General features: G+C 35.7%; 2 protein-coding genes across 8 annotated transcripts; one reads left to right on the top strand and one right to left on the bottom strand.

Moving 5' to 3' along the window:
• Positions 1 to 23,952: 23,952 nt before the first annotated feature.
• Positions 23,953 to 45,954, bottom strand: LOC120080481 (disease resistance protein RPV1-like). Of its 7 annotated transcripts, none has more exons than XM_039035147.1 (7): positions 45,309 to 45,784; positions 43,303 to 44,392; positions 42,924 to 43,202; positions 42,222 to 42,495; positions 41,401 to 41,432; positions 29,978 to 30,040; positions 23,953 to 24,409 (listed from the first exon to the last, which is right to left on the bottom strand). In XM_039035147.1, exons 1-6 carry the CDS (start codon positions 45,782 to 45,784, stop codon positions 29,984 to 29,986), a joined length of 2,208 nt encoding a protein of 735 aa, XP_038891075.1. In that variant the 3' UTR covers positions 23,953 to 24,409; positions 29,978 to 29,983. The 7 variants fall into 7 exon arrangements, with proteins under 7 accessions (XP_038891075.1, XP_038891074.1, XP_038891077.1 ...); XM_039035146.1 differs by having other exon boundaries at positions 23,953 to 24,383; XM_039035149.1 differs by having other exon boundaries at positions 23,953 to 24,383; positions 29,978 to 30,034.
• A 1,540-nt stretch (positions 45,955 to 47,494) lies between these two features.
• LOC120079999 (TMV resistance protein N-like) lies at positions 47,495 to 52,595 on the top strand. Its single transcript, XM_039034508.1, is given in 8 exon segments — positions 47,495 to 48,107; positions 48,191 to 49,289; positions 49,379 to 49,654; positions 50,197 to 51,097; positions 51,207 to 51,300; positions 51,579 to 51,811; positions 51,814 to 51,853; positions 51,855 to 52,595. Coding segments are annotated over 8 exon segments (3,669 nt in total). The 5' UTR covers positions 47,495 to 47,610; the 3' UTR covers positions 52,384 to 52,595.
• The last annotated feature ends 19,494 nt before the right edge of the window (positions 52,596 to 72,089 follow it).

Here is a 72,089-nt window from a genome sequence, read left to right as displayed (position 1 = left end):
GCAGTTTATATGTTTCACGAGAGGTAGGTATCTAGAGGACATAGATGCCCAGCCTGACCCTAGTAGTAGGGTTACTTACTGAGTATTTTATACTAATTCTGGGGTTACTTATTGAGTATTTTATACTAATTCTTTCTCATGTTGTTGTTTCAGGTAAGGGTAGAGAGGCACTGGCGATGGACAAGCGGAATTTGTGATCGACCCATTGGGACTAGTTTTTACACTTCCGCATCATGAAACTTAGAGTTCTTTTAATGTTTCTCTTAACTTTTAGTTTTGATGTTTAAAACTTACTTTAAGAATCGTTTTTCAGACTCATTTACTATCTTTTATGATTTATGGGTACCCTACTATTGTTTTAGTATTTGAATTTAATAAAAGTATTTCAAAATTACCTTATTTAATTAGCATTTATTTCACTATAACCGAGTGTCGTTTTGAGTTCCATGCATGCATGTATTTAGTAATGGACTAACTTAAGTCCTAGGGGGTCGAGTCATTACAGTCAGTGTAACACCCCACACATTTTATTAGTAATAATGTAATTTCAGTAACTTTATTATTTGGAATTTCAGTAATTGTTATTAGTTGAAGGACATTTTTGGAATTTTGGACTTCAAGTATGAGTGTGGAAATTTAATTGTTGGTGTGAAATTATTCAATTTGAAATTAAAATGGAAAATTAATGGCATGAATTAATTTTCTTTTGAAATGGAAAGGAATTTAATAGTATAAAACGGAAAGGAATTAAATGTAATTATATTTACTTTCTTTTTTTGTTTTATTATTATTATTATTGTTATTGTCTTTTTTTATAAAAAGTCAAACCCCACCCCCCTTTTCTTCCTCATGTTCGTGAGCCCGTCCGACACCGTCAAAGCCACTGCGTCAGTTTCTTCTTCATGACCTCCATCCACCACTGCTCAAGCGTCATTCGCTTTTGTCGTCACTGGATCTATCGATTTAGGTTAGATTTCTGCCGTTTGGGTTTGTTTTCAGTTCATTCTTGTATACTCATTTACTTTTGGCATCAATTGGTTGATACCCACTATGTTTTAACTTTGGATTCAAGTTTGTGAAGGTATTGAGGTGTTGTTCAGTGAAGTTGGAGTTTGTTATAGCGACTTTTGGTAAGTTTTATGCTTTGATTACCCAATTGTGGATTAATTTTGGTAGTTGAGAAATTTTGGTAAAGTCATTTGGAAGTGATTTTTGACAAAGCTACATATGGATAATTTATTTGAGATATTGGTAGTAAAGTATGTATTTGATTCAAGCTTTAATCATGTAAGCCTAATTTCAAATTTCATTCAAGATGAAGAAGAGTTTGATTTGCTAATTATTTGGACTTAAAGTTGAAGGTTTGGAAGGTGAATTCAAATTGGACCACACCCTAGGTAAGGTTATCTGGAAATATTTTATAATATTTGGGTGTTTGGAATTTGGCCTTAACTATTAATTTTAAAGCTTGGTTTATGTTTAGGCTTGATTAAGGATTCAAGAATTTCACAAAGTTTCAAATTTTTTTTTTTTGTTCGACCTAATATCAAGGTAAGTAATTTTACTACTGGAACTGCCCACGGGCCAGACATTAGATGTATGCTAGCATATTAAATGAAGGTTATGACAAAATGACAACATGAAATATTGATAGTATAACATGATTAAAGTATGTTCTGTTACGAGATCCGAATTATTTATTTATGCACATAGACACTTGAACGCTAGTATGAGATGGTATGTGCTTCCATGGTTGTATTTCATCTGATGATGTTGAGGTATACATGTATGTTGTAGGACCAAGATGTTGAGGTTTATATGTATGTCATAGATTCATACAGTGATGATTATGATGTTTAGACTGTGCAAATGTCCTTACTGATTAGTTAGATGCCTATTAGATTTTGTGTTTCATCGAGATTCACCAGTTCGTGTTTCCTTCGGGATTCACCAGTTTGTGTCTCCTTCGGGATTCACCAGATGTAGTGGGCAAACTTAACTACAGTAGGATAAGACTTAGTCTCCTTCTTGTTTCATGTGCATATGTGTCCCATGAGGACTAGAGCAGTTTATATGTTTCACCAGATGTGGGTATCTAGAGGACATAGATGCCCAGCCTGTCCCCAGTAGTGGGGTTACTTACTGAGTATTTTATACTCATTCTTTCTCATGTTGTCATTTCAGGTAAGGGTAGTGATGCATCGGCGATGAACAAGCAGAAATCGTGATTGAGCCACTGGGACTAGTTTTTACGCTTCCGCATTATGAGATTTGGAGTTCTTTTCATGTTTCTCTTAATGTTTAGTTTTGATGTTTGAAACTTATTATTAAGAATTGTTTTTCATATGTATCTATTAACCTTTATGATTTATGGGTACACTATTATTGTTCTTACCATTTGCATTTAATAAAAGACTTTTGAACCCCCCTTATCTATTTAGCATTTATTTCATCATAAAGCAGTGTCGTTTTAAGTTCTATGAATGCATGTATTTTAGTAACGACCTAACTTATGTCCTAGGGGATCGGGTCGTTACAGTTGTAATGAACCGACCCCCTAGGACTTAAGTTAGGCCGCATGGAACTCAAAACGACACTCGGTTATGGCGAAATAAATGCTAATTAAATAAGGTAAGTTCAAAAGACTTTCATTAAATTCAAATACTAAAACAATAGTAGGGTACCCAAAAATCATAAAGGATAGTAAATGAGTCTGAAAAACGATTCTTAAAGTAAGTTTTAAACATCAAAACTAAAAGTTAAGAGAAACATGAAAAGAACTCTAAATTTCATGATCCGGAAGCGTAAAAACTAGTCCCAATGGGTCGATCACAAATTTCGCTTGTCCATCGCCAGTGCATCTCTACCCTTACCTGAAACAAAAACATGAGAAAGAATGAGTATAAAATACTCAGTAAGTAACCCGACCACTGGGGTCAGGCTGGGCATCTATGTCCTCTAGATACCTACCTCTAGTGAAACATATAAACTACTCTACTCCTCGTGGGACACATATGCACATGAAACAAGAAGGAGACTGAGTCTTATCCTACTATAGTGAAGTATGCCCACTACCCCTGGTGAATCCCGAATGAGACACAAACTGCTGAATCCCGAAGGAAACACAAACTGATGAATCCCGAAGGAAACACAAACTGGTGAATCCCGAAGGAAACACAAACTGGTGAATCCCAAAGGAAACACAAACTGGTGAATCTCGAAGGAGACACAAACTAGTGAATCCCGAAGAAGACACAAACTGGTGAATCCCGAAGGAGATAGAAATTGGTAAATCCCAAAGGAGACACAAACTGGTGAATCTCGAAGGAGACACAAACTAGTGAATCCCAAGGGAAACACAAAATCTAATGGGTATCTAACTAATCAGTAAGGACATTTGCATAGTCTCAACATCATAATCATCACTGTAAGAATCTATGACATACATATAAACCTCAAAATCATGGCTCACCTAAACATCATGGTTCTACAACATACATGTATACCTCAATATCATCAGATCAAATACAACCATGGAAGCGCATACCATCTCATACTAGCATTCAAGTATCTATGTGGAAAAATAAATAATTCAGATCTCGTAACATAACATACTTTAATCATGTTATATTATCAATATTTCATGTTGTCATTCTTCTATAATCTTCATTTAACATGCTAGTATACATCTAATGCCTTGCCCGTGGGCAGTTCCAGTAGTAAGATTACTTACATTGATATTAGGTCGAACCAAAAAGCAATTGAATCTTTGTGAAATTCTTGAATCCTTAATCAAGCCTAAACATAAACCAAACTTTAAAATTAATAGTTACGGCCAAATTCCAAACACCTAAATATTACAAAATATTTCCAGATAACCTTACCTAAGGTGTGGTCCAATTCGAATTCACCTTCCAAACCTCCCATTTTAAGCCCAAATAATTAGCAAACCAAACTCTTCTTCATCTTGAATTAAATCCTTGAATCAACCCCCTAATCATAATTTGAAACTCGGCTTACATGATTAAAGCTTGAATCAAATATATATTTCACTACCAATGTCTCAAATAAATTATGCATATGTAGCTTCGTCAAAAAATCACTTTCAAATGACCTTACCAAAATTTTTCAACAACCAAAATTAATCCACAAGAGGGTAATCAAAGCATTAAACTTACCAAAACTCACGAAAACAAACTCCAACTTCACTAAACAACACCTCAATATCTTCACAAACTTGAATCCAAAGTTGAAACACAATGGGTATCAACCAATTGATGCCAAAAATAAATGAGTATTCAAGAATCAACCGAAAACAATCCCAAACAGCAGAAATCTTACCCAAATCGATTGATCCAAAGACGGCAAAAGCGAACGACGTTTGAGCAGTGGTGGACGGAGGTCATGAAGAAGAAACTGACGTGGTGGCTTTGGGCGGCGTCGGACGGGCTCACGAACGTGAGGAAGAAAAGGGGGGTGGGGTTTGACTTTTTATAAAAAACAACCACAACAACAACAACAATAATAATAATAATAATAATAAAACAAAAAAGGAAGTAAATATAATTACATTTAATTCCTTTCCGTTTTATACTATTAAATTCCTTTCCATTTCAAAAGAAAATTAATTCCTGCCATTAATTTTCAATTTGAATTTCAAATTGAATAATATCACACCAACAATTAAATTCCCGCACTTATACTTGAACTCCAAAATTCCAAAAATGCCCTCCAACTAATGACAATTACTGAAATTCCAAATAATAAAGTTACTGAAATTACATTATTACTAAAAAACATGTGTGGGGTGTCACATTCTTCCCTTCTCAAAGAACTTTCGTCCTCGAAAGTTCATTCTTGAAAAAGCTCTAGGTATTGAGGCCTCATCTCATTCTCTCACTCCTAATTGGCCTCTTTGAACTGATGCTTCTCCAAGCGCAATCTCCAAGCGGCGTAATGTTTTTACCTCTCTGGCGAGGATCTCTATAGGCTTGTCCTCATAACTCAAGTTGTCATTCAGTTGTAAGGGCTCGTAGGTAACTACATAGGACGGGTCTATCACATACTTCCTTAGCATCGAAACATGGAAGACATTATGAACTGAAGACAGTGCTGGGGGCAATGCCAAACGGTAAGCTACGGGGCCAACTCGCTCCAAGACCTCGAAAGGTCCAATGAATCTCGGACTCAACTTTCCCTTTCTGCCAAACCTCAAAATACCTTTCATGGGTGCCACTTTAAAGAACACTTTCACACCAATCTCAAATTCTAGGTCCTTATATCTTACATCGGCATAGCTCTTCTGTTTGCTTTGAGCTGTTTGCATACGAGCCCTGATCTTCTGTATTGCCTCATTCGTGGTCTGCACCAATTCAGGTCCTAATAATTTCCTCTCTTCTACCTCATCCCAACACACAGGGGACCTACAACTCTTCCTGTATAGGTCCTCAAATGGCAAAGTGCCAATGACAGTCTGATAGCTATTATTATATGCGAATTCCATTAAATGCAAGTAAGAGTCCCAACTCCCTGAAAACTCTATTGCACAAGCGCACAACATATCTTCCAATATCTGGTTCAGACATTCTATTTGACCATCAATCTATGGGTGAAAATTGTACCAAAATCCAATCGAGTACTCGATGCTAACTAGAGACTCTTAAAAAAAACTAGATGTAAAACGAGGGTCATCGTTTGACATAGCTGAAACTAATACCAGAGGTGTAACAACCCCTTCCATAAATAACTATGAAACTTAAGATGTTGAAAATCAGCAACACTTCTACACGTCCAAGCTGAGAACTGTGAAAACGTCATGAAGTTAAGAAAGTCTTATATACTAAAAACATATATCTGAGCCTACCATGTCACAGGGAAAACATCATATGTGCAGTGAAGAAACTGGTCATACTATATAATGCGTCATCTGAAGATACGTACCAGAACAAATCTAGTCAACCGAAAACTGCTTCTACTCTAGAAGCGTCAACTGTGATGTCTTTCCTAGGGTCTACATGTCTGAGAATAACTCTGTCTAATTAAGAATAACTCTGTCTAATTAAGTTTCACATTCATGAGAAACTCATCATGAGGTGTTGTCATGAGCTATAAAACTTGCTTGAGCCATCTTCATATTATTCTTTAGGCTTGAACCAATCACATATCATTACTTAGACCCCACTGCGAACGAGTCCAGAATTCCCCCCGAAAATGAGGTTTTGAAGTCCCTAGATGCTAAAGCATAAGTCAATTGATAACACATTTTCATAACCTCGTAATAACCGTAATTGATCCTTGAAGTCATTTTTTTTAACGATAAAACCTTTTTGATTCATAAGTCCTAGCTTGGATTACTCGTACTCCCTAAAGTTAGTTAACTTGTTGCCCATGCAAGAGCATACATACTATCTTGTAATGCTCCAAACCCACTTTTAGTAACTTCTTACTATCAACTCAACTTTATTGGCAAGTCTAACCCTTATACCAATGGTTATATTGGAAGATCCAACTTACTTACTTTTGTGCATATACCATTATTGTCTACCTCGAGTTGGATTATTTTCTTTTCTCAATCAAATTGATGGTCTTGCTAGTTCATGTTTCCAACACTTGCACACAAAGTCAAAATCCCTTAAATCCTACTAATGCCCTCAATGATTTACCTCTTAACTGATGAAGCCTTAACATACCATGTCAATAGTTATTAAACATCTTCTCTTACTAGTAACTCCATTTTAACTTATCCCTTCTCAATCTTCTATTTTGGTAACAGATTCTTGTGTTAAAACAAAGTTCCATACTAATCACCTACATAAGCTATCTTTCCATCTAACACATATTGTCCTAAAGTTCCACATGATAATGAGGTATTCTTCTTTTACACTAAAACAAATACCTTGTAACCCCTCTTATCAAGCCTTCAAACCATACTTAACTAGGAGTTTCGAACACATTAAATTTCTTTCTCTTTCCAAAAGAGTAAACTTTCTTGGATACTTTTCTCTCATTCACACTTATCTTTGATAAAACCACTAAATTCAAGACACCTCTTTTTTTTTTTTCCACTTTTCACGTGGAACATGATCTCTTTACTAAATTTATTTTACTTAACTCCTCCATAAATCTTATCTCTCTCACTAAGAAGTTCCATCTTGTAGAATTCCTCTTTGCAAATTTGCATATGTTTAAACTCCAAAAGACTTTTGTTTCTTCAAATCTGTCTAACTTGGATCTTCTTAACACAATAAGGCTCCGGGTTTAGTCTAGGTATACTAAAATAATCCTTTAACCTAAACAAATAACACCTTGCTTTAACCCTTCTAAGTCCAAGGTCATGTCCAACTATTTTAGCTTCCTTTAATGACATCTACCTAGCTAGATATTCCAAAAGAATTCTTTATATCATTACACATACTTTACCTAGTTCAAGTTGTAGTATTACCCAAATGATTATGACTTATGAATTATTTCTAAAATTCTTCTCGAAATGTTGGGTTTTTAATATCTCAAAACCTTTAATAAATCTATAGACTCTTCTTATTTTCCTTCTTATTCATAAAACAACTTTTAAGCTTATACTTGAGCACTGGCCTGTGTATTTATACTACCACCCATTGCACTATCCAACACAAAACATAACACTAGTTTTTGATCAATTCTTGTCTTGACAATTTTATTCTTTGGCTTAAACATTTAAATAACTTCATTCCTAACTTGTCATAACTCATAACTCTACATAGTTTCATCAACCTTTAAAATTGCTGAACTGAGGTATATATTTGTTCGTTTCTAACATAATTTCCATGAGATTAACTAGTGCCAAGTGACCTCATAATTTACTCTATTTTATTTTTCTCCTTTTGTAGTGTCGTACTTGATAATCCTCTTATAATAATTTCTAACGAGTCACTGACCTAGCATTAGAACATAACTGGTGCATTTAAGCTAAACAAATAATTTAATGCACAACTATCATAAAACTTGTAATTGATAAGACGTACCTGGCGATGACGAGGAATCCGTTCATGGGTCACAGGGACAATCTAGACTTACATAGTAAGTCAGTGTACAAAACCCAAAACATGGGCTCTGATACCAACTGTAACGACCCGACCCCCTGGGACTTAGGTAAGGTCGTTACTAAAATAAATGCATGCACAGAATTTAAAACGCCACTCAGTTATTTGAAATAAATGCTAATTAAACAAAAGAAGTTCAAAAGACATTTATTAAATGCAATTGTTAAAACAAATAATAGGGTACCCAAAATTCATAAACCCAACATAGTAGTAACTATCACCATTTAATTATGACTAATCCCACACATTAAATAAGGTAAGTTAAATGTAATTAACTTACCACTAAAATTCATAACCTTATCCTTCATTTTTTTTTATCAAGTTAATAGCATTCTAAATAATATTATGACTAGTAACTATCACCATAATTACATTTAATTCTATCATAATACATACTAATGGTGAAATTCATAAACTGGTCGTTACATACTATCACCATTTATTATTCATAATTATTTAATGTTGGTAATGAATTATGGTGATAGTTACTAGTCATAGACACTTGAATACTAGTATGAGATGGTATGTACTTCTATGGTTGTATTTGATCTGATGATGTTGAGGTATACATGTATGTTGTAGAATCATGATGTTGAGGTATACATGTATGTTGTAGAACCATGATGTTGAGGTATATGTGTATGTTGTAGAGCCATGATGTTGAGGTTTATATGTATGTCATAGATTCGTACAGTGATGATTATGATGTTGAGCCTGTGCAAATATCCTTACTGATTAGTAAGTCAGTCTACAGAACCCAAAACATGAGCTCTGATACCAACATATAAAAACACAAAATCTAATGGGCATCTAACTAATCAGTAAGGACATTTGCACAGTCTCAACATCATAATCATCACTATACGAATCTATGACATACATATAAACCTCAACATCATAGTTCTACAACATACACATATACCTCAACATCATGGTTCTACAACATACATGATACCTCAACATCATCAGATCAAATACAACCATGGAAGCACATACCATCTCATACTAGCATTCAAGTGTCTATGTGCATAAATAAATAATTCGGATCTCGTAACAGAACATACTTTAATCATGTTATATTATCAATTTTTCATGCTGTCATTCTGCCATAACCTTCATTTAACATGCTAGCATACATCTAATGTCTGGCCCGTGGGCAATTCCAGTAGTAAGATTACTTACCTTGATATTAGGTCGAACTAAAAGCAATTGAATCTTTGTGAAATTCTTGAATCCTTAATCAAGCCTAAACATAAACCAAGCTTTAAAATTAATAGTTAAGGCCAAATTCAAAGCACCCAAATATTACAAATCTTACTCTAATCGATAGATCCAGTGACGAAAAAAGCGACCGACGCTTGAGCAGTGGTGGACGGAGGTCATGAAGAAGAAATTGACGCGGTAGCTTTGGGCGGCGTCGGACGGGCTCACGAACGTGAGGAAGAAAAATGGGGTGGGGTTTGAATTTTTATAAAAAATAATAATAATAATAATAAAACAAAAGAGGATGTAAATATAATTACATTTAATTCTTTTCCGTTTTATACTATTAAATTCCTTTCCATTTCAAAAGAAAATTAATTCCTACCATTAATTTTCAATTTGAATTTCAAATTGAATAATTTCACACCAACAATTAAATTCCCGCACATATACTTGAAGTCTAAAATTCCAAAAATGCCCTCCAACTAATGACAATTACTGAAATTCTAAATAATAAAGTTACTGAAATTACATTATTACTAAAAAAAATGCGTGGGGTGTTACAAGCCATGAGTTTTTTTATTAGATTTTTATAAAAGAATGCAATATCAACAACTTATTGAATAAAATACTCAATAATACTTTTATTGATAAATATAATATGTTAATGATATTTACGAAATGCAAGTTTAGGACATTCCTAACACGTTGTAGACTTTAAGCATGTGCCCGTTCACCTTGAAAAATCTTCCTATTTCAAGGAACATTAAAATTCTCAGTCTTTTTAGGCACTTTCTTCTTCGGATTCTTGAAACAACTACCCAAGAATTTGCTCTTTAAGATGGGAGGGTCTTGGACTCAATTCCTTTTAACTGCACTTTAAAATCAGAGCAAAAGTTAGAAGCCTTATTATTTATTGTTTTGTTATTACAAATAAATTCATAATTAGAATCATGAGTTGAAGGTTTTTCTTTCAAACAAACAATATTCAATGAATCATCAATTGTTTCTTTAGAAGAATCTTTATTCATGCCAAACTTATTTGAATCATTGAAATCAATATCTTTTTAAGAAGATTGATTATTTTCTCAAATTTCAATAGAAGATTTAGAAACATGCTTTTTGTTTGAAACATTATGATCGCAAAAATTAAGAGATGCATGAGAAGAATTATGGGAAATCCAATCAAAGCCATAATCTATAGAGGGAGCTACCAAAAAATCAAAATTTTCATACAACATGGAACCAACAATATCTGTTATCTCATCATGCAAATCAATAGAGCAAAGAGATAAATACTCCTCCATGAATTTCATGGCATCATAAATGTTGAGTGATTTTACTTTTCTATCAAATTCTACCGAAAAAGACCCTTTATCTACATCAATTCTAGTTTTTGCAATTTTCATGAAGGGTCTTCCTAGTAAGATAGTAGAAGAAGATGCAGTGTAAGGTTCGTCCATTTTCAAGATATAAAAATCAACGGAAAAAATCAATTCACCTACTCTCAACAAGACATCCTCAACTATGCCTAAAGGTTGTATGTATGACTAATCAGCTAATTGTATGCAAACATTAGTTTTTGTAGGCCATTTAATTTTAGGACTTCATAAACATGGTAAGACATGACATTTATTGAAGCACCTATTCTTTTTTTTTTTAGTGCATAAATCTTTCAAATATTTAGCATTCCTAGGTATTTGTTGAATAGCATTAAACAAAGGGATGCTAATTTGTACCTTTTTTAACAACTCAATAAGCTCTAAATCAGTATCTTCTCCTTTAGGCCTTGCTAATCTACTAAGGAATGGTGCTTTAGGTACATAGGGTTCATTTATTACCTTTTCTTGCTTCTTTGAAGAGGATTGAACCGGGTTGAGCAGGAAGCTTCTCCGACGACTTGCTTTCTAGCTTGCTTACCACAATTGCTAGTTGGGTTATTTGAGTCCCCAAATTGGTGAAGCCTTGTCTTATTTCTTATTTGAAAGACTTGGTGTCCTATTGGAGTGATTTGCTCTCTTCTTGCAATTGAATGTTGTCTTTTTGAAGTTGATGTACTTCCTATCAAAATTTCAAAGAGTGGTCAGCTAGTGATTTTACGACATCCTCTAAATACATATATGAGGAAGATGATGGGGAAGATTGGTTTCGATTTTCAAATTGTACTTGAGATCCCCACTTGAAGTTAGGATGATCTCTCCACCCTTGATTGTAGGTTTGCCCTTGTGGATCATACTTCCTTTGGAAGCCTCCTATTGCATTCACTTGAGCTTGTGGGAAACTTCGGAAGTATGTTCAGCTAATCCACATGCTCCACATATCTTAACTTGAGGGAGACCGCCTTGAGGAACCTGTGTTAAAAGAGATACAAGATTAGAGACTTGAGTTCTAAGCTCACTTACCTCTTTGTATTGAACAATTTTGTGGTCGACAGTCCTTGATTTGAAATTTTGAGAATTTTCTGCCATAGTGGATATGAGTTACTAACTTCGGTGGGCGTCTTGTTAGCTAGAGCCCCTCCGGTAGTAGCATCAATGTTGCTCCTCTCCGATGGAAGCAAACTTGATTAGAATTATTGGATAAGATATTGTTAAAAAATTTGATGATGAGGAAATGAAGTACAAAGTTGTTTATATATTTGTCGATATTCATAAAGTGACTCTCCTACAACTTGCTTAATGCCATAGATTTCTTTTCCAGTATTATGTGCCTTAGATGCGGGAAAATTTTTTTCTAAGAACTTCTTTGTCAAACCATTCCATATATTGATGGATCCCGCCGGCAAATAGTACAATCAATCTTTGGCCTCATCCTTCAAAGAGAAAGGAAAGGCCCTAAGATTAAGTTGTTCTTGGGTTATTCCATGTGGGTGCATTCCATCACATACTATATGAAATTCTTTCGTGTGTTTGCGTGGATCCTGGTCGAGTTATCCTCTAAATGTAGGCAAGAGATGCACAAGTCCCAGTTTAAGTTCAAAAGGAATGGTAGTCTTTGGATACACTATGCACAATGGTTGTTGGTTGTAGTTTGACTTCGCAAGCTCTCACAAGGTTTGCTCCCTTGCTTCTCCCATAATGGTTGATTGAGTTGGTTCTTCTTCTACCTGTCTTAGCTCTTCAAATTCTCCTTCTTCTCCTCTTGTTCTTTCCCTACAAAGTCACCTCTCCTCATAGTCAATGTCTACAATCAAATCACAAAGTACAATAGGAGAGGATCGCCAAGTGATGCTGACAGATTCACTATGTAGGCGATGGCAAAGCAGTTCCAGTTGAAGCTATTGGAAATTTTAGATTACTTTTAAAAATTGGTTGTTATTTGGATCTGAATGAGACTTTTGTTGTACCGTCCTTTAGATAAAATTTAGTTTCTTTTTTCAGTTTGGAAAAATTTGGTTTTTCTTGTTCTTTTGAAAACAATAAAGTTAGTGTTTTTCAAGATTCTAAGCTTACTAGTATCGGTTCTTTAATTGATAATCTATATATGCTTGATTCTTTTGCTTCATTTAATATGGTCCTGTTATCTAATTCATGTGGTACAAAGCGTAAATTAAATGAGAATTCCGCTATGTTATGGCACAAGAATTTAGGTCACATCTCTAAACAGAGAATTCAGAGACTTGTGTCAGATGGAATTCTTGATTCCCTTAATTTAAGTAACTTCAACGTTTATGTGGAATGTATTAAGGGAAAACAGACGAACATAAGAAAATTAGGTGCCAACAGATGCTCAAACGTCTTAGAACTAATACATACACACATTTGTGGTCCATTCCCTACGGCCTCTTGGAATGGACAACAATATTTTATTACGTTCATAGACATCTATTCAAGATATGGGTACCTATATTTAATTCATAAGAAGTCTCAATCTTTGGATGTTTTGAAGTCTTTCAATGCTGAAGTTGAACTTCAACTTGGAAAGAAAATTAAGGCTATCAAATTTGATCGTGGTGATGAATACTATGGTAGATATGATGGATCAGGTGAACAACGTCTAGGGCCCTTTGCCAAATACCTAGAGGAATGTGGAATTGCTCCGCAATACACTATGTCGGGCAAACCCAGCATGAATGGTGTAGCAGAAAGGAGAAATAGAACACTTAAGGATATGGTAAGAAGTATAATTAGTCATTCTTCTCTATCAGAATCCCTCTAGGGTGAGGCACTAACGACTGCAACATATATTCTTAATAGGGTACCTAGTAAAGTAGTAACCAAAACCCCTTTATAAGTTGTAGATAGGAAAGAATCCTAATATTAGGCCTCTTCACATCTGGTGGTCCAGCTGAGGCTAGGTCTTATAGGCCTAATGAAAGAAAATTGGACTCAAGAACTATTAGCTACTATTTTGTTGGGTATTCTGAGTATTCTCGGGGTTTCAAGTTTTATAATCCCACTTCTAGATCATTGTTTGAGACAAGAAATGCTAGATTCCTTGAGAATGTTGAGTTTGGGGGGAAGATAACATGAGAAAAGTTGACTTTGAAGAGGAATTGGTTTCTTTTCTTGATGTGATTATAAATGATGTTCAGGCTCCAATTCCTGACTTCATTATTGAACCAATTATAGAACAAGACAACATTGAAGTCTTTGTTATTAAATCTGAAGTTCAAACACAACAACCTCAAGAAGTGCCATTAAGAAGATCTACTAGAGAGAGAAGAAGTGCAATTCCAGATGATTATATTGCATTTTTTTAAGAACATCGGGATGATGTAGGCATAATGGAAGATGATCCAATCAACTTCCAACAAGCTTTACAAAGTTCTAACTCTCAAAAGTGGATAAGTGCTATGGAAGAGGAAATAAAATCCATGAAAGACAATGATATTTGGGAACTTGTCGAACTGCCATCAGGAGTGAAACCCATAGGTTGTAAATGGATATTTAAAACCAAAAGGATTCACATGGCAATATCTAAAGATATAAGGCTCATCTTGTTGTAAAGGATTTTACTTAAAAGGAAGGCATTGATTACAAATAGATTTTCTCTCCGGTTTCATCGAAAGACTCTTTTAGGGTAATCATGGCACTGGTAGCTCACTTTGATTTAGAGCTACACCAGATGGATGTAAAAACTGCGTTTCTCAATGGAAACATTGATGAGAAGATTTATATGGTGCAGCCAAAAAATTTTGTGTCTGACAATTCAAAGTCTATGGTGTGCAAATTAAAGAAATTCATCTACGGTCTCAAGCAAGCATCTCGTCAATGGTATCACAAATTCCATGAACTGATAACCTCATTTGGTTTTAAGGTGAACAATGTGGAAGATTGTGTATATCACAAGTTCAGTGGGAGTAAATCAATCTTTCTGGTGTTATATGTCAATGGCATACTCATAGCTAGTAATGATGTAAGTTAATTGCATGACACTAAGAGATTTCTCAAAAGAAATTTTGAGATGAAGGATCTTGGTGATGCTTATTTGTATTAGGAATTGAAATACTGTGAGATCGTTCTCAAGGTATTTTAGATTGTCACAAAAAAACTACATTGAAAAGATCTTGAGTAGATTTGGCATGAAAGATTGTGCGTCGGGAGATACCCTGATCGCTAAAGGTGATAAATTTCATTTAGGTCAATGCCCCAAGACCACACTAGAGACTAAGGAGATGCAGAAGGTTCCCTATCCATCGGCCAATGGAAGTTTAATGTATGCTCAAATATGTACACATCCAGATATTGCGTTCATAGTTAGAGTGTTAAGAAAATATTTGAGTAACTCGGGGATGGATCGTTGGAAAGGAGCCAAACGGGTTATGAGGCATTTACAGAGAACAAAAGATTAGATGCTCACTTATCAAAGATCAGAAGTTTTGGAGATCATTGGGTATTCTAATTCTGATTATGTTGGATGTCAAGATACTTTGCAATCCACTTCCGACTATATCTTCATGTTGGCTGGAGGAGCTGTATCCTAGAAAAGTGTTAAACAAACACTTATGGCTTCTTCTACCATGGTTGTGGAGTTTATAGCATGTTATGAGGCATCCAATCATGAAATATGGTTGCAAAATTTTGTCACTGGACTACGGATAGTGGTTGGCATAGAAAGACCACTAAAATTATTTTGTGACAATAAGTTGACAGTGATGTATTCTAGCAACAACAAAAGCAATACAAAATCAAAGTATGCAAACGTGAAGTTACTGATTTTTAAAGAAAGAATTCAGGATGGTGAATTCTAGCAATACGAAGTCAAAACATGTAGACGTGAAGTTTCTAGTTGTTAAAGAAAGAGTTCGTAAAGGTCAAATTTTGATAGAACACATAGGAACAAACTCTATGGTGGTAGATCCATTGACTAAAGGTTTACCACCTAAAGTTTTTCATGAGCATGTTGCTCACATGGGTTTTAGTCACTTTTCTAATTCCATGTTTAGTGGGAGTTTGTTATTAAGGATGTTCTTTGACCTTATTTTGTTTATATTATATATATAATAAAGTTGATGGTTAATGTTTTATTATCTAAACTCATTTATCATGCATGCAATTTAGCATAAAGTTTTTTAGAATGATCTCATTAAGGAATTTGGACTAGTTGGAAACAAGCATGATCTAGATCACTTTACATGTAGTTTCCATGCTATCCATCCATACTTGATCTATGTCATTGAATGTATTGGAATTGGTGATCAAGGAAGGTTTAGTTACAAGGATAGTGACGAAATCCGCCTTGATTCTGTGCTAATACAGGAGATGAACCAGATTGAACTAAAGGAGAATTCTATTATTGAAATAACCTATTTATGCGTGCTTAAGGTTTATGTGATTTAATTATATTAGGTACACAGACATAGCCCAAATGAGATATTGTTAGACATATTTAAATAATAATATGTTTAATTAAATGATGGGCTATGTATGTGGATTAATAATTTATCACATTAGGTTGTTTTATTAGATTGGGCCCTATTATGTGATCTAATTAATTGAGGCCCTAGATTCCTAATTGAGTATGGACTTAAGGGATAAAAACCTATTTCTAGTTAATTAGGGTTTAATGGAACCCTAATTGAACTATAGTATATAAAGAGACCTTAGGGCTATGGTCCCCAACATACGAAAGCAATAAGCACTCAGTCTTTCTTGAATCTTGTCTAGAGAGAGATCCCACTTAGGGCATTTGGAGCTTTGGTTGAAGAAGACAATAGCCGCCACTTAGTCATCATCAATCTTTCAATTGAGTCCGGTATGTATATATTCTTGACAATTTAATATGAATGATTACAAGGTTTATCTATTCAATATAGATATAAAGTATTTATGCTAACACAAAATACATTTATTCATAAATACTCATCAATCATATTAATGGATTATCTGTGAAATCAAACTTATGCTTTCTAACATAGGACCACTTGAGTTAAAGAAAGAAAGTCTCAGATTAGCTAGGTAAACTTATTTAATAAGGTTTAATGGCACACATGCATGAGATGCAAGGCTTTTGACAGATAATAATTATTTAACTATAACTCTTAGAGAATTACCCCTAACTGTCATTTCTAAAAACCAAAGTCATGTATCCTTCAGGAGAATAGAATTTTTCTTTATTTCTGGATTTATTAATCGTTACACTCTCACTGTTGATTAGTAAATGTGTTAACATTTAACACACAAAAATGTGTATATTTAATGTTGAACATATTTTCAAAACAAGTTTTGAAAACATGTATAATTACCAAAACGATTAATATGTTATGAAATATTTTAGTACTTTTCCTTGAGGAAATTGAATGTCCCTCATGGTGATAAAAGTACTATACTCAGCATAATAAATATCATTACATTTTAATGCACAAAAATACATTTAATTAAAGTTGAACATGTTTTCAAAAACGAATTTTGTTAAACATGCCTTATCACTAACTATTCACATGCTATGAAATATTAGTAATAAAGCTTGAAAAAATAGAATTTTTCTTATGGTGATAAAAGCACCATATTAAAAAAAACTAAATAACATTTTCATGCCACCCATTACTTTAACTGAGATGAACAACCTTTTGTCAATTAGTAGAACTATTCCACTTAAATAAGTACTTGCCAAAATTTACAATCTAATTGTAATGAAGAAAAATTCTAATAGTAAATTATTATTCAACTATCAAGTGTGAATCTGTATTCTCCCCCATGAACTTAGTAGATTAAATGTACTTTTTCTCATTTTTATTCTTTTTGAGACATTTCTAAAATCATTCAACAACTGACATCTCAAACTAATTAGGAAACTTTTTTCTCATTAACTTTAGTCATTATAATTTTCTTGGAAACTCGATGATACTTAACTTTCTAGATCATTTAACTTCCTATGACTCCAACATACAATATGTTTTGTCATGTTTTTATCTAGATACATCATATGTATTGTAGACAATTACAATAAGCTATCACGCAAAGTTTCATGAACACTTCATGAAATGACAACAATTCTTTTGAAAACATTTCCTAAATTAAGACAAAATTACCTTGCTATTATGTGTTGATGAAATTTTCAATGTAATATATTCATCAAGACATTTGATTTATATCGGTAATTAAAACTTTTAGACAAATAAACATAACTTTGAATTATATAAAATATAAATATGTTAATCAGCGATATGCAATCTATTATCCATTATAATTCATCAAAGAATTTTAAAGATGAACCCATGAATTTGAATATGAATCATGTAATATTTCTATTGCTATGATACTCAAGTGCGTAAGAATAAAAGCCACCGCATGGCAATCAGTCATTCCTTCACTTGATTGAGACATTCTCAACCAAATGTTACACCGGAATAACTTTTTATTCCTATAACATCTAGTTACCATATTTTGGTCAAGAAACAATTAACTTACTTAACAATTTCTTTTAATTGTAATCCTTCATTTTAGATGATAGAGTTCTACCCGAGCCAACCGTATGGAAAAACTAATTGATGCAAAACTCAAGCAATCCTATCCATTTATGTAGTTTGGGTAAAATTTCATGCAAACCTCATCCATAGGGGAACACAATCAAAGGTGTCTCGATGCCGAGTATGAAAGTTTACTACAAACCAATGAAAGAGACCATGGGATGTGTTGACACACTTTCCTAACCCACTTACTATAAACACTATCTCTATTCACCTTGGTATTGACCTATACAAATACCATCCGTAGGGGGACATAAGCAAAGATGTCTAGAGGCTGAGCATAGATCTCACGGTGAGAACTATTTAGGGAGAAACGTGAAAATGAAATCGAAGTATCATATATATTATTTTCCTCCCACTGAGTATTTTACAAATGAGGGTCCATTACTTAGGTAAATTAGGCTAATAAATTTATCTAAGTGAATTGTTAACTTGGCTGAATATAACAATTATATTGGATAATTTAACATTGTTGATTTATGTTCGATAAATATTTTAATAAACATTAATCACCCATTGCATGCTTATAACAAAATTTTCTAATTCACCTACCAAGTCAGTTCCTAAGTAGGGGTATTATGTTTTTGTTAGCTTAAATATCCCAATCTAGACAGAACCGGCCTTAGACAAAAGTCCCTTATAGATACTTTTGCACAATTTTAATATTTTATTTGAACTAGTTTAATTCTATTAAACTGATTGAAAAGATTAAACCTATCTCTAATCTTATTATAAATATTGTGAACACAGGTCTAAATGAATCATATTTTAAACTATTTAAAAAATGATTTTAACCTAAGTTCGTAAGTAACTCTTTATTATTTATTTTAATTTCTAATTTCATTTAATTATAACAATTATAAAATCAAATGAACTAAATTAAACACAAACATTACATTCGAAATCATACTTAGGAAAATTATAACAATTATAAATTACCTAAATTAATGACACGCTTCATGAAATTTCAATTTCATTATTCAATATATATAACATTTATATACTAAAGTAATGAAATTAGTAATGACATTCATCCAAACATGCTTACTATATATTATAACAATTATAATATAAATGATGCATGGTAATGTCACTAATGCATGCTTTATATATTATAACATTTATATTAAATTATGTATGAGCATGCTATAAAATTAAATCATGAGATTATATTATAAAATTTATAATACTTATAATGCATGATTAAATGCATAACGTATGGTGGAATTTTTTATATTGCATATATTATGACATAAAAAAAAATTAAACCATATATCAAATGCATAATTTAAAAACAAATAAATGGATTGGGATTGGGCTCCCAAATAATTAATTAAATTAATATAACTTTTATATTAATTTAATTGATTAAAAAACTAAATTGTTACAAAAACTGCAGCTGAACTAGACCAAAAAGATTGAACCAAGCTGCGAACCACTGCTCTAAACGAATCGGACCACCCAGTTGAATCCCCTGAACCGCAGCACGTCCATCTCAGAGTATCGCGATGCGCTGCACTAACGTCGCGATGCTACAGAAGTTCAACTTCGTTTGTCACAACGTAGCGTCGTGACGTTAGGGTACAGCTTTGCGATACTATACATCCATAGATTGCATACTATACGGTGCGAAGTCCTTCGTTTCTACTGCAAATTGGGCCTCGTTTTCTCTAGATTTTCATTGGAAAACGCAGAAAGACACAGGAAAAAACAAATAGAGACTCTACTACTCAATTATGCCAGGCCTTTACAAACCAATTTGTAAGGAAAATAGTAAATCTAAACAGTCCAATCCCAAAAAACATCCATAGATTGCATAGACCCATACATTCATCAAAATAAACATATTATTTTTGCAGAATCTCACCATCAACTGAATTTTAATTCTAGAAATTTAAAATTTTGGAACAAACAACGTTGCTCTGATACCACATGATGATCTATGAAAATCCTGGACGGAAGTGAGATCGTTTCCCAATTTTAATTTACACATAATCATAAAATTCAGAGAAACAAAACACAATATGCATACTAATTAAGGATGCAACTACTGTGAAAATGGAGAAAAAAGATAAGATATCACATACCCGTTGAAGACCAATTCTTCACATTCCTCCAATTCGGGTCGTCTTCTCCCAATCTCACGAACATTGTAATCGGACACCACCACGGGATCTTTTCTGTTATTCTCAGGGATGAGAATCGTGCAGAGGTGTGGACTTGCACTTAATTTTCGTAAGAGGAAAGGGAAGAAGAGTATTAAAAGAGATTTTCTTCTCTGTAAACTCATCTACATAACACAGAGAGCATGAGAAGAAAGAGAGAGAACGAGAGAGACCCCCTCCATTTTTTTCTTCAGTCTTTTTGGTGAGATTGTATGATCAAAAGTAATGGGTGAGGGAGTTATAGTTCAAATATTTATTTCTCTCATAAAATTCTATAATGTATCAATATACATTATTTAATTGTATCTTATACAATTAATTTTCTTTAATTAATTCGAACAATTCAAATTAAATCCAAATTAATTTGATCCTCATAAGTTCTCATTAAGCTAACGAGGGGACCATGATCTATAGATTGAAGCTTCAATGATACGAAATTAATTGATTAAACTCTTTTAATCAAATTAATCAACATTCATTAACTGTCAGCCACTCTACTAAAGACTAACAATTGAACTCTTTACACTATAGATATATTTCGGTGTCTGTTGGATATAACCAATTAACAGTTCACCCTTCACAAATTTCTCATGAGTACAACTGGGTCAAATTACCATTTAACCCCTGTAGTAACATCTAACTCTTTAAGTACCACTGATCCCTCTAATGAACAATTAATCATAGTCCAACTATGACCGAACCCTTCTCGAGCCAAGAGAGGGTGAGACGTCTCATTATTCAAGCCCTGGAATCAGCCATTAAGGGAGCAATTTATCTTTTTACCTTAACTATAGGAAAGGAGTGAATTCCTTCTTATATAACTATGTTCCCAGCTCCCCAATCAGACGAATCCCCTAAATGGTAGGCTTATTAAGTCGGCGAATTTGGCCACTTTCACCCATACAACTCAAAGGATAGCCCTCATAGGCAGGAGTTCACTATTCACTTGGGATTAAGGTCATGTAACCTATGGTCATCCTGATCAAATGTAAGTCTCTTACCAACGACGTTATAAAGAGAGACTTAACATTTTGAGGTTTGGTCTTTATACAAACTCTTTTATATAAGATACCATTGCTCACATGTCTCCACAAGAATAATCAGGATCAGAACATTTTTAGTACTTTGCAATAATTATAACAACTACAAAGAGGGTCGTATCAGTAGTGTTACTAGGATAAGGCACTAAGCCTTATCCATATACTACAGACCATTTAGGTTATCACTTAAACATGATCCACATGTATGTCTCCACATACATGTTTAAGTTACATAAGATAACATCGAATCTTAGGCTAATGGATTATTACACAAGTAATATAAAATTAATCAACCATTGATTCAACTAACATAAAACTACGAGGTTTTAGGGCATACACCCCAACACTACTATGACATATCTCTATAGCAAAATTGAGAGGAGAGAATGAAAAAATTGTCATAAAAGTAAAAAAATCGTGTTTGGGCGGGATTTGCAATTTACTTGTTTTCTTCGCAATTTACTCTACAGCCAAAAACTCGCTTCGTGATAATCCAAGCTAGGCTTTCTTAACACATTTCTCTCAAATTTACTTGCTTTAATTTTATACAATTTAATTTCTCTTGCAACCAATGAACTTCAAATCCCCCTTCCCCCGGTTACTTCGAACTATATAAACTGCTTGATAGAGAAATTGAAAGGTTTCCAGTGTTCAACCTATTGCTACCACTATTACATATTTGGTCCAGATTTAGCCGACGAAATCCGCTCCGACTAGGTTCCTTAGATTACCTGGCATCTAATGTTGGCTTCTTGTGTCTTAGGTTAGTTAGGGTAATCAGGGGCGGGTGTGTCATAGACTTTATTGCTCATAGACTTCTACCAACGTTATAGTATATCAGGAATAGACTTTGAGACTTTGATCTAAATTTTGTTATATTTGGATTTTTTTTTTTTTTTGCATCGTATTATATTTACTAATATTTTTAGCATGATTCCTATATTTTGAATTGTCCTTTTTTAAAAAACTAACCCCAACTTTAGCCCATCTCAAGCCCAAATTTCTCCCCAAAATTCATCAAAATTGTAGAATTAACCAAAAAAAAAATAGTTAAATTATTTCAATCCAATCCAATTAAAGAATTACTAGTGAAATGTAAATCTTAATCTAATTCCAGTAATTAACTCGAATCAACAACACAATCTTCCAACTTAAACAAAATTAAGTAAACGAAGATGAAATCTAAAATTAAAATTGAATTGATGAAATCAACCAGATATGAAAACATTGAGTATTATATTAAAGATATTTGGGAATATTTAATCGATGGACATTTATATATAATTCAAATAATTATATCAAGACAATTTTTATTACTACTTACAAAAAGTCATTCTCAGAGATTTTCCATGCTAGGAATTCTTGTTGATCTCCGTTTTGCCTGAAACTATTGATATAGCAATTGGCAATTATATCATACTATAGAATACGGACAAACATAAAAACAATTATATTAGTAAAAATTTTAGGCTAAATTATAGAAAAATATCCTTAAATTTTGTATTTTCTTTAAAAAATAACCCCAAACTTTCAAAACTTTTGAAAATACCCTTAAACCTCAAAAAAGAAAATTAAAAAAAAAAAAGAAAAAAAAAGGAAACATTATTTCGAATGGTAAAACTGTTGAAAATATTTACAAGATATAACAAAATTTCATAACTATCAATGATAGACGTTGATAGACATTGATAGATATCAGTGTCTATCACTATCAGTGATATTGATAGATACTGATAGAAGTCTATCAGTATCAACGTCTACCATTGATAATTCTAAAATTTTGTTATATCTTGTAAATATTTGGTTGATATTTAAAAACAGTTCAAATAAAAACCTTGTTCTTAGTCTCGGATGACAACTGTACTATTTGTTTTTTTATTTCAAAAATACCTTTAAACTTTCAAAAGTTTAATTTATTGCCATCTCTAAAGGGAAATTATTTCAAATGGTAAAATTGTTGAAAATATTTACAAAATATAGCAAATTTTTTGAATTATCAATGATAGATGTTGATAGACACTCATAGACATTTATCAGTGTCTATCAATATCACTAATAGACACTGATAGAAGTATATCAGTATCTATCAACGTTTATCATTGATAATTCTAAAATATGAAAAAATACTCTAAATTTTAAAAGTTGCATTAATATATACCCGTAACCTTCAAAAATAAAAAATAAAAAACTCAATGCCCTCACTATATAATATATGGAAGGAAACCATTAATCTCGACTCCTATAAATTACATCTCTCTCACTTTTTTTTCTCTCTGCCCTATGATTTTCCCATTAATCATCTTTTTCTCTAACTTCTTCGTATTGTCTTATCCCCTTCCTTCATTTTTCAGTCTCTAAAACTTCTTCTGTTTCTTTCTCTCAACTTCTTAAATATTATAATCTTAAGCAAATTTAAGAAGCTCTCTCATTTTTTAGCATGCAAAATAGAAATATAAGAAAAATCAACACCCAAAAAGTCAATTTCTTTGAACTAATTATCTATAGTTGAGGAAAAACCAATTTGAAAATAACACATATATACCCTTAATTGTTTTTGCAATATAAATTTTCTCTTTGTTATTCTCATATGTCCACTTCTCTTATTAATACTCAAACCAACCAAATATGGTGCAAAACTTTAGCTTAAGTATAAAATGCAACAAAATACTACAAAGTTTCAATATCAAAATCTTCTACAAAGTTTCAAAATCAAAATCTACTCTCCAATCAAAGCGGAAGGATGAATTGTCAAAGACAATAGTTCCTCAATGTCGTACTCCTTGGGGTCACCATGCTCCTTCAGATATTTTTGTATCCTTTCGGGTACGGTGCTTTCTATATCACGCAATATCTTGAAAGACTCAAAAACCTCTTTTATCCTCGGGTTAAGATCCTCGTTTTCACAAGGTCATCCCTATACACTTGGTACCAATCTTCTAACCCCGAACCAATCAACAAAGTAATATCATCTTCGATCATTGAAAACCTTCAAAATTTGTCACAACAAACAGACTAATTTGAATAGAAAAATTGATCAACAAAGTCTTCGTCACATGTTTTATTTCTTTTCCCTCCTACTCATGGTCCTCAAAACTATGACGAAAGTTCTTAACGTATCTTTCCTTTTTAGTATTAAACTTACATGATGTACTAACTATTGCTCAACTACTAATGTATAACCTTGTTAAAATGTTCAAACTCTAAGGTCCCTTGGTTTTCCATTATTCTTCTTTCGTTTTGCTATAGCTTATATATATCTTTGATGGAAGGGAGTATAGGTTTAAAGATTGCATGATCGACGAAGGGAAGTAAAATGTATTGAAGAAAAAATAAGGAATGAAATGAGAGAAAATAGAGAAGCGTTAAGCCATAAATAATAAAGGAAGAGAGAAAATAAAAGGTGAGAGAGATGATGTCGTGTATCAAGGTAGTTTTTGTACATATTCTTACAATAAGGATATGTTTTAACATTTTTTTTTATTAAGAGTAATTGCATTTGATATAATTTTTAATAATAATAACTAACTATACAACATCATTTTAAAAAATTGAAAAACAACAAATTCTATCAATTATTAGGTATATTATTGATTGACTTCTACTAATCATATGGTCTATCATTGATAGATCTATTAGTGTTATAGTCTATCACCGATAGACTATTTAAACTTTGCTATATCTACAATTATTATTATTATTATTTTGTATTGTGTTATATGTACTTAATATTTTGCGTTTGATTACTATAATTACAACCATCCCTTTTATTAAAGGTCAAGATAATGCAATTTTCAATAGGCCAGGGATATATTTTAGATTGCGTACGAATGGTTATGAACCATTTATAATATAGAGGATTTCTAAGAGTCCATAACTTACAAAATCCTACTTCTATCCCAAATTATCTCCCGTCCATCAAAACTCTAATAGGCCTCCAATTGTACTGCAATATCAAAGAAGGAAGAATAGGGGTAATATGGAAAAATTGGCAGTTGCGTCAATTAAGGAGGTTGGGGACCACAGCTAAATGACTTTCAATTCTATTGGGAGAAGTTATGATTTAAAAGAAGAAAGAAATGGAAGAGAAGGCATTGAAGAACTGAATATCTTGAGTGAGCGAAGTGAGTTCTCGAGGGTGGGAGTTTGGGTTAGTCTGTTTGTGTAGAAATAGCAGAGGAGTACCATCCATCGCCTACTTCATCTACTAAGCGATCGTGTAGAAGAGTCCAGCAATCGTGTAGTGATAGTATGCGATCATGTAGAGATTGTAAGCGATCGTGTAGTGAACGTAAACAATCGTTTAGTGTTTATAAGTGATTGTGTAGCAAGTGTAAGCAATCATGTAGTTGTTTATTGATATTCATCGTCTAGTAAAGTACAAGTTCATCTTTTAGTTGTTATGTTATACAATCGTGCCATCACACTTTATCAATAAAGACATGTTAAAAGATCAGTTTCCTATCAAATTGGTATTAAAGCAACATCCTGGGCAGCCATGACTTAGAAACGATTTGAGGAAAAACTGGAGTTACTAGATCAGGAGATATCTGGACTCAGAGTTGAAATGCAAAAATTACCAACCATAGAGAAGAATTTGGTGTCGTTAGCAAAGAGCATTGAGCAACTGGGATTGCAAGCAGAGAAACATTAACAAATACTCATTTCGTATATTACGGAAATGGTGAAGGGAAAAACGAAAGTGACGAAAGAGGCAGAAGGGTCGAATAACAATAATGTGTGTGGAACGAATAGTTCAGTTAAGTAGCGGGTGAAGAAACGACTTGCGATCGAAGTAAATTAAAGAAAATAGAAATGTTGGTGTTTAGTGGAAGTGATCCAAATGTGTGGCTACTCAAAGTAGATCGCTATTTTCAGATTCATAAATTGACTGAATCCGAGAAGATGACGGTGGCGGTTGTGAGTTTCGACGGTGCCGCATTAGACTGGCATCGGTCTAAGTAAGGTAGAGAGTCGTTCAAAGATTGGAAAGATCTTAAGCGAAGGATGTTAGTGTGATTCTGATCTTTAAGAGAGGGATGGATTTATGGTAGATTCTTGGCTATCAAACAAGAAACTACTGTAAAAGCATATCGAAATCTGTTTGATATATCGTATTTTCTACCTAACACTTAGACAATTCATCGTAATAGTTTCAACTTTACTTTCTCTCGCACAAGACTCTACTCAAACATTCTTTTCAAACTTTTGACTAAGTGTTTTACCTTTTCTGTCCAAAACGACGCAATGAGGACCTTGCGACCCTCTAAATTTGGGGGCGGAAATGGTCTGAGCAGATACAATCAAGCAGATGCATTCATCTTCAAGTAAATGTGTTCATCTTTAAGTAAATGCGTTCATCTTAAAAAAAAAAAAACTCTGCTATCAGCGCAAGGGGAAAATCCCAACTTGATAAGAGTTAAGTAGTGAAAGGAACCTGCTCGTAGTTGGATGTTTGCATGACATCCGTGGGAGCAAGCCAAAACGAAGGTAGGTTACCAGGATCGACGCAATACAAAAAAAAAGAAAGAAAAAAAAAAGAAAAGAGACAACTCCACTGAATAGCTAAAGTAAAAACTTGGCCAAGGGACAAGAGTTGAAGTTGAGCTTGGTACACAACCGAAGTTGGATGTTCGCATGACACCCGTCGGAGCAAGCCAAAACGAAGAGTGTAACCATGATCAATGATCTCTATGGTAAGACGCAAACCAGGCTATAACATAAAAGGCACATTTCGTTTTTGTTTTAGAAAAAGAAAAAAAAAACATCTTTTCAAAACAAGAAGGGAACTTTGAGCAGAGGTTTGTCTAAGGTAAGACTAAAGTAGAGCATGCTGAAAAAATGTTCAAACGATAGAAGAAACTAGTGATTTTGAGAAATTATGTATAGGAATAGCATTCTGAGTAGCCGATCGGCGGAAAGCAAGGACGAGACTTGAGCTTAATTGCCTTATTAGAGGATATGCTTGAGGACAAGAATATATCTAAATTTAGGGGTGTGATAACTTGTAGAAATACAAGTTTTTTATATCTTCTTACTTAGAATATACGAAAATAGGAAGGAAAAGTTGTGTCAAACATATTAAAATTGGCTTAGAAACGCAAAGATTGTAAAAGTATCGGAAACACACCCGCTAACCACATTGCGATGGTAAAAAGGATGTCCAAATCTTTGTTTTGTAGGTAAAACGTTGCATGTGACGATTGCTCGTGGACAAAAAGAGCAATGCATTTTCGAGGATTTTGTATCACCGCATGCGATGATTGCTCGTGGACAAAAAGAGCAACGCATTCTCTGGGATTATGTATCACCGCATGCGATGATTGCTCGTGGACAAAAAGAGCAATGCATTCTCGGGGATTTCTGAAATTATACAGCTTTTCTGATGTACGACCTAACAAATTGAACGTGGAGTAGAGAGGACATTCCCACCAAGCCTCAACAGGAAAATGTAACTTTTCAGAGTGGGACCACTGGCGCGAGAGGTGCTAAGGTCGATAAATAGCAACATCAACACTCAAGAGGAGGAAGAGAAGAAACACAAGGAAAAAGAGATGAAAACAAGCTCTGTGCAAGGGTCATTCTTCCATCGAGAACTCTTCTGAGAAGGAAGTTCTCCGCCTCATTCCTCCATCACGCCGACAAGCAAAATAGCTCCGATCGGGATCCGTGCCAAGACATTGACACGTTGCTCTCATTTGTTCTTATTTTCCGTTCATCGATTGTTGTTCATTTTCCTATCTTTCATTCATATCTCTGTAACAAATGCTTTATCTTTACCAGTTAATATTATTATCATGTGCATCTTCATCTCTCTGTTCACCCTAACGTATTCATCTTCCATTTCTCTCACCATGAGCAACTAGACCTCCAGGGTGGGAGGGAAGGATTGAGCGAGTAAGTCAATCCATGTTGAAGAAGTCAGCTAAGTTTAGTTAACGTATGCTCAATGGCATCTTCACTTGTGAAAACAGAAGTGAAGATCCTAATCCATCTCTCAAAAGAAGGTTGATAAAATGTGTTAACCAAAGCAAGAAGTATTTGTAGGAATGAAAACAACCTTGCGTTCACAAACGTTCATCCCTAATCAACATAGAGATATGGTGACGCAGGCGATGACCGAGAGGTGTAAGCCAAGGGAAGACGGAACCTTAGTTGCATCCTCAACAGGATTGACAAACTTGTGATGTTCTTTCCCCAAACCCGTTCTCACTCTTATTCTATCCACAAGACTTGCGATCGCATTCTCTCACACACACCTTGCACAACTTCAGATTTATTTACTTGTTTGTTCATTTATAATCGCATTTTACTCTTTACCTATTTATTTATTTATCATCGCATTTTACTTTTCAGCTCATCACAATATTATTTTGATTGCGGTCACATATGTCACATCATTGTCACATTAGCATCGCAAATCCCCGTGTTCGACATCGGATCACTCTGAGAAACTTGCGGTGGAATTATACGTGGTTTCATCGCAAGAAATTTGTGACACGCATAAACTACATGAACGCATTCTACAGTGAATTTTGTAGTATTGCATATATTATCTGGTAGCGTGATTAAGACAACGCATAACACATATATATCATATCATCAATCTTGCGGTGGCATTACATCCACCGCAAATCAACTACCATGGCACATTTTTATAGCCAAACTTAGAAAAAATTTTCATAAAAGTGAAAACATCGCGTTTTGGCGGGATTTTCAATTTACTTTTTTTCTTCGCAATTTACTTTATAGCCAAAAAATCGCTCCGTAATAACCCAAACTAGGCTTTATTCACACTTTTCTCTCAACTTTACTTGCTTTAATTTTATATAATTTAATTTCTCTTGCAACCAATAAACTTCAAATCCCCCTTCCCTCGCTTACTTCGAGCTATATAAACTGCTTGATGGAGAAATTCAAAGGTTTCCAGTGTTCAACTTGTTACTACCACTACTACATATTTGGTCTGGATTTAGGCTACGAAATCTGCTCCAACTAGGTTGCTTAGATTAGCTGACTAGCTTCTTGTGTCTTAGGTTAGTTAGGGTAATCGGGGGCGGGTAATTGCTCATAGACTTCTACCAACGTTATAGTATATTATGAATAGACTTCGAGATTTTGATCTAAATTTGTTATATCTATAATCTTTTTTTTTTTTTTTACATCGTGTTATATTTACTAATATTTTTATCATGATTCCTATATTTTGAATGGTCCTTTTTTAAAAAACTAACCCCAACTTTAGCCCATCTCAAGCCCAAATTTCTCCCCAAAATTCATCAAAATTGTAAATTAACCAAAAAAAAAATAGTTAAATTAATTTCAATCCAATCCCATTAAGGAATTACTAGTGAAATGTAAATCCTAATCTAATTCCAGTAATTAACTCGAATCAACGACACAATCTTCCAACTTAAACCAAATTAAGTAAACGAAGATGAAAACTAAAGTTAAAATTGAATTGATGAAATCAACCAGATACGAAAACATTGAGCATTGTAGTAAAGATATTTGGGAATATGTAATCGATGGACATCTATATATAATCCAAATAATTATATCAAGACAATTTTTATTACTTACAAAAAGTCATTCTCGGAGATTTTCCATGCTAGGAATTCTTGTTGACCTTCGTTTTGCCTGAAACTATTGATATATCAATTAGCAATTATATCATACTATGGAGTATGGACCAAACATAAAAACAATTATATTAGTAAAAATTTAGGCTAAATTATAGAAAAGTATCCTTAAAATTTGTATTTTGCTTAAAAATAACTCTAAACTTTCAAAACTTTTAAAAATACCCTTAAACATCAAAAAAGAAAAAGAAAAAAATATTTCAAATGGTAAAACGGTTGAAAATATTTACAAGATATAACAAAATTTTAGAACTATGAATGATAGACATTGATAGACACTGATAAACATCTATCAGTGTCTATCAATATCTTTAATAGACACTGATGTCTATCAATGTTTCTGATAGACACTGGTATCTATCAATGTCTATCCGCATCTATCATTCATAATTTTAAAATTTTGTTATATTTTATAAATATTTTGGTTCATTTGTCTTTTAAAAATAGTGCAAATAAAAACCCTGTTGTTAGCCTTGGAGGGCAAATGTACTATTTGTTTTTTTTATTTAAAAAATACCATTAAACTTTCAAAAGTTTAATTCATTGCTATCTTTAAAAGGAAATTATTTCAAATAGTAAAACTGTTGAAAATATTTACTAATGATAAAAGTCTATCAGTATCTATCAACGTCTATCATTGATAGTTCTAAAATTTTACCATATTTTATAAATATTTTAATTTATTTTTCTATATTTAAAAACAACTCATCTTTTTTACAACTTTTCGTTAGTTTATGGATGATACTATTAGAACCTCATTAAAAACTACTCTAAATTTAAAAAGTTGCATTAATATATACCCGTAACCTTCAAAAAAAATAAAAATAAAAATTAAATGCCCTTACATCTATATAATATATGGAAGGAAATCATTTATCTGGACTCCTATAAATCACCTCTTTCATTTTTTTTTCTCTCTCTGCTTCAATCTATGGTCTCAGATTTTCCCATCAATCATCTGTTTCTCTTACTTCTTCGTATTGTCTTATCCCCTTCTTTCATTTTCCAGTCTCTAAAACTTCTTCTGTTTCTTTCTCTCAAGTTCTTAAATATTAGAATTTTAAACAAATGTAAGAAGCTCTCTCATTTTTTAGCATGCAAAATAGAAATATAAGAAAAATCAACACTCAAAAAGTCAATTTCTTTAAACTAATTATCTATAGTAAAGGAAAAAATTTGAAAATAACACATAGATACCCTCAATTGTTTTTCCAATATAGAATTTCTCTTTGTTATTCTCATATGTCCACTTCTCTTATTAATACTCAAACCAACCAAATATGGTGAAAAACCTTTAGGTTAAAGTATAAAATGCAACAAAATACTACAAAGTTTCAATATCAAAATCTCTTATAATGTTTCAAAATCAAAATCTACTCTCGATCAAAGCGGGAGGATGAATTGTCAAAGAAAATAAGGACCAATCAACAAAGTAATATCATCTTCGATCATTGAGAACCTTCATAATTTGTCACAACAAATAGACTAATTTGAATAGCAAAATTGATCAACAAAGTCTTCATCACATGTTTTATTTCTTTTCCCTCCTACTCATGGTCCTCAAAACTATGACAAAAGTTCTTAACGTATCTTTCTTTTTTAGTATTAAACTTACATGATATACTAACTACTGCTCAACTACTAACGTACAACCTTGTTAAAATGTTTAAACTCTAAGGTCCCTTGGTTTTCCATTATTCTTCTTTCTTTTCGCTATAGCTTATATATATCTTTGATGAAAGGGAGTATAGTTTTAGAGATTGCATGATCGAAGAAGGGAAGTAAAATGTATTGATGAAAAATATGGAATGAAATCAGAGAAAATGGAAAGAAGAATAGGGGTAATATGGAAAATTGACAGTTGCGTCGGTTAAGGAGGTTGGGGACCATAGTTAAATGACTTTCGATTCTATTGGGAGAAACTCTGATTTAAAAGAAGAAAGAAACGAAAAGAGAAGACATTGAAGAACTGAATATCTTGAGTGAGGGAAGTGAGCTCTCGAAGGTGGAAGTTCGAGTTAGTCTGTTCGTGTAGAAACAGCGGAGGAGTACCATTCATCGCCTACTTCATCTACTAAGTGATCGTGTAGAAGAGCCCTAGTGATCGTATAGTTACGGTAAGCGATCACATAGTGTTTGTAAGCGATCATGTAGTGATAGTATGCAATCGTGTAGAGATTGTAAACGATCGTGTAGTGAATATAAACAATCATTTAGTATTTGTAAGTGATCGCATAGCAAGTGTAAGCGATCGTGTAGTTGTAGATTGACATTCATCGTCTAGTAAAGTACATGTTCATCGTTTAGCTGTTATGTTATACGATCGTGCCATCACACTTTATCAATAAATACATTTTAAAATATTAGTTTCCTATCAAATTGGTATCAAAGCAACAACCTGGGAAGGTGATGACGGACAGAAATGTATGTTATTATAGGCCTTTTATTTAGAATTATGAGGGCTGTTAAGTAGAATATGCAGTTATTGTACTAAGAATTCATTAGAAAGTGAGCTTACGTTGGTCAGCAATGAAAATCTCGGCTAACCCACTATTATGTGTTATTGTGCGTCCAATTATCTACCTTTGTAGCTATTGTAGGAATCGATCGCATGTGGCGAATCTCACCATCGTAGAGGCGATCGCATACGTTCGACGCATGGATGTTACGGCCATTAACTGCATGCGTCCATCGCATAGAGGTTGTGGCTATAGAGTAATAACCGTAATAGAGGGATGAATGCAAGGTTGGTGGAAGGCGATGATACTTCAGAAAATAAGCACGAATGCATACCTCGGGAGTATCAAAAGTTGATGTTGACATTTCACCTACCATGCCATTAGTAGCAAAGATTCAGAGCAGGTCCATCACGCCCTTAGCAGCAGAAATTCAGAGAAGAACCATTAATGCTGTCGGAAATCGGGCACTATAAATAGAAGTCTTAGAGCCCAACTTCAATTCATCTGAGCTTCTGCCTTAGGGCAGATACTTGTGATTCAGACGAAAGCGTGAGAAGATATTCTTGAGAGTTCTTCATCCCTTCAACCATTCCAAGTGACAACCGGAGCTCCGTCGGAGATAGATCTTGAGAGAGACTACTCCTCTGCCCATCCATGGCACCACCGGCAGCCTTGACACACATCTGATGGAAGCAAGACATTGCCCATCTGGCCCTCCATACCTCTTCTATCTCTGTATTGTATTACATTGTGGCTTAAGAGATTAATACATGTTGTGATCAATACATTTCTTTATCTTCTTTGATTCTGACTTCGTTTATCTCTTCTTATCATCCTTTACATTCATTGCCCAAATAAGTAAGATTGCTAGAGTATCGCATACTTAATCATACGGCATAGGCATATGAAGCATGTAGCAAACCACCAAGAGGTGTGGGTTGCATGGGTATTGTGAGAAAATCCTATTTACTTAATGTTAGGCTATGGAAACGCTTGTCTATGAGAAGAATCAACAGCGACTAACGGCCCGAGAGGGTAAGTAGTTGAGCGCATTAAACAAAGTAAGCAGTGTCCCTAGGGATAAGAATAATCTTATGTCAACCATGCTTTATGTGATTACCTTGTCTTATGAGTGCATCATTCATCAATTAGGCATACTTGAGAGAGTAGTCTAAAAACCAAATCTAGGCTTGAGAGAGTCAGATTGGAATGCATAAGCAAGAATAGAAGCTTAAGAAGAGGGTCAGATTGCTATTACACTGCATATGCACCTTATAGATAGGATATGAAAGTATGTAGTCACATCGTATGCGTCCAGAAGCAGGATATGGTGGTATGCGGTCATCTCGTTTATGTGTGGGAGCACGTGAGCAAAAATAGAGACTTAGACATATGTCCTCTCGACACTATTGCATATACATCGCATGCATCTTCGTCAAGTGTGTATAGCATAATCGCATAGCTTACATTGGCTGGGGTTATCCTTGCGATCAAGCTTATTGATGCGGTGAAGTCTTCCCCGCCATTTTATCTATTTTCCCATACATCTTATTACGCATTAACAGTTGTCGTGTCTCTACCTCTCATAGTCATACTTCCGTTGCTTAATCTGTTTAGTTAGGAGTAGGAGTAGCGCATAACTCTTAACTTCAATATTCTTTTATTCTTCGCCGCAACACATTACTCCATGAAATTTAGCTATGAGTCCCTAAGTTAAACATCGGATCACCCCGAGAAACTTGCAATCTCGTTATACTTGGCGAGAGAGTAAGAAAACTTGTGGCAGGAACGCATGGTCATCGCATAGATTTTTAGATGCATATTGCATATCCCATAGCCCAACGTATGACCAGCGACGCATGGAGAACGAACGATAAACGCATATTTATTTACTCCATTTCCCACGCACTAGCAAGCATGGCTCATAAACTAATTGAGGAAAAGCTAGAGTTACTAGGCCAGGAGATATCTGGACTCAGAGTCGAAATGCAGAAATTACCAACCATAGAGGAGAATTTGGTGTCGTTAGCGAAGAGCATTGAGCGATTGGGATTGCAAGTAGAGAAACATCAACAACCGAGAGGGGCCGAGCACGGAGAGTTCCCCTACCACCAGACCTGAGGTGGCACTCCTAGTACCTTCGACAGAAAACGAACTAAAATTGAAAGACGATAAGGAGGTATTTGGGAGTATTTTGAGCGATTTAGAATGAGAGGGGGGTTACCAGAAGCCGGAGTTATGAACCAGCTCCTACCGTCAGGGGAGGAGTTGGCAGTGGCTTCGCGGAGAATGGCCCTGGCCGTTTCGGATCCTAAGGAGACTGTCCCAACAGACTCCAATGAGGAACCCATCAGGATTGTTTTGGAGGTTGTAGAGGCGAAGAAGCAACCGGGGATGGATGATGAGAAGAAGAAGAGAAAAAGTGAAGAAAAACGGGCGGAAGACGATGAAGTCGCCCGACTAAAAAAGGAGAAGAAAGAAAAGAAGAGAAGTGAAAGAAAACAATGCAGGCAAGAAGAGAAGCGCTTTAAGAAAGAGGAAGAAAGGAGAAAACGGGAGAAAAGTTTAGATTTTGACGGAGAATCAACCACTGCAAGGGTGGAAGAGGGGATGTCAGCGCAAGCTAGAACATCGACGCAACTACTAGCTTCATCGCCACGTACCAAATTAGTTACATCTGAAGATAGAGAAGACCCTGGCGTCACCTCTCTGATGCGATGTCGTAAGGAGAATGCGCCACAAGGGTCCACAAGTGACCCATCATTCTTTCAACGCATAGCAAAAGAGAATTAGAGGAGAAGATAGAGAAAATGTCATGTGCGAACCAAATCATCGCATCAGGCGATTTGGCCAGAAAACTTCACGATGAGGCGGTTCACCATGACAATGCAAGGGTGGAAGAAGAAGAAAGAAGAAGGATCGAGGATGAGCAGCGCATTATGCTTGCCTCAGAGCAATTTGAAAAAGAAATGAGAGAAGAAGAAGAAGTGGAAAAGAAGGAGAAGGAGGAAAAGGAGAGACGCCACAAAGCAAATGTTTAGCGCTTCATAGAGAGGAAGAGAAAAGAAGTGGAAGAATGGGAAAAGAAAAAATAGGAGCAACGCAAGGCGAGGGAACACAAACAAAGACAAAAATCCCGCCTTGCATTTGCTCAAGAAAAGGGCAAAGCGAAAGTGGAGAGCAACGCGCTTGCATCGACTAGGAGGCACCTAGCAACCAAAAAGGAAAATGACGATCTGTGGATGGAAATGGGCTTCTTTCCTGCGTCGATGCCATTACCAGATCTTATCACCAGCATTGTGGTGGAACATGGGTGGGAAAATTTCTGTCAGTGTCCATCCATCGTAATTCTACGGTAGTGAAGGCCTTCTACCATGGCCAGCTCCATGACACCGAAGATGCGGTGATCATCGAAGGGAGGGTAGTGTCGTTCAGTGCAAAGGACATCAATGAGCTTTGTCAGTTGAAGACTTTCCCGGAAGCACCGGGTAACAAGCTGATTGATGATCCTGAAGAAGAGCATATGGAGGATGCGCTAAAAGTATTAACGCAATCGGGCACCAAGTGGTCGGTGTCATTAATAGGCATAAGGACCCTCGCCTCCAACAGGCTACTGCCAGAAGCACGACTTTGGGTCTATTTGGTGAAAAGGTGACTCATCCCAACAACACATGACAAAACAATTTCAAGGGATCGAGTTATGGCCGCATACTGCATAGCGCGCGACATTCCGATCGATGTGGGCCAGCTCATTGCGAAGTAGATTCGGTTTTGTTGGCCGTGTAAGAGGTCAATACTTCTTCCCATGGACAATTTCAAGCCTACGCTTATCTGTAGGCGAGGGCATTGACGAAAAGCCCATGCCTGAAGTTCATGACGAAGAGCCCATGCCTGAAGCACACGAAGATCTCGAGAATGCTTCTCAAGGATTCACCGCATTGCCCCTAGCTTCCAAGAAAAAGGCCCCTCATTGATTTAAATGCACTACAACCACAAGGACCAAAGAAGTAGCGCCACAATGATAAAAGAAAGGAAATCGTCCAAGGCAGTTTGTCGCAGAAGCAAACTAATTTACCCTTGGACCCTTTTTTCTTTAATCATTCGCCCACCAAGCCCGCAAAATGAGCCCCTTTCTCCTCTTCTCGAAAAATTCACAAACCTCCTCCTTACCCCCGACTCCAATCCCTAGTAGCGTCCCCCCGCCATCCATCTCCACCTCACTTTTCACCCCCATCGCCACATGTTGATGACCCACACGGTTTAGGAGCAGGCCCTTCCACTCAATCTCAAACCGATGCTGGTGAAACATCGATGGCGCAACCTACCACCTCATCCCTTGCTGCTACCTTAGAAGATATGCGGGTCTTCTTATCTCAAGAGCTCACCTTCTTCTGCCATTCATTAACGAAGTTGTGAGAGAGCAACACAATGTTGCAACAGGCGATGATCAATATTCAACGCAACATTTTTACCATTCGCCTAAATCTACGACAGATGGCCGAGCACAACCATGAGTACTTCAATTTCTTAACTGCATATCTACATGGTCCCATGGTGCCTCCACTTCTACAGCAACCTCTGCAATTTCATGAACCGCCATAAAGAGCTCCTTTGTAACATCCTCCTCACCGAGAGCCCCCACTGCAACTCTAAATTTAGGGGTGTACCACCTTCTCCACAATTTTGCATTTTTTTGCGGCCATTCATTTGTTATAGATAGCTATACCTTGTATTCTTTTGTACATACTAACAATTTTGTGTTACGATAATTATAATTCTTTGTGTACTTAGACAAATTTTATACAACTAAGTAATCATTCTTTCCTTATACGTTGGCCTCTTTACTTTTATCATCCTTTGTCAATTTATTGCGGTAATTCTTTTCTTTTCTTTTGCGTTGTTTATTTGTACTGCCATGATGAGTAGTATACATACCCTTAGCAAAATTTCTTTATACAGTGCATTTTCTGCCTAACACTTAGACAATTCATCGCAATAGCTCTACTTTACCTTCTCTATTACAAGATTCTGCTCAAACATTCTTTTCAAAATGTTTACTAAGTGTTTTGTCTTTTCTATCCAAAACAACGCAATGAGGACCTTGCGCATCTTCAAATTTGGGGGTGGGGAAGGTCTGAGACGATGCGGTCATATCAGGCAAATGCGTACATAAACAAAAAAAAAAAAAAAAAGAAGAAGAAACAGAGAGAAAATAAGAATAAGAAAGACAACTCCACTGACAAGCAAAAGTAAAACTTGGATGAGGATCAAGAGTTGAAGTTGAGCTTGGTACACAACCGAAGTTGGATGCTTGCATGACACCCGTGGGAGCAAGCCAAAAGGAAGGGTGTAACCATGATCAACGTTCTCTATAGAATGACGTAAACCAAGCCACCGTATAAAAGACGCACTTCGTTGTTTCCACAATAAGAGGTAAAACATTCTTTTCAAAACAAGAAGAGAACTTTGGGCAGAGGTTTGTCTTAGACAAGAATAGAGTAGAGCATGTTGAAGAAATGTCAAAGGACAGAAGGAACTTGTAGGTTTGAGAAATTATGTAGAGGTGAGCATCCGGAGTAGCCGATCAACGCAAAGTTAGGATAGAAAATGAGTTGAATTGCCTTAGTCGAGGACATGCTTGAAGACAAGCATATATCTAAATTTAGGAGTATGATAACTTGTAGAAATACAAGTTATTTATACTGTTTTATTTAGATTATGCAGTAAAAAGAAGGAAAAGTTGCGTCGACCGTATAGAAATTGGCTTAGAAACGCGAAAATTGTAAAGTGTCGTAATCACACCCGCTAACCCCATTGTGATGGCAAAATGGAATGTCCAAGTCTTTCTTTTGTAGAAAACAAGTCACCGCATGCGATAATCACTCGAGGACAAAAATGAACAATGCATCCATATTGCAGGCGACAATCGATCAAGAACGAAAAAGAACAACGCAATTGCAACGCATGCGACGATCGATCATGGACTCAAACGATCAACGCATTTCCACCGCATGCAGTGATCAATAAAAGATCAAAACAATTACACTGCATGCGGCGATCGATCGAAGATGTAAAGAGCAACGAATTCGCAAGGACTTCTAACATTGTATAGCATTTCTGTTGTACGATTCTGACAAATTGAATGTAGAGCAGAGCGGACGTTTCCACTATGCCATGGCAGGAATTATCAGTTTTTTAGAGCGGGACCACTAATGCAGAAGAAGCCAAGGTCTATAAATAGATTCATCAAATTTGAAGAAAGAAGGCTGGTCTGAAGAGACAATTTAGAGAAAATCTGGGAGAAAGATGAGACAAGACTGAGAGGTAAGTCTTTGGAGCAAGAAACTATTTCTATTCCCGAAGAAGAAGCTCTATGCCAAAGGTCACTTCTACCTGGAATGCAAGCCTGAGAGGGAAGCATCCCACTCCATTTCTACCACACATCGGCAAGCTAATCGTCTCCAATTGGGATCCGTTTCAAGATAATGACACTCTTTCCATATTTGTTCTTATTTTCTATTCATCTACTGTGTTCATCTCTAATCTTTCATTCACTATCTGTAACAAACGTTGATCTCTAGATTTTAATATCATTATCAGATTTATCATCATCTCTCTGTTCGTTTCCATACATTCATCATGTGTAACTAATCCTAAGGGGAAGAATGCGATAACTAAAGTGAGAAGTATTTCCAGAGATTGAAACAACCTTGCGTTTATCACGTTCATCCCTGTTTCACCATAGACATATGGGAACGTGGCTGATCACTGAAAGGTATAAGCCAAGGGAAAGCGGAACCTTAGTTGCGTCCTCAACAAGATTGACGAATTTACGATGTCCTTTCCCTCAACCCATTCTCTTTCTGACATATTTCACAAGACTTGCCACCACATTCATCAGATATTTTTGCACATCTTCACAGCAGTCCTCACCCTATATATTTAATTGTTTATTCATTTATTTTATCACCGCAATTTACTTATCACCGCATTTTATCTACCATCGAATTTTACTATTTACTGCAATTTACTCTTTACTGCATTTTACATTTTTGCAAACCCAATTCATTAATCTTTATGTTTAACTGGTCACATATACCACATTAGTATCGCATTAATCACAACAATCCTCGTGTTCGACCTCAGAGCACTTTGAGAAACTTGCGTTGGAATTATACTTGTTTACAGCGTAAGAAAACTTGTGACACACATTATACGAACACATACTATAAAAATATTTAAGCATCACCACATACATCATTTAGAACGTAGTATCACATAATATTATTGTCGCAAAGCGCATACATAAACATACATAGACGTACGTCGTCAGTAACCTGACTAGTTGTATGACGACAATATGACAAAGCGATTTAATTTTCGGTCATCATTGCACTATGAATGCAAATTGGACCAACAAATACGAGACAAGGATGCTGCACTATGTGTACTTAAGGAGCATTTAAGGGTGGCTCAAGAGAAAATGAAGAAATTTGTGGATAGGAAGCGAAAGGATATAGAATTTCAAGTCGGAGAGTGGGTATGGCTGAAGTTACGTCCCTATCGCCGGATCTCGGTTCAACAAAAGCGATATGTCAAATTGTCTCCCAAGTATTATGGCCCATATTAAGTTATTGACAGGGTGGGATTGGTAGCTTACAAATTAGAGCTTCCATCAACAGTGTCAATCCATCCAGTTTTTCATGTTTCGCAACTCAACAAGTTGATTGGACAGCCAGAAAGGAAGTCATCTGTAGATCCTTTAGTCAATGAAAATCATTCCTGGTTACTTGAACCAGAGGCTGTATTGGGCTCTCGACCTTGGTTGTCGCATCGGGGGCGTGAGGTTTTGATGAAATGGAAAGGGCTGCCAAAGCATGAGGTGATTTGGGAGGTGTTGGATGATTTTCAGAATTAGTTCCCAGAATTTTACCTTGAGGACAAGGTAAAGGTGGATGAGCGAGATAATGATAGGCCTCCAATTGTACTGCAATATCAAAGAAGGGAGAATAGGGGTAATATGAGAAAATTGACAATTGCGTCGGTTAAGGAGGTTGGGGACCACAGTTAAACGACTTTCAATTCTGTTGGAGAAGTTCTGATTTAAAAGAAGAAAGAAACAGAAAGATAAGGTATTGAAGAAATGAATATCTTGAGTGAGGGAAGTGAGCTCTCGAGGGTGGGGTTCGGGTTAGTCTGTCCGTGTAGAAACAACGGAGGAGTACCATTCATCGCCTACTTCATCTACTAAGCGATCGTGTAGAAGAGTCTCAGCAATCGTGTAGTTGTGGTAAGCTACTGCGTAGTGTTTGTAAGCGATCACATAGTGATAGTAAGCGATCGTGTAGTGATAGTAAGCGATCGTGTAGAGATTGTAAGCGATTGTGTAGTGAATGTAAACGATCGTTTAGTGTTTGTAAGCGATCACTTACACGTGTAGTTGTTGATTGACATTCATCGTCTAGTAAAGTACATGTTCATCGTTTAGCTGTTATGTTGTTCAATCGTGTTATCACACTTTATCAATAAATACATTTTAAAAGATCAATTTCCTATCAAACTCCCGCCTCAACCTAAACTCATCTGAACTTATTGTTTAACAACACAACCTCTACAAGATATTCCTTTTATGCATATATCATAATTCCCTCTACCTTAATGTTAGAACCTATTTTGAGAAAAAGAAGAAAACTATCATTCGTTCTTTAGATTACTACTAAAATAAGAAATTGGAGATTATTTGAATCTACAACTTATAAAGAAGATTAGTAATATCTTGAACGATGGAACTACATCTACTAAATCAACTACTATCATCTTTCTTTCTACTACCACAATAATTACGTTTTAATTATCAAATTAATTTTAAACAATAAATAGCGGATAAGAGTAAATAGGTGCTTACAAGTTGGAAGACGTTTTGAAAGTGCTCCAAACCTGGTTACCAAAACATATTATAAAATGAAGTTGATAATATTAGAAAGAAAAGGAATAATCGTAGGAAATTATCATAATAGATGTTATATATTGTCGAAGAAATTGATACAAAAAGAATAGAGACAATTATTGAAAGAAAGAAAGTATTGTTAAGTATACATATGGACACTTTTGGTAGAGAACTTTTTCACTCTCTCAATACTCACAAACTGATTTTTCTTCAATCATTCTAAATTTCTCAAAAGTTTCATAACTTTCTAAACATGTTTCTTTCATAGCTTACCATGTGAGAATATTCCTCATATTTATATAACTGGGATCCATGAAGAAAATGGATTAGTTTAGGTTCTTTTTGGATCTATAATATCTTAAGGCATATATTTCTCTGAGTACATCCATATATAAAGGAATTCTCAAATTCATTAGAGCCTAAAGAACGGATTAGAACTTTCTAAATCATTTCTTTTGAAATACTTATTCATAATTTACGCACTTCAAAATCCTTTCTTTTGAGATTTTTCAAATTATTATTATTATTATAGTTTAACACGATTCCACCTTAGCCTAATCTTGATAGTTGTTAACCGAAATATTGATTGAGGGACCAAAATCGTCCAACATTTTTTCTTGAGATATGTTGACGATTTTTTTGTGCAATTTTAAAATTTAAGGACTCAACTCAACTTCAAAGATTAAAAGTGTAATTTACCAAAAATTTAAACCTAGATGTTGGATAAAAGGAATAATTCAATTTACCACAATGTAAAATTAGTAAAAATTAGTAAATACCTTTTTGATCGAGACACTCAAGACCTGAGCCAGCCAAATTTAATGTTGTGAGGCTCTTGCAGCTTTGAATTGATGGAAGGCTTTTGAGATTAATACAACATGTTAGATCCAACAATGTCAAACGATTGAGACGACTAATAGAAGAATCAATCTTCCACAATCTTGTACAATTACTTAGAACCAAACTTTCAAGATTTGGAACCTTTGTAAAATTAGGAGTCTCTCGCAAATTCTTTGAATCACTAACATTGATAAGCTTCAATTTCTCAAATCCCTGTCACCAAAACATAGCTCAGGTGCATCTTTTGAGATATTACTACTTCTTAACAATACAATTACATTAGATTTGAGTACTACTTTGGTCTTTGTATTTTTGCGTTCATTTTGGTCTTGATACTTCCGACTTTGATTCATTTGGACCTTGAAAATGACAATTTTGATTGTTGAAAAAAATAAAAATACAGAAACGGTTACTTTTTAATAGATTAAGGATAAAAAAATGAATATTTTCAAAGTATAAATTCCCAAATGACAATTTTTACTGTCCCAGTGCACGTCTTGACCCTTTCTCTTCTAGTAACTTGTTTTAAGAAAAAGTATAATAACCTAAATGAACTAAGTCAAAAGTATATAGACCAAAGTAGTATTTGATCGTGAACATTTAAGAAATGGTTTTTTTCAGTAATTTTTGGATGTACTAACCTTTTGTCCATTCCAAAGTTGCCTAGTTTGACTAAGAGGCAAGAGAAGTTGAAATAAATATCTCGAGTCAAAACGTAATGGCAAACATTCTGAGGGATAACTATGCCAATTGAGCAATCGCAGTTGTTTTGAGAGATGTGTGAAGTCTCCAATCACCTTCACATTGCTAATTTGCAATATTTTTAAACATGTCATATCTTCAAAAACCTTACCCTCCAACTCTACTTCATCTTGCTTCTCTTCCATTTCCAACACTATGCCTTTAATGTCCCTTACTCTCTGGAAATAAAAAAATATTATTCAAAACAAAAAAAGGGAAAGAAATTAACTTATATATCTTTTTAAAAAAAGAAAATCAATATACATATTTTAGTCTTACATGTCGTTGATCAAATGCATCAATGGCGTCTTTTGGAAGCCAAATCCTACTTCGTTTATCAGCTCCACGTTCAATTTCTTGACCCATAGCTTGAATGCAATTAGGCATAAATATTGTGTTGTCACGTCTAACTTCAATAAGACATCTATCTTCCAATAATTTTAATTCGCTATGAGGTCTATAATCAAAACTCTTAAGTATTTCAATCACTTTCTCTTTCTTCTTCCCATTGAAGAAACATGCCAAATCAAGAAAAACTTCTTGGCTTGTCTTTCCTAGATCATCAAAACTTATCTTTAATGTCTTGAATAGATGTTTATTCATGTAATCTTTCTCAAGACTCTTCAATTCTTCCTTCCATATATCTATACCTTTATCATACAAAGACAATCCAATTTGTATCAAAGCTTGTGGATGTCCTTTAACCCTTTCTACAATCTCCTTAGACAAATCCTCAAAATTCCTATTGGGAAACTCAGATCCAAAGGCATGTTTGCAAAAGAGTGACATGGCACTTTCATAATCAAGAAACTCCACATTGTATTCTACCATTATATCTCTGTAATTAGGTTGACGAAGAACATCTCTGTTTCTAGTTGTAATGATGATTTTGGACCCTTGACCAAACCAAATGGGACTTCCAACTAACATTTCTAGTTGACTTATTTCTTTCACCCCATCAAGAGCAATAAAAACCTTTTTACCTTTCAAATAACTTTCAATCATTCTTGCTCCTTCATTCTCATTGTTTATCACAATGTCCTTTGTTCGAAGAAGTTGGGAAAGAAGTTGCTGTTGAAGTGAGACTAAAGTGCGTTCATAAATGCGAAGAAAACAATGATTTTTTCCAAACTTATTTGCAACTTTATCGTAAAAAACTTCAGCGATGGTTGTTTTACCAATTCCACCCATCCCTGTTATCCCTACAAAACGTACATCATTCGATTCCAAATCAATTAGCTCATCCATCTTGGATAACCGACGTTCCATATCAACTAACCTATCCACCTTGTCTGAAGCTACTAACATTTGATGATTCAAAATATCAAGCAATTGCTTTGTGATTTTGCCAATGCTAGCCACTTCAACGCTGCATATTCAATCATATAACATCAAAGGGTAATATTGTCAATTAAAATTTATATTTTAGGAGTTTATTAACATTTTCAAATTGGTTAAGTAACTTATTAGACACAAATTTTAAAGTTCATGTTAAAAATGCACGTAACACATGCATACACTTGTTACCAGCTTACAATGCCACGAGTCTCAACTAAACTTTACTATTTTGTGTGATGAAAAATTATCAAACAAACAAAAGAAATACAGAAGAAATGTTCCAGAAAGAAGATTGACACCAATGATTTGAAAAGAGTCTACATCCACTGTGCAAACGAGTAGCTCAAATTCTTTATTCAGCATGTTCAAAGGCTAAATTACAAAGATACGTCTCACTCTATCACTCGATTAAATTTCAAAATCGCCTTTTAAATGTGGATCTGGAGCTATTTATATAAGATGAACTAAGGGTATATTTGGTTTAACTTTATAAATGTTTAATTTTGAACATAAGTAATTTTAGAAAAAAAAAAATTGAAATATTTGGTAACCAATCAAAATAGAGTTCTTGAAACCTTTTCAAAGTGTATTTTAAACTTTTTTTATTGAAAAAGTTCAAATAAAAATGATTTTGAAAAATTTTCACAGATAGAAAAAATGTCAAATTATTTACAAAAATAACAAAAAAAAAAAAAAAACACGGATAGACACTCATTGACTTCTATCAACATCTATCATATGATATCAATAATAGACTTCTATCAATTTCTATCACTAGTAGACAATTATAGACTTCAATAATAAAAGAAGATTAAGTTTTGCCATCTTGTATGCATAGTTGTCCTTATTTTTCTATTTTCGAAAATCCGCAAATGATTTTCTTAAAAAAAAAATTAATCGATCCAAACAGATCCTAAACAGAAGATGATACGTTGAAATTACATCACCTATCTTTCGTTACAACTACTCCAGAGAGATCACCGACTTTTGTCAAAGCTCTCCGCCATTGTTGAACCTCCTTCATGTATTTATCTCTTTCCATATTGTTGAGTTCTTGAAGAATTTCTTCGTGTTTGCGGAAGCTTTTTTTGAAGCATCCTAATTGATGTCGAACGTCACGAGGATTAACGTGGTAAAATACGGGAATGACTCGATGCTTCTGTACAGCCATACAATCGATTATCTTCACCAATTCTCTCAAGCACCACTTTGAAGAAGCATAGTTTTCTGATAAAACAACGATGAAAGACCATGATTTTTCAATTGCTCTAATAAGTTTTTCACTAAGACTGTCTCCAATCAAGAGTTTCTTATCATCCATAAAAGTGGATATTCCTAATTCAACCAACTCCTTGTACAAATGCCCCGTGAACGTGTTACGAGTATCTTTGCCTCTAAAACTTATGAAAATATCAAAACTCATCTTCAATCAATGAATTTGATGATGAAGCTTCAATAAATGGCAGGTAGAACAACCTGAAGAAGGAAATGAAAAATAATTGAGGAATATCAGTACCTTCCTTCTATAATTCACAAAGACAATAAGGCTGAGACCCAAGTAAACTATACCTTATCTCTCCAGCCACCACCAATAATTATAATAGTGATAGTGATAATGATATGATAGTAATAATAATAATAGTAAGCTATAGACTATTTCATCCGACAAGGTCATGATGTCGATGCTTATAATTAATTGGTAGTAGCTGGAATTTTCAGACTTGGTCCAATTAAAAGACAAAATTTAAGAAGTGCTTGTATTTAAAATACAACTTTTAAAGTCAATGTCGTGCAATGTTTACTTTTATTTATATGAATGTTACCGAATCGACAATTAAAGAATATAAAAAGAAAAGAGAAGATTGACATACAAATTTATGTAGGTCACTAACAATATGTTAGTTACGTCTATGGGACATAGGGAAAATGATTTTATTAGAAAGAGTGTTACAAAAAATACATAACGAATAATGTCTCAAGAGTTAGAGTGTTTATGTATTGCGCTTCTCTAAACCTAAGGCGGAAAAGGAAAAGAATTAAATAAATAATTAAACATCTCCTAAACTAATTATGATTAGGATTGAAGGCATCCCAATAAGTCTTCACCTTGACTTGAATTCTCTCACAGATAACAAATGCATACGATGCAACATAAACAACATTGTCAGACTTACCCAGACTACATAGGTATAGGTAAAGGTCATCTATCATGACGCTATATGTTAAGTGTCGACAAAAGGTCAACGTCTGTAAAAACAACATATCCTGATGCATACAAATGTAAGCATTAGAAAAGCATCTTGTCGATGCATATGAATGTCGTTGGCGTGAAGGGTCTATGTCGATGCCATGCATTCAGCGTCGGCAAATCCATGAACTTAAATAGCATCGGCATAGACAGTCTATGCTGACGCCAACGAATAAACTATCGGGATAAGGTATCCCGACAGACCTATCCCAACGGACAATCCATGAACCTTCAATTATTTGTTAGTACAAAAAGAATACAATGTTATATTATTGAGCAATGATTAGGTGTAGTCTAGATTACACCTAACTACATGTTCTCCTTTTCTTTACCACATAAAAAAAAATGAAAAAAACTTTGGGTACAGAATACATAGAAGATGGTTGCACCTAAATTTTTCCCTAAATTATATGCCAAAATTGAAAATTAATTCTCAAAAATTAACATAATTATATATCTATCCCTACCAAAACAAATCAAACCAAACCCCCACTCTTTTGATAAGGGTTTTCTTAAGATAAACAAGTAACTAATCTAATAAAATACTTTCAAAATTCAATTCCGAGTGTACCAATAGTGTATCAACATTCAATCAGAATTGTTACCAATAGAACAAAGTGAACCATTATAAATTGATGATAATGTAGCAGAAAAATAATTCTTATGAAAAAAATGAATTGAGGATTCAAATTAAGTCCATGACTGATAATTTCATAATAATGAATGGTAAATTGGGTTTTTTTTTTTTTTTCAAATACAGCACAAAATATGTCAATTTATTTAAGCCATTTAGATGTGAACACAAGAAAATTAGACTATCTTTGAAACAAATTGATAATTAAAGTGTTGAGTGATGTTGAAGTTGTCTATGATTATTCATTTTAATAATATTGGGGAGTTTTGAAAGTCCAAAACACTATATTCTTAATCTTATCCTTTTTCATATTTCCTTTTGTGTCTTTGAAATAGAGTTGGATGGAGAGATTGTGTTTGTAGAAGGCATGGCTGGTTCATCATCTAATCCTAAGTCTCAGATGGTTTTTGATGTTTTCATTAGTTTCAACAGAGACGAAGAAGACGAAAATTACAGACGTTTTAGAAAGGAATTATACGAGAACCTGCGTGGATGGGGAATGAAGGTGTTTATGGATGATGATCATGATAATCATGATGAGGATAAGGTGAGTGATAAGATTGTGAAAGCAATTGAAGGATCAAAGACTTGCATAGTTGTTCTATCAAAGGGATATGCTTCTTCCAAGTTGTGTTTGAGAGAGTTGGTTAAGATACACAAAACCACATACCAGGTTCTTCCTCTGTTTTGTATTGATAAGACTAGTAATGTTTTATTTGGTTGTAAATATTTTTTTGGTCAAGCACTTCGAGATTTCATTCGTAATGGCCCAAAAAACAAAAACTGGAAGGAGGTCTATGGATGGAGGGACGCTATGTCACAAATTTGCTCTCTCTCTGGAGTTGTTCTACAACCATTAAATTTGTAAGTAGAAAATTATTTGATAAGTTGATATTTGATTAGTTACTTAATCTTAAGTTGATATTTGGAGTTTGCACATGCTGCAGGTTGTCCGACACTAGAAAAATCAGAAGGATGATATTTGATAAGTTGCTTAATCTTAAGTTGGAAGCCAAAAATAGTTATTTATTTGAAATGGAACATCGATTAAGAACAATGGAAATGCTCCTTGGCATAGGCTCAGACGAAGAACCAGCACGTTTGATAGGGATAGTAGGGATGGGAGGTATTGGTAAGACAACCATCGCCAAACTTCTTTATGACAAATTTGCAACTACATTTAGCAATAATTGTTGCTTTCTTCACATTTCTGGAAGCAATATAGTCTCATTGCAGCAACAACTACTTTCACAACTTTTTTTCCTACAAGACATCAAAATTTGTGATGAGAATGTTGGAGTTGAAAGGATTAAGCATAATTTGAGATCATGTCAAAAGGTGCTTCTCGTTTTCGATGGGATAACCGAAAAAAGTCAATTGGAAATGTTAGCTGGAAGCCCTGATTGGTTCCCTGCAAAGAGTCGAATCATTGTTACAACCAGAAATAAACATATTCTTCGTCAAATCAACTTCAAATACAAAGTGCAAGAATACAATGTAGAATTACTTTCTCATACCAGTGCCTTCTCCCTCTTCTGCAAGCATGCATTTCGACGAAAACACCCTCCTGATGACAATTTTCAGGAACTTTCTAATGAGATAATCGAAAAGGTTGGAACACTCCCATTAGCTGTGATCAAAATAGCATCTTCTTTGTATGGTCAAGGTATAGATGTATGGGAAGATAAATTGAAGGGTTATCATAAACTAGTTTTTGATAATATTTTCTCTGATGTATTAAAGTCAAGTTATGAAGGATTAGAAGCAGAGAGCCAACAGATTTTTTTGGATTTGGCATGTTTCCTCAATGGAGAGAAGGTGGACAGAGTGACTGAAATACTTCAAGGCTTTGGTTATAACTCACCCGATGCTCAATTGCAATTGTTGGCAGATACATGTCTTATTGATATTTCAAATGAGCATATACAAATCCATATCTTGATTCTTTGTATGGCCCAAGAACTTGTGCGCCGCAAGCTGGGAACTCATCAACAAACCAGGATTTGGCTACGAGAAGATGCTAGTCGTGTTTTTCATGAAAACTATGTAAGAACTTGTGTACTTTTTGATCCAATATATGTACTATTGTTTTGGGCCGTTGTAATTATTGTTAGTATTATGTTTTGGTTTGCTAGGATTTAAAATGCATTCAAGGAATAATGATGGACTTAGAGGAGGAAGAAGAATTAGTATTGGAGGCCAAGTCATTTGCAGATATGACTGAGCTAAAAATTTTACAAATAAACAATGTGCAAATTTCTGAGGATATTGAATGTCTGTCAAACAAATTGACATTGCTCAACTGGCCAGGCTATCCTTCAAAGTATTTGCCATCAACTTTTCAACCGTTACCTCTGCTTGAATTACACTTGCCTGGTAGTAATGTTGAACGACTTTGGAATGGAACGAAGGTTAGCATCTACATATATATATATATATATAAATGCTAATTAATGTATTATTTGTCTCTAAATTATGCATCATATGCCAAATGTATCATTTGTGTTGAGACTCCTTAAATCTGTTGTCCCACATTGAAATGAATAAGAAAGTCACGAGTTTCGCTATCTAAAAGCAATAAGAGTTTATTCCTACTTCTAGAAGGGGTAGGAAAGTAATGGGCTCCAAGTAGTATAAAAGGACCCTATAGCTTTGGTTTCTTTTCATATGGTCCTTTATTCCATAATTTTCTTCTTCTCAAAGATAATAAACCTGGCTTTTCCTCCCCGTAGATGTCACTAACACACCGTTAGTGATCTACGTAAATTTATGAGTCAATTTCTTCTAGTTTTTTAGGTTTTTCTTGTCGGTTTGTTTCTGTCATAACAAAAACTGCATCTTATTTGAGCTATACACAATAAAATTTAGTTCATTCTATGGATGATTATATGTCCTCATTACAAAATTAATGTCTAACAAAGTAGATGTAATGCAATTGATTGTTCTGTAACAGAAATTTGGGAATTTGAAGGAGATCGATGCGAGTGATTCAAAGTATTTGGTTGAGACTCCTGATTTTTCAGAGGTTCGAAATCTTCGACGATTGATTTTACGTAATTGTGGAAGACTACAAGAAGTTCATTCGTCAATCAATAGTCTCAAACGTCTTGTTTTATTGGATATGGAGGGCTGTGTCCATTTTACAAGGTTTTTATTTCCTATCACTTGCAAAAGGCTCAAGACCTTACGTCTTTCTAACTCTGGTCTTGAGTTTTTTCCAGAGTTTGGATGTTGCATGGAATATTTGATTGAGCTACACATTGATGGGACTTCCATAAATCAAGTTTCTCCCTCCATTACGTATCTAATTGCCTTGGTTTTATTGAACCTAAAGAATTGTATTAGACTTTCTAGTCTTTCAACTGAAATTGGTAGCCTGAGTTCACTTAAAACTCTCATTCTGAATGGCTGCAAAAACTTGGACCAAATTCCACCAAGTTTGGGGAATATAAAGCCTCTTGAGGAGCTTGACGTTGGGGGAACATCCATAAGTGTAATTCCGTTCTTGGAAAATCTAAGAATTTTGAACTGTGAAAGGCTGAAAAGCAATATCTGGCATTCTTTGGCTAGTTTGCCAACACAATCTTTTCGGTCACTTGAAGATTTAAATTTAAGTGATTGTAATCTTGTGGATGAAGACATTCCTAATGATCTTGAACTCTTTTCCTCATTGGGAATTCTAGATCTCAGCAGCAACCATTTTGAAAGGCTGTCAGAAAGCATCGAACAACTTATTAACCTTAAAGCATTGTACTTGAATGATTGCCACAAGCTAAAGCAAGTACCCAAGCTTCCACCAAGTTTACGATATGTGGGAGGAGAAAAGTCCTTGGACATGTTAAGAATTTCTCAAGGCAAAGTGTCTATCCTGATTCATGTTTTTCTTTCTTTTTTTTATTTATTTTTCATTTTTGGGTGTTTCCAATTCCTCTACCTTATTTGATAGTTTTATTTCATTTACAGGTTCTCCTGCAATCACCTTATCATCTTCACCATCTAATGCTCCTCTCTTGACAAATTCTGACAATTTCCTAGACGAAGATGATGAAGATTACAGGTAGAGTACATAGAATTTTCAATAGATATTAAATAGGGAGGAAATGACATTATTACAAGGGTTTGAATACAAGATCTCCTGCTCTGTTAGACTGTTACCATGTTAAATCATCGACTAACCCAAAAACTTAAGCTAATGGGTGATAATAAATTTAGTTATATCAATCTTTCAACAAAGCATAACCTTTTCCATTATTTCTTTGATTCATAATGGTATATTTGATTGAATTCTTCAAGCATCCAACTGATAATTAACTTCGAAATACTTTGATCTTGCAGCAATGAAAATGGCTTTTTTTGGAACTATATGTGGAAGCAGTCTAATCATAAGTTGGTACTTTCTTACGAAACTAGTTTTGTTGGAATTGAGAATCAAGTGGTGGAAGTGTGTAATCTCCTGGACTTAGAAAGGCCCAATGACATACTTTTTGGGGGGATATTTGGATCAAGTGGCATAGGAAAAACAAGCATTGCTGAAGTTGTTTACAAAACAATTATAGCTGAATTTGAGAGTGGTTGTTTTCTTTACCTTTCTTCAAAGCAAAACAGTTTGGTCCCACTTCAGCATGAAATGTTTTCTGAACTTCTATCAGAAGAAACTAAAATATGTGATGAAGATCACGGGGCACGACTGATTAAGCATCACATGAGTAATAGAAAGGTTCTTATTGTCCTTGATGGAGTTGATGAAACAAGGCAAATTCAAAAGTTAGCTGGAAGTCCGGATTGGTTTGGAGCCGGGAGCAGAGTTGTTATTACGAGTAGAAATAGAGATGTTCTTGATCAACTCAATTATAGTGATGAAGTGAAAGAATACAACGTGGAGTTACTTTCTCATGAGAGTGCTTACTCACTGTTTTGTAGGTATGCATTTGAAGATAGGCCTTTTGATAAAAAAGAACTTTGTAATGAAATTGTGGAAAAGGTTGGAAGACTTCCATTAGCTTTGAAAACCATTGGTTCGTACTTGCATAATAAGGAGTTGGTTGTATGGAAAGAAACATTGAAGAGACTAGATGAAGTGGAACAAGAATTCTTTGATACAATATTGCAGAGAAGTCGGAAGAATTTACACCAACATTAGGCCAAATTTAGCTACTTCTTTTTACTCAAGATCCAACATGCCTGGCAAATAAGTATATGTATTATTATTACTAATTTTCACACTTCTTCGTTCTTTGTTATGTCATTAATTTATACATGCATGTATATATACTTTATTGGCTTAGGGGAGTTCCAAAAAAAAAAAACCAAATTGTTTATATATATATATATATATATGTATGTATTTTGCAATTGTTTTTGTTGGCGGATGAAATGAGGCTTTGCATATGGATGGGATTGAGACTCACTTGGCTCTCGAATTTTGTTCTCATTACTTTAATCTGGAAAACTTGGTGAATCTTTTATTTTGTCTACTCACTTTGTAGGAATTATTTTGTCACTTCCTTTCAAGGTGTTATGTGTAATGAATTACAAAATTCCAATTATGTTGCTGATATTGATAAACGTATATCTTTGATTGGTTTTGTGTTTAAACTAATTTGTTGTACCGTAAGTTGGAAATCTACTTTATAGTTCGGAGTTTCTTTATTTACAACTAAATTTGAATATATTGCATTAGCTGAAGCTATTAAGGAATCTTTATGGCTTAAAGGAATTGTCTCTGAAATAAGTTGTAGTCTTAACATCCAATTGGTCTAACTCAAAGTCCTTTTGAACAACTAAGGAAAGAAATAGTCTAATTAATGTTTGTTGTACTAGTGGTGAGAACGTTTCATTGTAGTTTATGCCTTCTTTCGGTGTGAACCCTTTAACTGCAAGTCTTGCCTTGAACCTAGACTTTTGGACTCCTGGTATCTCTTCATCGAATTTGTAGATCTACTTACATGATATAGATGTGTACCCTTTAGGTAAGGACACAAGCTTTCAAGTGTCATTTAGATTGAGAGACCTAATCTCTTCATTCATGGCCTTAATCCATTACAGCTTCAAGATTATTAGTAGTTATTTCAAAGCCTGTAGGTTCATTATTGCTTAGAGAAATAGTAGCACTCAAAGCAACACTAGCATAATCTAATTCAACATATCCAACAGGGGTTCTTATAGTTCTTGTTAAAGAATAGTTTTGTAGGTCTTCTTGCTCATTAGTGACTTCTACTTTCTCAACTTCAATAGACTTTTGTTCTTCAATTTCTAAATTTTGTTGAGAAGAAGAAGTTCCAAGGTCATTTGAGATTTTCACCCCAAATCTTGTACTACTATGTTTAGGCATAACAATAGGTTGCTCTTAGGACATCATAAACATCTCATTTTTATGAAAAACAACATTTCTGCTATTAATACATCTATTCTCAATAGGATATCACAACCTATAGCCTTTAACCCCTGGTGTGAAGCCCAAAAACATACATTTTACAACCTTTGGTTTTAGCTTACCTTGGTTTTGATGCAAATACCCTACACTCCCAAATATCTTCAAGTGATCCAATTTAGGAGGGTGTCATGTCCATGTTGGGATTGGTGTCCTAAATCTCTTGATTCTCATAGTTTGTAAACTTTTATTAGTGAATTGTTATCAATAAAATAAGTGTTATTTTATTTGTACATTGACTCAATCCAATAAACGAAGATCCAAAATTATTTTATGTAACTTAAATATGTATTTGGTTGACATACAGGTGGATTATGTTTAAGTAATAATCTAAATGATGTGTAGTATATGGATAATGTTGGGTACCTTATCCTAGTGATACTATGCATACCACCCACTTTGTAATTGTTTTAATAGTTGGAAAGTGTTACAAATGATCTGATCCTGATTGTTCATGTGGAGACATGTGAGTGGAAGTATCCTATACAAAGAGTTTGTATAAGACCGGGTCGCTCAATGATTAGTCTCTTTATAACACCAATACTGTTAGCCAAAATTAGAATTGTTATCACCTACAATCTTTTGACTAAGCAAATAATATTTGTTCTCCGAGCCTAAACACTATACGAAAAGGGTAGTACAAGCAGTAAGTACGGTGTCGAGTCCACAGGGAAACTACAAACAAGCAAAGCCAATTGAAGAATTCCAAGCAATGGGGTGTTTTTTGTGAAATAAACAATTGAAAAGATAGTGTGTGAAATATATCAAATTTGAGACGAAAACAAAGCGTGAAATTGGGTTGATGTTATCAATAAAAAGGCCCTTGGGAATAGTTCATTACATTCCAATTTTTTCATCAGAAATAAAATGCAATGCAAACTCATTGAACTCCACAACATATTAATGAAACATAATAGCCCCATTAGTCAATTAAGGGTTTTAATCTAATTGACCCTAAACTAGTCTTAAACACTTCATTCTAAGCAATATTCATGTTTAACATTAATTTGCATTAAGAATAGGATTACTTTATTGTGACACTCTATGAATTGGAAAGCCTATATTCATAGTATGATTAACTAGGCGAAATTAAATTAGATTACACAAGTGTGAATTCAGAAAAAGTCTTAGCCAGTAGAAGGATTCCTAATTTTTGCAACCTATTCTACACTTATGCAAAGATGTCGTGCAAATTTTGCATGTAAGAATCTAATAAACTTGATTTATCAGTTCAACTTTATCAACTCTATTCAAGATAAACAAAAATCACACCTAAGAGTTCATAGAGTTCAAACTAATCAATTTAAAATCCTTAAGAATTTGAATTAAACTACTATTCCAAAGATAGAAGGGTTACCTAGTCTTGCATCGTCTTCAAAATCTACACACAATGTGTGAGAAATTGAAGGCAATAGTGAAAAGAATTGAGGGATGGAAGCATTGGAGAGGCATTGAAACGCTGCGTTAATGTCCCAAAAGTGGTGCGTACTGTCTTTCAGCGTCACGTGAGGGTCAAGAGAGGGTTGCAATGCTGCCTTTCATCGCAGACTTATAATCTTTTTGACTTCTTTCAACTTGATGCATCGAACTCCCATTTTTACACTTTTTTGGCTCATTTTGCATCTGAATGAAATCTTGACTCCTTGGGATGGACTTACCTACAAAATAAACAATTTATGCATAAGAAATACTCAATAATAGCGGAATTAAGGATAGAATATTAGCTCCTTTTTAGAGCTAACAAACACCTCTAACATAGCACTTGATCGTCTCGAGCAAGGTCACAACATACAATCATGCACTAAACAAGTTACTGTTCACTCTACTAAACGATTCTGAACTATTGTTTTGATATAATCATAAATGTCAGTAACACAAGATTAAATTTCACATATCAAATGTCAATCAAAAGCGATAATTATAAAATTTTCAAGCATCCAATAATATAATCATAAACACTCAATAACCGAATCAAATCCGATAGTTACAATAAACTAGTTCGAAAACTCACAAATACATCAAGTAGGTAGAAAAATCCCAAAATCCAAGCTTAAAACAATTGCCTTAGCCCATAATATTCATAGAAACGCCAAGGTATCCTTTTGATACATCTTCAGACTAAAAGAGAATAAAAGAGGAGAGAAATAGGTGTTGAATCGGCTGAAGTCATTAGAATGGTGGAACTCTTCTAACCTAGATGACAGAAATCCTATTTATAAAATCAGTTGAGTGTAACTACGCCAAGCACAGTGCAACTATGCTGGCTTTTAAAAATCATAGCATAAGATTGCAACATTGTTACTCTATGGGTTACGCTCTTCATGATGAGACACTTGTGTTTTCTCCGTCCAAGTTTGCAGCATTGCGACACTGATGACAGCATTGCAACACTCTTTTCAATCTTCAACTACTGCCTTGCAATGTAACGTAAGGGCATAAAGTGGGCATTGCGACAGTCCAACGATGCATTCCATCTGCTTTTGAGCGTAGCTCTCTGCTTGGTAGATGGTTGCACTGCTCCAGCGCAGGGGCGTTTTGGTAATTTTTTTCCTTTGAAGTCTGAATGCTCAAATTAACTTTGAATTGCTTCAAATTAAATTCCAATGACTCCATATGCTCCATTATACCTTTTGAATGCTCAAAACCTACAAACTAACTTAATAAACACATAAAATTCTAGAAAAATCCAAAATAAAGCGGAGCTAGACAGTACATTTTTTGTGCTATCAATGACCTACTTTTTCACAATAGTGATAAATCCATTTTAGTGTGTACACTTTGTTGGCTTTCCATGCTAAATTGTTGGAAGATGTACCTATAAAGCCACAAGACTCTTGATTATGAGCTCTAACAAACTCAATCTTTTGCTTCTTTTTGAACTAAGATTGTTTATTACCTTGACTTTCACCTTTAGGAAAACCTAGCCCATAATTATCACCTGATATCTTTTCTGTTGTCAATATTTTGTCCAAAGACTTAGTACCAGTGTTCACCATTTTGACATTTTTATATACAGAGTCTTTCTCAGCTCTTGATTAAATTCTCGCCTTAAATTTGTAATAGTAGACAAATGTCTGAGACATCAAAATCTTAATTCTTTCTTTTTACACATCAAGGATTTTCTAATCATCTTGCCATGTGATAAAAAGAGCTTGGGATGAGGAATTGGTAGACCCATGTTTGGTAGCGTCGTGAATTTTTTTTGCATATACATCATACTCAGAAATCTCAAAAGGCGAGGTGTCATATGAGATGTTACTGACAAGTGCTTTGACATCTTCCTCTAAGTCACTACTATCTTCAGACTCATCATCATACATTGCTAAGATGTATCCTTTATCCTATTTCTTCAAGAAATTAGGACATTCTACTAGAAAGTGTCAATAGCTTTCACACTCTCGGCTTAAAGGAATTGTCTCTGAAATAAGTTGTAATCTTAACATCCAGTTGGTCTAACTCAAAGTCCTTTAGAACAACTAAGGAAAGAAATAGCCTAACTAATGTTTGTTGTACCAGTGGTGAGAACGTTTCAATATAGTTTATGCCTTCTTTTGGTGTAAACACTTTAGATACAAGTCTTGCCTTGAACCTAGACTTTTGGACTCCTGGTATCTCTTCTTTGAACTTGTAGATCTACTTACATGATATAGATGTGTACCGTTTAGGAAAGGACACGAGCTTCCAAGTGTCGTTTAGATTGAGAAACCTCAACTCTTCATTTATGACCTCAATCCATTGTCTAGCTTTAAGACTATTAGTAGTTATTTCAAAGCTTGTAGGTTCATTATTTCTTAGAGAAATAACAGCACTCAAATCAACACTAGCATAATCTAATTCAACATATCCAATAGGGGTTCTTATAGTTCTTGTTTCTTTGTCTCTTTCTAAATAATAGTTCTGTAGGTATTCTTGCTCATTAGACACTTCTTCTTCCTCAACTTCAATAGACTCTTGTTCTTCAAATTCTACATTTGGTTGAGAAGAAGAAGTTCCAAGGTCATTTGAGAGCTTCACCTCAAATCTTGTACTACTATGTTTAGGCATAACAATAGGTTGTTATTCAGTCATCATAAAAATCTCATTTTTATGAAAAACCACATTTCTGCTATTAATACACCTATTCTCAATAGGATACCACAACCTATAGCTGAAAACAGACCGAGGGGGTTAAGAACTATGAAAAAAAGTTGTGTGCTAGACGATTTTAGGAAAGGAGCTCGATTAGTGCTCCAAACGGTCTCAGGGGCCCCGGGGCCTACTTTTTCTGCCCGAACCTTCCGACGCGAAAATACGTGAAAACGAAACAAGGGGTTAAGAACTATGAAAAAAAGCCATGTGCTAGACGGTTTTGCGAACTGAGCTCGTTCAGTGCCCCAAACGGCCCCCAGGGCCCTGTGAGCTACTCTGGGGGGCCGTTTTTTGTGTGCAAACCTTTCGGAGCGAAAAAGCGCAAAAACGGACCAAGGGGTTAGGAATGATGAAAAAAAAGTCGTGTGCCAGACGGTTTTACAAACGAAGCTCGTTTGATGCCCGAACGGCCTTCGAGGCCCCAGGGCCCACTTTTTGTGCCCGAACCATCCGACGCGAAAATGCGCAAAAAATGGAAAGAGGGGTTAAGAACTATGAAAAAAAAGTGTGTGCCAGATGATTTTGTGAATGGACCTCGTTTGATACCCCAAACGGCCCTCGGGGCCTCATGGGCTGCCCTAGAGGGCCGTTTTTTGTGTGCAAAACGTTCGGAGCGAAAAAATGCGAAACCAGACCCAGTGTTTAAGAATGATGAAAAAAAATTCGTGTGCCAGACGGTTTTGCGAACGTAGCTCGTTTGGTGCCCCAACGGCCCTCGTGACCTACTTTTTGTGCCAGAACCTTCCGGCGTGAAAATGTGCGAAAATGGAACTAGGGGTTAAGAACTATGAAAAAAGCCGTGTGCCAGACGGTTTTGCGAACAGAGCTCGTTTGGTGCCCCAAATGGCCCCTAGGGCCTCATGGGCTGCCTTGGGGGGCCGTTTTTTGTATACAAACCTTCCGGATCAAAAAACGCGAAAACGGACCTAGGGGTTAAAAATGATGAAAAAAAGTCTGTGCTAGACGGTTTTGTGAACGAAGCTCATTTGATGCCCAAACGGCCCTCGGGGCCCCGGGCCCACTTTTTGTGCCAGAACCATTGGCGCGAAAATGAACGAAAATAGAACCAGGGGTTAAAAACTATGAAAAAAAGTCCAGATAGTTTTGTGAACGGACGTCGTTTGGTGACCCAAACGGCCACCGGGGCCTCGTGGCTGCCTCGGGGGCCGTTTTTTGTGCGCGAACCTTTCGGAGCGAAAAAGCGCAAAAACGAACCCAGGGGTTAAGAATGATGAAAAAAAGTCATGTGCCAGATAATTTTGTAAACGGAGCTCGTTTGGTCCCCAAACGAACCCCGGGCTTCGGGGTCCACTTTTTGTACCTGAACTTTTCGTCGGAAAAATGCGCAAAAAGGGAACCAGAGGTTAAGAACTATGAAAAAAGGCTGTGCCATATAATTTTGCGAACGAAGCTCGTTTAGTGCCCAATCGGCCCCCGAGGCCCCATGAACGTGTTGTGAGGTCCCGCGGGGTTGTTGCGAGGAACTGTTGGGGTGTTACCAGTCCCCGCTAGGGTGTCGCGGGCTGCCACGATGCCTAATTTTTGTGCGCGGACCTTCCATCATGAAAAAGCACGAAAACGGACCCATGAGTTAGGAATTATAAAAAAGAGTCGTGTGCTAGACGGTTTTGGGGACGAAGCTCATTTGGTGTTCCCAAACGATCCCCGGGGCTCCGGGGTCCACTTTTTGTACACGAACCTTTCGGCACAAAAATGTACAAAGCCAGAACCAGGGGTTAAGAACTCTGAAAAAATCCGTGTGCTAGACGGTTTTGCGAACAGAGCTCGTTTGGTGCTCTAAACGGCCCCCGAGGCCTCGCGGGCTGCCCAGAGGGCCATTTTTTGTGCACGAACCTTCCGGATTGAAAAAGCTCGAAAACGGACCGAGGGGTTAAGAATGATAAAAAATAGTCGTATGACAAACAATTTTGCGAACTGAGCTCGTTTGGTGCCCAAACGGCCCCTGGGATCCTGAGGCCCACTTTTTTCCCCCCGAACCTTTCGACGCGAAAATGCATGAAAACGGAACCAAAAGTAAAGAACTATGAAAAAAAGCCATATGTCAGACGGTTTTGTGAACGGAGCTCATTTGGTGCCCCAAACTGCCCTCGGGACCCTACGGGCTGCCTAGGTGGTCCGTTTCTTATGCGTGAACCTTCCGGAGCAAAAAAAGAACGAACACGGACCTAGGGGTTCAAAATAATGATAAAAAAGCGTGTGCTAGACGGTTTTGCGAATGAAGCTCGTTTGGTGCCCCAAATGGCCCCCGGGGCCCCGCGGGTCTGTCGCGGGGCCTTGCTTGGGTGTCATCAGGCACTGCTAGGGTGTCATCAGGCCCCGCTGGTGTGTCGCGAGGCTGCCACGGGGCCCAATTTTTGTGCGCGAACCTTATGTTACGAAAAAGCGCAAAAATGAAACGGAGGGTTAAGAACTATGAAAATAAGTCGTGTGTCAGACATTTTTGCGAACGGGGCTCGTTTGGTGCCCCAAATGGCCCCTGAGGGGCCTTTTTTGTGCGCGAATCTAAACCTCGTACTCCATTTTCCTACATAAGTGAGTAACAAGCTTGTTAAGTAAAATTATGAAAGTAGGAAGATGGAGGAAGAAAAATCTAACTGTTAGAAATACTTAGTCAAGGGTGAGTTTTAGATAATATAACAAGTGAAAATTGGCTAAGTATAGAAGCAAAGTGTAGGAATACATTGATGGAGAAGTGTGGACGCATGAGGTTGCGTGTATTGCAACCAAGGCTTGTAGAGGCTAAGTGTTGAAAGCAAGGATAAACTATGTGTTGGTATTAAGGATGAATGCATGAGTTGAAAGGCATGATGCATTAATAAGGCTTGCAACAGCCAAGGGTCTTACGAGTGTATTTGGGCGCTGGGCATTGGAGATGCGTGCATTAGACGATCGTGTAGTAAATAAGTGGTGGTACATGATGAGCTAGGCGATCGTCTAGCAAATGCGCGAAATTAAGCGACGCGGTAGGTGATTGTACGGTAAAGTGTTGTGCTAGACGATACATCACTCAGGATTGAGGTCATGTTACCTATGGTCATCCTAGTGAAGTGAAGTCTCTGTCATGATCGGTGTTATATAACGAGACATTAACACTTTGTGGTCAGGTCTTATACAAACTTTATGTATACGAGGCCCCTGCTCGCATGTTCCCAACATGAATGATCAGGATCAGACCATCTGTGACAAGTCACAACACTTGTGACCATTCCACAAAGCGGGCCACATCTGTAGCGTTACTAGGATAAGGTTTCCCTCCTATATCCATATACTACATACCATTTTTGTTATCACTCAAGACATGATCCACTTTTATGTCACCACATACATGCTTGAGTCTATTTGTTTATGGTAAAGCAAATAAAACATGCAACTAAGCAAAAAACAAGTTGTGAAGTAAAGTATCATATATTATACAACACAAGTGTTCGTACAAACTGTTTACAAACTACAGGACACGAGCCTTTAGGGCATCAACCTCAACATAAACATCCCAACGACCGTACTGTCTTTAAAGTGTTTCAAGACTATGTTCTATGTTCCACGTGCACAATCCATGAAATGTTGTGGGAAAGACTGCACGAATAGCATTGCCAATACATACCATTCGATTGGACACAAATCCCAGATTATCGGGTTCTCCGCTAGTGTATTTCAAATTCGACATAATCCATTTTCAGGATCGATCGGTTTCATTGTCCACTATTCCATATGCCAGTGGGTATAATTGATTGTTACCATCCATAGAAACTGCAACTAACATGGTCCCTTTGTACTTTCCTTTCAAGTCGACCCATCAACAATTATCATAGGTCGACAACTTTTGAAACCTCTAATACAAGGCCCTAATGTCATAAATATATACTTTAAATGTACATCATCTTTAAGTTTTATCTCAAATACTGTACCCGAATTCTCTATTTTTAACATTTCCCCATAAGCAAGTAGTATGACGTATGAGTATTCGAGAGTACTTCTAGTGAGATCATATATGAGCTTCCCTTGCACACCACGCTTTATCATAACTTATGTTCATACCATAATCTCCCTTCATATCCTTAACGATATGAAGACGCTTATAATTACGTCCTAGTTCAGCTGTGGGCGATGCTATAGACCCATGCTCCGTAGGTAACCCTAAAACATTATAGCCATGAGAGACTTTGTAAACGGGTCAGCAACATTGTACTCCGAAGCGATCTTCGTGACGATCACTTCCCCTTGATGCACTATCTCGCAGATCAAATGATATTTCCGCTCTATATGTTTGCAGTACCTGTGACTCCTCGACTCTTTGGAGTTTGTCACTGCCCCACTATTATCACAATATAGGGTAATGGGCCTAGACATATCTGGAACAACTTCCAGTTCTGTCAAGAACTTCCTAAGCCAGACGACCTACTTAGTAGCTTTACAAGTCGCTACATGCTCCGCCTCCATAGTGGAGTTTGTGATGCACCCCTGCTTATTATTTCGCCACACTATAGCTCCTCCGTTAAGAGTAAAGATTGACCCTGATGTGGAATTGCGAGAGTCTTTATCAGTATGAAAGTCAAAATCCTTGTATCCTATAAGGATCAAATCCTTAGAACCATAAACGAGCATGTAGTCCCTCATTCTTCGAAGATACTTGAGGATGTTCTTCACTACGATCCAGTGACCCTGACCTAGGTTAGACTGATACCTACTTACTGTTACCACTGCGGGGCAGATGTCTGGACAAGTGCAAAGCATCACGTACATCAAACTGCCACTGGCAGACGCATATGGGACCCATCTCATCTCTTCAACCTCTTGAGGCATCTTAGGACACATGTCCTTAGACAAAGTGACTCCATGCCTGAACAATAGTAGGCCCCTCTTGGAGTCCTACACCGAGTACTTGAGCAACATATTGTCAATGTACGATGCTTGAGACAGTACTAGCACTTTGTTTTTACGATCCCAAAGATCTGTATACCTAGAACAAACTGAGCTTCTCCTAATTCTTTCATTTAGAATTGAATCGCTAGCCAGTTCTTAACTGCAGTCAATAGACCTACATTATTCCCAATGAGTAGGATATCGTCTATGTCTGTCTCTTATACACATCTAGATGTGTATAAGAGACAGGCAAACCTTATGCTCTTGACCTTGGGCTATGAATCCCTTGAGTTGCACCATGTAAATGGTCTCCTCAAGATTTCCATTCAGAAAGGCCGTCTTGACGTCCATTTTCCAGATCTCATAATTATAATAAGCTGCAATGGACAGGAGGATGCAAATCGACTTTAACATGGCAATAGGTGAGAAGTCTCCTCATAGTCGACTCTCTCTACCTGGGTATAACCCTTTGCCATAAGTTAAGCCTTGAAGGTTTGTATCTTCCCATCAGCACCCCGTTTGCACTTGTAGATCCATTTACAACCTATAGGTCTTACCCCATCAAGCTGATCTACAAGATCCCATACTGAGTTGAAGTACATCGGCTCCATCTCGAGATCCATGGCCTTGACCCATTCATCTCGGTCAACATCCACTATTGCTTTCCGAAAAGACAACAGATCCTCAACGTTGTCATCTTCTACCATAGCAAGGATTTGGATGAAACCCAGATAGCGAATGGGTGGGTTCCTAACCCTCCCACTATGTCGAGGTTCCCTCAACTCTTGAGGTGGAACCGACCTACTAGATGAACTCCCATCAACAACTCTTGCTGATGTAATAGGCTCTTCAACAACTCTTGTTGAAGGTTCAGTAGTTTCATTGGAAAGCTTACGCAACACAACTTTGCTTCGTGGGCTGTGCTTCCTTATATGATCCTCTTCCAGGAAAGTAACATTTGTTGAAACAAACACCTTATTTTCCATCAGATCACAAAAATAACCCCCTCGTGTACCTTAGAACTAGCCTACAAAGAGGCATAACCTCAACCGTGGTTCTAACTTCTTGGGTTTAGCCTCAAGCACATGTGTAGGGCAAACCCAAATGTGGAAGTGAGGTAAACTAGTTTTACACTCGTTCCACAACTCCAGAGGTGTTCATGAAACACTTTTGGAGGAAACATAGTTGAGTATATATACCGCAGTCTCCACTGTAAAACCCCAAAATGAGTCTGGTAAGGAAGCGTAACTCATCATTGAGCGAACCATGTCTAACAAGGTCCTATTTCTCCTCTCCGCTACACCATTTTGCTGAGGTGTACCCAGCACTGAGAGTTGGAAAACGATTCCATGTTCTATCAAATAGTCCTGGAATGCCAAGTCCAAAAACTCTCCACCTTGATCCGATTGAAGTGTTTTAATCCGTTTATCCAATACTTTTTCAACTTCAGCCTTAAACTCTTCGAACTTTTCAAATGATTTAGATTTCCGTTGCATAAGATAAACATACCCGTACCTTGAGTAATCATCAGTAAAACTGAGAAAATACTCATAGCCACCTCGGGCTCGCACATTCATAGGACCACAAAGGTCAGAATGTACTAACTCTAGAGGCTCCTCTGCTCTATAACCTTTGCCAATAAAAGGTCGTTTAGCCTTCTTACCCTCAAGGCATGATTTGCACACTAGTAAAGAATTTTCTTCTAACTCACTTAGAAGTCCATTCTTCACCAATCTCTCAATCTTATTGAGATTCATATGCCCTAAATGAAGATGCAAAAGTTGGGCATTTTATTGTGGAGAGTTTCGTCAACATTTTGATTGAGTTACGACAGTTCTAAACAATTCAGTATTATAGAGGGAATTAATGGCTAAATGCCTTAGTACAAATAAATTCGATTCCAGATTTGTTATGCAAATAAAAATACCATCTTTATGAATAAACACATTATCCACATTAAAAGAGACAGTATATTTACATTGCAATAAACACTTTATAGAAATGAGGTTCCTTTTCAGTTCGGGAATAATATATACATCATTTAAAACTAGAAACCTATTCTGTAAAGTTAACTGGAGCCCTCCCACTGCCACAGCTGAGACGACGTGTCTGGTGCCTACTCGCATTGTCATCTCACCAGCCTCTAGCTGTCGCTAAGATCTAATCCCCTAAAAAGAAAAACAAATATAGTTAGTGGTGCCCGAATCAATTATCCAGGCTAAATCATCATTCTCTACTAAACAAGTTTCAAGTAAAAGTAAATAACATTTACCTTTATCGGCGATGGCCTTAGCCTTGGCTGCTTTCTTCTCTTTCAAATACCGAGGACAGTTCCTCTTCAAGTGTTTATCTTGGTTGTAGTGGAAACATTTTCCCTTTTCAACCGGTGGACGCCTCCTTGATGCCGCAGGCAGTGGGTTAGCAGGTGTCTTCCCTTTTGTCTTACCACCCTTCTTCTTCTTCCTCTTTCCAAAGTTAGAAGTAGAAGGTGCATACTTCATTCCTGAGGTCGAACCTCTATGGAATGTCGTGTTTGCTTCATCCTTCTTCCTCTCCTTACTTTTTAGTAAAGATTGGTAGGTCTACAACTCGTTGAGGAGAGTTGTAAGATTCTATTTCACTTTGTTAAAAATCATATTGCTATCAATGTGTAGGAAGCTCTCCGGCAAAGAATGTCGGATTATGCTAACTTGGTTGCCTTCATTGATGGTAGACCCATTCAACTCCGCCACATTAAAATGGACCATTATGTTAAGCACATGTTCACGAACAGAGGTGCCTTTTTCTATTTTGGAGTTGAATATGTATTTAAAAGCCTCATGCATAAGTTGCTTAGACGGTTGTCCAAACATCCCCCATAGAGACTCCATGATCTCACATGCTGAGACCATAAGCTCATGTTTCTTGGCCAAGACTTTAGAAAGACTTGCCAAGATGTAGGCTCGGGCCTTCTCACTCGCCCTTGTCCATCGCTCGTATGCATCCTGAACATTTTAAGCGGCATTAGGAGCTGGAATAAGAGGAAAAGCCTTCGTGAGAGCGAACATGAGATCCTCGATGATCAGGATCTTCGTGATCATGTGTTTCCATGTTGCGAAATTATCGCCAGTAAGTTTTTTGGTGCTTAGCAATGCAAACATGGTTGTTGCCATTAGGAGCTGGAATAGGAGGACAAGCCTCCGTGAGAGCGAACATGAGATCCTCGATGATCAGGATCTTCGTGATCATGTGTTTCCATGTTGTGGAATTATCGCCAGTAAGTTTTTTGGTGCTTAGCAATGCAAACATGGTTGTTGCCATTTTGAAAATGTTGCTGAAAATACGAACAAACCTTTATTAGAATTTGCTAAACCACTTTTAAACTAATCAGTTTTGCAAAACAGTTTCAAGTACCCTAAGTTATAGACTTCTATTTTGCAATGATGCCCCAGTGAGGCNAGTAAGTTTTTCAGTGCTTAACAATGCCAACGTGGCTGTTGCCATTTTGAAAAAATTGCTGAAAATACGACGTTATAGTTACGGCCGCCGTTCACCGGGGCTTCGATCGCTGACTCCCCTGTCATCAGGTCACCAACTTCCTTGACTTTCCAGCACTGGGCAGGCGCCAGCCCCCATACATGGTCTTACGACTTTGCGGAGACCTGTGTTTTTGGTAAACAGTCGCCCGGGCCTGGTCACTGCGGACCCCTTTGTGAGGAGGCACCCCTTCTCCCGAAGTTACGGGGCTATTTTGCCGAGTTCCTTAGAGAGAGTTGTCTCGTGCACCTAGGTATTCTCTACCTACCCAACCGAGGGAATTTGTAACTAATCGCGTAGGGGATTTTGGTTTATTATTAAGGATTTTAGATCTTTATTGGACAACGGGGAGTTTTGAATTTCGGGATTTATTTAAAATCTTCAATAACTTGATTCATTCATTTGGAATTTGGGCTCTTCTATGTCATTTTTATTTACTTATTTTTCCCCATTTTGCTGAACTACTTTTAAACCCATAAATTATTCAAAACAGTTTCAAGTACCCTAAGTTATAGGCTTCTATTTTGCAATGATGCCCCAGTGAGGTAGGACAAACGTCACTGGTAGGGTGATCAGTTTTCCCTTCACTGGGATGAGACATTTTCAACCATTAGGCAGAACTAACTCTTGGAACTAAACCTAACAGCCACCATTTTTCGGTCCAGAACTGTTAACCTTTAACAATTCTGTGTAAGTGTGACCCCTTGCTTTCGATGCCAGAATCCTGCTCTAATGAGCCCATCGTAGGGAAGAAGCAGATTAGGACAAGAGACTAAGTTACCTTATCCTTTTACAGGAGATCAAATAAAGAAACGCGCAAAAATGTCATCCTTTAGGAAGACACTCCCAGGGTGCCTCGAGGCGATGCGCAGTAACTTTATTCAACCTAATGAAGGAGACTGAGAGATATGCTATTGCACTTCCTACTCCCACTTACTATGAACACTCTCTCCATCTACCTTGAAATTGACCTACCCAAACACCATCTGTTAGGGGGGACACGCCAAAGGTGTCGCGAGGCTGAGGGTAGATCTCACGGAGTCGACTATTTAGAAGAAACGTGAAAGGTTTAAGTGAAACATCCTATGCCCCAAGTACCTTCATCTGAATGTTCTACCTAGGGGTTTATTAACCTAGATAATCCGGCTACTGATTTTAGTATAAGTCGACTTTTTAATCTTTGCTCATAAACAATGTTTGTCTATGAAAAATGAACAAGTTCAAGTAATTGCATTTAAACACTTTAATGAACTGTCCTTAACTTGCATGCATGCATCAAATCTATCTAATTCACCTTTCTAGGTAAGTTCCCAGGTAGGGGTGTTACGTTTCTGTCAACTTAAATACCCAAGCCTAGATAGAACCCACTTTAGACAAAAGGTCCCTTATAGATAGATTTGCTACACTTTAACCTTTTATTAGCCAATTTAATCCTCGATGGCAGGAGTTCCCAACTCACTCAGGATTGAGGTCATGTTACCTATGGTTATCCTAGTGAAGTGAAGTCTCTATCATGAACGGTGTTATATAACGAGACGTTAACACTTCATGGTCAGATCTTATACAAACTCTTTGTACACGAGGCCCCCGCTCACATGTCCCCAACATGAATGATTAGGATCAGAACATCAGTGACAAGTCACAACACTTGTGATCATTCCACAAAGCGGGCCGCATTCGTAGTATTACCAGGATAAGGTTTTCCTCCTATATGCATATACTACAGATCTTTTTGGTTATCACTCAAGACATGATCCACTTTTATGTCACCATATACATGTTTGAGTCACATAAAGGTAACCAGGGATTTTATGTTTGTTGGTTTGTGGTAAAGCAAATAAAACATGCAACTGAGCAAAAAACAAGATGTAATGTAACATATCATGTATTATACAACACCGCATTCGTACAAACTGTTTACAAACTACATGACACGAGACTTTAGGGCATCAACCCCAACATAAACATCCTAACGATCGTACTATCCTTAAAGTATTTCAAGAATAATTTCTATGTTCCATGTACACAATCCATGAAATGATGTGGGAAAAACTGCACAAATAGCATTGCTAATACATACCATTCGATTGGACACAAATCCCAGATTATCGGGTTCTCTGATAGTGTATTTCAAATTTGACATAAACCATTTCCATGATCGATCAGTTTCATTGTCCACTATGCTAGTGGGTATAATTGGTTATTCCCATCCATAGAAACTACAACTAACGTGGTCCCTTTGTCCTTTCCTTTCAAGTCGACCAATCAATAATTATCACAGGCCGATAGCTTTCGAAACCTCTAATACAAGTCCCTAATGTCATAAACATATACTTGAAATGTACATCATCTTTAAGTTCGATCTCAAACACTGTACCTGAATTCTCTATTTTTAACGCTTCCCTATAAACATGTAGTATGACGTATGAGTACTCTAGAGTACTTCTAGTGAGATCATATGCGGGCTTCCCTTGCACACCATGCTTTATCATAACTTATGTTCATGCAGTAATCTCCCCTCATATCCTCAACGATATGAAGATGTTTATAAGTACATCTTATGCCTGTAAACTTAGCAGTTGATTGTCTACGGTCATGATTTAGAATTTTGATGGAACATATGTGCGAACGAACATGAGTACTTTGTGATCTTGAATATATCACACACTTTCATTTTCACTGCACGAAGGCTCCACTTACAAGTCTTCCCAATACATTTTACAATGAACAAAGATTTGGTTGACTTCTTGACCCTAAATTTAAAATTTTTATTGATGGACAAAATAGATAATCGCACTTTCAAGTCCTTTTTACTAAAAAAATAGTTGACCAAATTCAACATCTATCTCAGATGAAGAGGTACCAGGCATAATCAACTCTCCCATATGACTTGAAAACATAAATGGTGGAACCACTGAAGCTGTTGTAGAATAATACATATCTCTACGATCATGATCCATTTCATTCAATCATGCTGGTTGCTTATTACCATCCACCGAAGGACCATAACATTACTCTGGATGACCACTATCCATATAATATAGTCTAGATGATCTCTTATTACCAACAACTGAAGTACCACCTAATTCTGTATCACCATAACTCATTGAATTCAATCCTGTTGGATTAGTGCGATCGTTGTTTAATGATAATTTTGATGGTACAGTGTTGGTAGACAATGGAATATCATCCTCTTCTCGACGAAATTCATATGATTCCTCGTATTGTCTGTCGACAGTTGTGTCATCATAACTCACATTTTTTAACCCCATTATAATATTTTCATCATGATTTGATTTTAGCGTTATAGATGATTGAAGTCTACTATGCTCTTTCTAGAAAAGAAAAAAGCGAACATCATCATCGTTTCTTATGTATTGTGGAGGGGCGTCATATTCAAACTTATATTTAACTCTCATTATAAGATCAAACTCTAAAAATTGACATTTGTAACCCTGTGAATGTGAGATTTAAGTTCTTCATACTTCAATGTAACAGGCACAATGATTCTTGTCAGCTCGCCTTCAACATACGGACTTTCATTCTCATCTCAATCACCTCCATATCAAATAAGTAGACAGTTTTCTATCATCCTACAAAGCAAGAGAACATTTGTCATTAAGTTGTACAAGCAATTGAATGCTCGCTCTCTCTTACTCACACTCTTTCTCGCTCCCGTTCTATCTCTCGCTCTCTTTCTTTTCTTGCTCCCATCTTCGATTTAAATCTCTCAAAACTCTAAACCTCAACGATCTCTCGCTCTTACTCTATCGCTCTCGCTCTCACTCTCCCAATACAAAATTTTGTAACACTCAATTCCTACCTTTCCAGAAATAACACAGCAAAAATAATGAAATAGACACCGAAATAACGAAACACTGTTATGGAAAACCTGTTCCGTTCTGAAAAAGCCCCATCTTGGAAATCCCCATTCGAAAAAACTCTATTTAACAAAACACTGTCGAAAATCAGGAAAGTAATTACCATTGAAATGGAGTTTAGAGTTTAAAGAAATCACCATTGTGTTTAAGTATTATTGATTTGAGGCTTCAGTTGTGAAAATTGTCAAATCATTTGTATACTGACGAGCAATCACATAAAATCAGGAAATTTAAGTTACGTAATCTAGTATGGCGATGATGTCAGCTGATGGTCAATTGATATTATTTTTTTAAAATGGGTTATTTGACATTTTGGGCCCAAAAAATGTGCCATCTATACAAATTTCCCAAAATGTAAGTCTCTTATAGCAACTTATAATGAGAGACTATGCATTTTGTGGTCTGATCTTATATAAACTCTTTGTATAGGATACCCCCACTCACATGTCTCCACATGAATGATCAGGATCAAACCATTTGTAGCACTTTACAACAATTGTAAAGCGTGTCGTACCACGTAGTGTTATCAAGATAAGGTATCCAACCTTATCCATATACTACAGATCATTTAGATTATCACTTAAACATGATCCATCTCTATGTCTTCACATACATATTTAAGTTATATCAGATAATCTTGGATCTTTGTTTAACGGATTATTGCATAGAAAACTAATCAACCATTGATTCAAATAACAAATAACTATGAGGCTTTAGGGCATACATCCCAATAGTGAGGGCATCAATAAAGATATAAGACCCCTGTTCTGCCACTGATGCTTCGGCCTTAGGTTCCTTAGTCTCTTCAACTTCTTTCTCCTTTTGCTCTTTCTAGGTTTTCTTGTTCTTAAAGAAAAAACAATCCTTCTTTATGTGGCCAATCTTGTGACAGAAATTACACTTGAGTTTACTCTTATCTTTTTTTCTTCTTGTCATCTTTCAAATTATGTTTGGATTTCCCCTTTGAGAACAACCATTCACCACTTTTTTGGTCTTTCTTTGGAGCTAGAATTTTGAACTCCTTGGTCTTGATTGTTGAAATACAACATCTGTGGTGATCTTCTCCCTTCCATATTTGATAGTCATTTAACCTCTTTATATTCTTATAGAGGTGAGTTTACTAAGTTTCATCACCTATCTTTCCTCTAAGCTCTTGAATTAAGTAGATAGCTTCTTGAATTCAATTAGGTTTTCACTTAATGATTTGTTTGAATCCATTTTATAGATTAAAAAAAAAAAAAAGCTTCTCTCTAAAGTATGCCCGATTAGGCAAATCCCTTGACAGATACAATTCATCTAGCTTCACCCATATTTAATATGTTGTTTCTTTCTTAATTACTTCTCTAAGCACATCATCACTTAAATTCAAGACAACTTACTGTAGGTTGCACTCTCCACTTCTTCCATTTCATATTTGGTTATTGATTTGGGAAGTATGGTTGGGTTTATGATAGCCTTTAGAGCCTTTTGCTGGCTAAGAATGACCTTTACCTTTGCTTTCCACAAAGAAAAATCTCCTTTCAAATCAAATTCTTAATATCATAATGTGCCACGGCCATTCTTGAATCAAGAAAGTGTTTCTTGAAGCAGTTTACTACCACAAAAATCACATTACTTGACGCATGAAACTTTTGAGTACTTGACGTTTTTATAAAGCAGAGGTTGGTAGAAATTTCCGGATTTGATGAAAAAATCAAGAATAATGAAACTTTTGAGTACTTGACGTTTTTATTACTTGACGCATGTAAATTTGATGAAAAACATCAAGAATAATGGATAAAATGGAGGTTGATAGAAATTTTTGGATTTTTTTCATTTCGTTTTTACTTGACGCTTTATAAACGTCAAGTAATTTATGGTTTATTTGTTTTAGAGTTTCATTTAAAAAAGCAGAAGTTGGTAGAAATTTTTGATTTTTTTGTCATTTCGTTTTTATTTGATTCTTTATGAATGTGAAGTAAATTGTGATTTTTTTTGTTTTAGGGTTTCATTTAAAAAAACTGAGGTTGG

The sequence above is a fragment of the Benincasa hispida genome, chromosome 6 (genome assembly GCF_009727055.1).
Source record: "Benincasa hispida cultivar B227 chromosome 6, ASM972705v1, whole genome shotgun sequence".
Lineage (NCBI taxonomy): Eukaryota > Viridiplantae > Streptophyta > Magnoliopsida > Cucurbitales > Cucurbitaceae > Benincasa > Benincasa hispida.
The sequence above is the reverse complement of the archived record's forward strand: the minus strand, read 5'-3'. Positions and strand labels throughout refer to the sequence as shown.

Coding starts and splice junctions, on each gene's coding strand:
- LOC120080481 (XM_039035143.1), bottom strand. CDS start 45,784: ATGAGTTTTGATATTTTCATAAGTTTTAGAGGCAAAGATACTCGTAAC. Junction 44,393..45,308: donor GTAGTTGTAACGAAAGATAG/GTGATGTAATTT, acceptor TTGAATATGCAG/CGTTGAAGTGGCTAGCATTG. Junction 42,496..42,923: donor AACTTTGGAATGGACAAAAG/GTTAGTACATCC, acceptor TTTTGGTGACAG/GGATTTGAGAAATTGAAGCT.